Raw genomic sequence first — 72,089 nt, forward strand, 5'->3', positions numbered from 1 at the left:
AAAAATAAAAAGAGTACAGTAAATGAATAGGAAGGGGACTTCGTATGCTGCAGATCATAGCATAGAGAGCTACTCACCACAAAGTCTCCTCAGCAACTGCACCTACGCGCCGGTTTGACCACCAAATGTACCTATCTCAATACCTGCACAATTAGTGCAGAAGTATAGTATGAGTACGTAAATCAATGCGTACCCAGTAAGTATCAAGCCTAACCTCAAAGAAGTAGTAATGAGGGGTCGACATCGACACTTACTAGTATTTCAATAATGCCGAATCTTCCAATCACGAATCAAATAATCCTCCTCCTAAGCATTCACTGCCGCAACACATAAGTAAACACCCTACCATTTACACTAACATTGTGCTTTAACAACACGAGAAATATCATAATACACTGTGTATAGCCCCAAAATGATGGGCAACACCAACACTGGGCTAAAATAACTGAACACCCCTCCACGAGGCAACGATAGTAGTCCGCCCTCCTAATGCAGGGAAAAACATCCTGCTCCACATCGGTAGCACCATCACAACTCGTCGGTACCCAACTAATATTGAATGCTCGACGTCGCGTACGCATGAGTAGGAAAGAACCGCAGACATAAACTTCAAACGAAAATCAAATTGCACGACAAGGAATCAAGAATAGGGGAAGTTCTCCTAACAGCCCTATAGCCTCTTGAAGAATAGTACAGACATCTCCGTACCTATCCGCAAGACTCTACTAGACTTGTTCATAACTCGTGAGACCTAAGTGAACCTAGTGCTCTCATACCAAATTGTCACGACCCAAATCCCACCATAGGCCGTGATGGCGCTCAACGCTGCCGTTAGGCAAGCCAACAACTTAACAACACACCAATCAATAGTCCATATAACATTTTATAACAAGTGATGAAATAAATAAGCGAAATTCTTTCTGTTTTTATTGAAAAGTACCGATATAATATTAAATGTTCAAAACTTGGTCAAAATATAAATTTAAATATCATTACAAAAATACAACTAATAACGAGAATCTAAATCTCCAAAACCCGATATCACAAGTGCATGAGCATCTACTAAGAAGTAAAATACTACTACAACATCTTCTAGGAACATAAAATAGACAGGATATAGTAAATGAATAATACAGGGACTATGTGTGCTGCGGATCATAATGTGGAGTGCAGCTCACCACAAAGTCTCCTCACTGGCTGTGCCTATGCGCCAAGATGACCACTAAATGTACATGTCTCAGTACCTGCAAAATTAATGAAAAAGTGTAGTATGAGTACGTAAATCAACACGTACCTAAAAGTATGTAGCCTAACCTCGAAGAAGTAGTGATGAGGGGTCGACATCGATACTTATTAGTAGTTCGATAAATCAAGTAGAGTAAAGGTAGACAAGTATGAAGCATGGCAAGTAAAATAGTGCATTATATATATATATATATATATATATATATATATATATCCTCAACTAAAAAAGTAAACACAAAATCCTCGAATACCAAATACTACCGCGAATGGAATGTATGTGACGTCAATAACCACTAAAATGTCACGTCTCAAGTCAGATAGATTCATAGAAACACTGACTCCTTATCGAATATTATGCATGATTCTATCAAGGTGAACGGCCCGATCCCATAAGAGTAATGGCACGATATCTTGTCGTGGAGTACAACCTGATCCCATAATAATAGTATACACTACCGAGGTTGTATGTCCCGATCTAAGGATTCATGTCATAATACTGCCGAGGCGAGCGACCCGATCTCATAGAAATAGTGAAACTTTAACAGGTAACTGGCCCCACTCATGAATATATGTGTTGAGTCATAAAATTCAAGAAAACTTCCGAACAAATACACACAATATGGAAGAAATCCGTAATAAAGTATATTTTTTGCGGCAAATCAAGTAGCACGTCAAGTATCTAAAATTTCCAATACCTTACTCAAGTCTAGTCTCGGGCCAAAGTATAAATTAAAGCATTTAATCAAGCAAGAATAACTCAAGTAATACAATTAAAACATGGTGTTAGTCTACGTCTTCCCAGACATAATCAAGAATATAGCATATGCACGGACACTCGTCACCTCATACGTGTGTAGCTCCCATAATACATGACAAATATAGCACCTACGGGGTGAATTCCCTCTTAAAAGGTTAGTCAAGAGACTTACCTCGTTCCGAAATTCAATAACTAGCTCTAATGCCTCTCTAACATCTCAAACCAATGCCAAATGATCTGAAACTAGTCAAAGAACGTGCAAACCAATCAATACATACTCAAAGACTCGTAATTTAACAATTAGAAATAATTCTTAACTCCACCTGAAAAGTCAACAAAGTCAACTCCCGATCTCATGTGCCTGGATTCCAAAATTTCTCGAAAATAAATATTACATATAGCACCACAAATTCAGATATATAATTTATTCCCAATTCCATGTCCAATTTTGTGGTCAAAACTCAAAATTATTATTTCTAGGTTTTCTTTCAAAACCACATAATTTCTAACAATTTTCATGTTAGAATCCATACATGTTCATGAAATATAATCTAAGGTGGGTTAAAAACACTTACCCTTAATAGGTGGATGAAACAGCTCTCCAAAATCGCCCCAAAATCGGCTCCAAACGAGAAAAGGAGATGAAAATGTGCAAATTCCCGATTTGATAACTTATATTCTGCCCAGGCCCTTCCTCTTCACGATCGCGGAAGCTCTTTCGTGATCGCGAAGGCCAACCATCCTGCCCCAAAATCCCCCTTAGTGAATGCGAGGTCCCTCTCGCGATCGCGAAACTCGGCCTGCTAAGCCTACGCGAATGCGAACCTCACTCGAACGCGAAGGCCAAAACCTTTAGCCTCAGAAATTCATCATTCGGGATCGCGAACTCTCGCACGCAATCGCGATGAACAGCCCTCCAAGCCAAGTCATCCTCACAACACACCGCGTTTGTGATCCTCACCATGTGAACCTAAAGCACACCCAGATCAAGCACCGCGATCGCGAGCTCCCCAGCCGTGATCGCAAAGAAAAAATTCCTCCCAGCTCCATACAACACTCTGCGATCACGAGTCCTTCTCCGTTATCACAATGTACACCCATCACACCAAAAACTAGGAACCACAAAACAAAGGGAATTGGTCTGAAACCATCCCGAACACACCTGAGGCCCCCGAGACCCCATCTAATCACACCAACCAGTCCCCATACCTCATCCAAACGTATCCTAAGGCTCAAAATGACACAATTAACATCAAAACCAAGAATCAACGATCAAAATCATTCTCTTAGATTTCAATCCTTCAAACTTTACTGAACGCATCTAAATCACACTTAAACATTTCGGATCACGACTAAACTTCACGCACAAGTTCCAATCAATAAGATAAACCTATCTAAGTTTCCTGAACACCACCCTAAGTCTGATAACACCAAAGTTTGTTGTAATTCCAACTTAGCTAATTCAAAAACATTCAAAAATATTAACATCCTACAATAAGTGATGAATCACTCCCGGATCATCCGATACTCAACCTGTAACGACCTGACCAGTCACTTTGTATGATGTATTATGACTTGCGTGTATCGTCTACTTTGGTTATTGGGTGATTAGGAATTGATTTAGAAGAATGATTATCATTTTAGAAGCTTTAAATTGGAAGAGTTGACCAAGTTTAGTTTTTGTGTATTTGACCCCGGATCAGAATTTTGATGGTTCTTTTAGGTCCGCATGGTAATTTTGGACTTAGGCGTATGCCTGAATTTGTATTTTGATGTTTCTAGAGGTGTTCGATACTATTTAACGAAGGTGGGAATTTTGAAGGTTTGGAATATTCATAAGTTTGACAAGGAGTTGACTTTAATGATATCAGATATGGATTATTATTTCGGGAGTTGGAATAGGCTTGTTATGTCATTTAGAACTTGTATGCAAAATTTGATGTCATTCCGAGTTGATTTGATATGGTTCGACACGAGTTTTAAAAGTTGAAAATTTAAAAGTTTATTAAGTTTAATTTGAGGTGTGATTCATTGTTTTGATGTTGTTATGAGTGGTTTGAGTCCTCTAGTAGGTCCGCTTTATATTTTGAGACATGTTGGTATGTTCGGATGGGGTCCCAAGGGGCTCGGGAGTGTTTCAGATAAGTTTCGGATTATTTTGAGCATGTTGGGCAATCTTGGTGTTGGTTCTTCGCACCTGTGCAGATTTGGCCAAAGGTGCGATCTCTTATGCGATGGAGTGGTCTCTTCTTCTAAGGGGAGGTGTCCAGGAGATTTCTGCTTTTGCGAAGGTTTTGACGCAGATGCGGGAGCGCTTTGCGAGTTGAGGAACACACATGCGGAGCCGCAATTGCGGCTATGAGTCCACAAATGTGAATAATGGTCAGAGGCAGCCTGTTCACAGATGCGAGATAGGGACAACAGAAGTAGAGGTCGCAAGTGCGACTAAGTGACCACATATGCGGAAATGCTGGGCAGATGTTATATATTTCGGGGGTTTGTTTATTTCATCATATTTTTGGATTTAGAGCTCAGTTTTGAGCGATTTTGGAGAGGATTTTCACCACATGGATTGGGTTAGGTATTTTTGCCTCAGTTTTGACTATATGTCATGATTCCATCTTCGAGTTTTGGTATTTCATTAGTGATTTCGAAAGAAAAATTGGGGGCTTTTGTCTAAACTTTTCTAAAGTGAATAATTGAGTTTTGAACATCGATTCAGAGTCAGATTTGAGTGAAATTAGTAAAGTTGGACTCGTAATTGAATGGGTTGTCGGAATTTGTGAGTTTTATTAGGTTTTGAGGTGTAGGCTCGGATTGACTTTTTGGTTTACTTTGAGTATTTGATTAAAGATTTGACCTTTTTTGTTTGGGTTTATTTCTTTTGGCATAGTTTGATGATTTTGAGTTGTCTTTGGCTAGTTTCGAGCCGTTCGGAGATCGAATTGCACAGGATGGAGTTTTTAGAGTATTATTTGGCTTGCTCGGCATTTGACTTGGCTTTCTTGAGGTAAGTATCCTATCTAAACTTGGTTGAGGCACTGGTTGCATGAGTTATTTGTGATAGCTACGTGCTATGGGCACGCATATGTGGGGGGATAGGCCCATGTTCGTGCACTGGTGTATTTATCCATGCTTGGAGTAGTGCTTAGGTTATGACATGCCTTTAATTGACTGATAAACCTCATGTTGTGATGTATCTCTTATTTGTACCCCCTGTTGTGAGCTATTTGAGCATATTTTAGGTTGCATAAAGGTTAATCTCCTGATTTAAGAATGATAGCTTCTATGTTGTGATTTATTCCCATGTTTTGAGATGTGATATCATACTTTCACATGCATACATCTTAGCATGTCACTTATATCAGTCCAAGATTATGAAATTTGATGTTCTTTGATCATGTATATATATCGTTGCATATCTGCTTTATGTATGATATGGGTTGGAATAGTAGCATGTGACCACGCCGGGCGGATTGTGATATTGTGCCGGTGACCAGGCAGGGGCGTATTGTGATATTGTGCATGTGACCACACCGGACGAATTGTGATATTGTGTCTGTGACCACACTTGGGCAGATTGTGATATTGTGCATGTGACCATGCCAGACGGATTATGATTATTAACACGTGAGTTGTCCATACGAATCCAGATATTGATATTATTGGCACGTGAGTTATCTGTGCAATGTGTGAGTTGTCTATGTGATTGCTATTATTAGCAGTGAGTTGTCCGTGCAACACGTGAGTTGTCCATACAGCGAGTGGATACGGATCCATCCCCTAGGGTCACCCTATCATATTTCTCTCTTGATGGTGTACATGCAGATTATGAGGAACCGACGGGTTTCTGGTTAATGTGAGCTCTGGGAGAGCTGGTTATTAGTTTGGTTCGGTTACTGATATTCATATGTGGCCCGGAGAGCCGTGATGTGATTTCTATTATGGTCGGATTGCGCACTGCAACAGATTGATATTTGGGTATTGCATATCATCTTTATTTGCAATTTTCTTGATTTTTTACCTGATTTACTTACATATTTTCCTTATATGCTGGATTGTTGACCGAGCAAAATACTTTAAAAAGAATTGTGAGCACAAAGATGGTTTTATCTGTGTTTTTTTTATTTGATCACATATTTGTTCTATACTTGTTGGAAATTTATGAACTTGTACATGTGATTGGTGAGTATCATTTATAATTCTTGCTTCTATTATCTTGCCGAGGTTAGTTATGATACTTATTGAGTATACGGGGTCGGTTGTACTCATAATACACTTCTGTACCTCGCGTGCAGATCCTGACGCTGAGATGCTGTGGATGACAGGAGCTGGCACTGAAAACATACTTGCATTACGGATATGGCTACCACTTGTTCTTGGTAACTTAAGATTTGAATTATATTATATATATTCCAAACAGATGTTGAATTACTTCATTCCAGCATTGTAAATTTAAGTCTTTGTGGCTTGTGACTTGTACTACCAGTCCTTGGGTTATTGTATAAAGTTTCAATTGTTTTATTTATTGATCTCTTATTATTCTCAATTGAATTGCGTTGACTGTTAGTTGGTTTACCTAGCGGGTTGGGTTAGGTGCCATCACAACTAGTGAATTTTGGGTCATGACACAACCCGGATATACGCCCAAGTGTGAAATCACCTTACGAACTTATAGGAACGTTTAAATCCCGATTTCGAGGTTGTTTACTCAAAAGTCAAACCTTGTTCAACTCTTCCAACTTAAAGCTTCCAAATTGAGAATTATTCTTCCAAATCAACTCCGAACTTCTCGAAAATCAAAATCAACTACACGTGCAAGTCATAATATATAAAGTGAAGCTACTCAAGATCTCCAATCGTCGAACGATATGCTAGAGCTCAAAACGACTGGTCAGATCGTTACAGATAGTCTTATGTAGTCGATTCTAGATTAATTGACCATAATTCCCTTAGATGAGCGTCAAGTAACTCAACTAGCGACACTAAAACCCAAATATTTGGTCAATTTGAATAGTTTTTTCAGGATCAAAAGTTTTAAATGAAAGTAGGACTATAAAACTTATAAGATGAAAAGACAATGGTAGATAAATAAAATAAAAGAAGGGCACCATAGGTAGAAAATTATTACTATTTTTCATGATCTTTTTTTCTTCACACATGTTTTTTGTCATGTCAAATCTTGATCCTCTTTGATCTAGGCATTTGAATTATTCACCATCCTTTCTCTATATTTAACTTGGAAAGAATTTAGAAGTTGTTTCTTAGAAAGGACCTTCGTTGATTGACACAATCAGAAGGAAGCTAATCCAAAGGATTCAATTAATTAGAAGTGTTCACAGTTTTTAGTTCCTTTATTATCATCTAAAAGAAAAAGGAAAGAGAAAACTAAAGTAATTTTGAAAGGTGTTACTCCTCCTTTCCCTTGAGATCACAATAATTGTACAGCCGAATAGTAAAGTTAAAAATTGAAGTATCAGAAAATTTCCTATCGAAGAATTAAGAGTTATAACATTTATAAAGATAAGTGAGGCTTGCTTAGTGGTGAGCACCCTCACCATCAACCGATCGATTGAGGATTTGAGTCACGCTAGAGGTTTCAAGCAATTACACAGTCATACAAAATAGAGTTTGTGAGCACCTGACTATATTTAAATTTTTTATCATATTTTAGTAGGTAAATATTTGCTAAGTTTAATCTTTATATTTTAGTATTTATTTCACTTTTTAGTATGTTTATTTAATAAATTAAACTAAAAAAGAGTTACATTTTTAGAGTATTAGTTTTATTTTTATTTACAAAGAAAGAAAATTTTCAATTTTTTAAGTTAAAGGTTTAACTGTAGTAATTTTACCTCGCTTTTTATTTATTTATTTAGTAAGAGTAGATTATTTTGCTTATTTATTATACTACCAAAAAAAAAGAAAAAAACCTATCACAATTGGTCACTTGTAAAAGATAATTCCCACTGCACTCACTATGCAATCACAGTCACTATGCACTCACTTATTTATTTATTCTCTTGGTAGCTTCTCACATGCACTCACTATCACATTGTCTCTCATGCACATTTTATTCCACTAAATTCATGCATATGGTGGGGGCTGATTTCAGATTCTTTCTTCTGGATTTTTACATAGGATTCCCTCACCCGTCCAATTTTTCCACCATCCTTATCCTTAGGCTGGGTCTCACGCGTACATCAAACCTTTTCTTGGTGGCCAAGCACACATATTATATTAAACCTTTACCCCTTTTCTTCTCCGTGAAACCCACCTGAAAAGAGTGAGCACAAAAATTAGGTAAAATCCTAGCAGCCTCTTTCTTCATCTAAAGACCAGAGATGAACACCCCAACAATGCCTCAAACTCCAGCTCCAAAACACCTTGAAATCAGCCCAAAAACGCAGCTAAAACAAGCTGCAGAACAGTCCAAAACGTCACCTAAAAATCAGCCAAAACACAGCTGAAATTGCTCTTTAAAACCAGCTCAAATACCACCTCAAACGTGCAGCAAAAAACAGCTGCGAACAGCTGCAAAAACGACCTCGAATCTGTCCCAAAAATCAGCATCAAAAACCGATTGAACACTGTCAAAATCCGGCCACATAACAGCTCCAAATCAGCTGCAAAATCCAACCCAAGGGAGCAGCAAAATAAGCTGCGAATCTGCTGAAAAATCAGTCCAAAACCACAAGCAAAGCACCTCATTTTCAATCCCAAAGCGCCGTAAAAAATGCAGCAGTTCACCTCCCAAAATAACCTTTAAATACCACCCAAAAGCAGCTGAAAATTCACCACCAAACAGCCATGAAAACACCACAAAACAGCAGCATCAACAGTTGAGTCCGAGGGCGCCGTTCGAAAGATCCGGTCGTCGGTTCCGGTTGAGGTCGCCGTCGAAGTCGTCGCACGATAACAACTCCGATTTCAATGTGCCAATCAGATTTTGATTTTTAGCATTAGAGGTTATTTTGACTCTAAAGAAGGTTCATTTCTCACCTTTTACTTGATTAATTTAAGCAAAAGGCCTCGCAGCCACTTAAACTTGCACTTGATTTTCACCCGTAAATAAACTTTCATCTTTTTAATTTAAGCATGTTTACTTGTATATTTAAGAATTAATAAACCCCTCCGCAAGTCAGAACATAGCGTGTGCTACAAATTCACAAAAATGTGGCAATTCAGTCATCAAAAGACCAATTAAAACCATACACGTGGAAAGCGCGAAAACACACTCCCCACCGATTGTTTCCCCCTCTTTTTGACCCGAGACTAAACAAGCCGTCTGCAACGATATGAAAATCCAAAGAATGATATATCTAGCAAAACAAAAAGAATCGGAAAAAAATTGTCAACGGTTGCCAATAGTAATAGGAGATGATAACAATGGCCTGTTAGTATAATAGTGATGTTCCCCCGTTTTCCATGAAGTGCCAACCAAGAGCAGATACGATGTTAAGTGGAAAATGTAGAAGTCATTCAATTCGATTCTCCTTTTTTTCTTCTTTAGTTAATCTTCTCTTCTTCCTGGGTCACATTTTTCCCTTTCGGTTTTTAAGGCATAAAAACTTGAGTGCTGACGAAAGAGGAAAAGAAGCCACATTTTAATCAAGGTCAATATATAATCTAACTTGACAGTGATGTCAATTGTTTAGAGCAACTGCCCCCTACCCCTCTCCCTTCCCCTCCTAGTTTGAATTGGAAGGCCACGTTACTTGAGAACTGGGTAGGGAAGACGAGAAGTTCAACTAATTTTGTTACTGGCGAGAGTGCAGTAACTTGTGTCTAATTGACTTGAATGGGTGGAAAAATATGAAGAAAAGTGCTGCCACAGTGCTTCAACAATGGATGTCTAGGGCTTTTATCAAATAAAGAAGAAGAAAGTCTTTAAATAAATTCCCTTATTACCATTGGGCGTTGAAAAAAAAAGCTTCACGCTCTAGGCTGACGTGAAATACACGCAAAGCAACTGACTAGGACTAACATATGCCACATGTATATGGTCAACGGTCAAACATGTTTATTAATTCTCAAATATACAAGTAAAGATGTTTAAATGGAAAAGCTGAAAATTTATTTACCGGGATGAAAATCAAGTGCAAGTTTAAATGGCTACGAAGCCGTTTTGCCATTAATTTATGATTGGAAGTCTTATGTGGTGAATCTTGAAGCTAAATGAAATTATGTTTCCCATGAATGTGCTTGTCTGCTTTAATATTTTCCTTTATGTGGACTTTATCTCTACTACATTATTTTAGATATGTTAATGAAAATTTGGTATAAGTTGGTTAGTTTGTGCTATAGTGCTTTTTGCTTAAAAAAAAATCATTTTTGTAATTTGTCTTACGGGTTGTTGCCAGGCTTGAGTATGATTTAGAACTTGGGCCAAATGCTTTCAATAATAAAAGAGGTACAACAGTTCAATAACAAATAGTGGAGCTAACTTAGTATCTAAAGTAAGTTAATCTACCTTCCATAACTAATTTACTATATTTCTTCCACAATAAATTCCATACTTCATGGCTTTACAATAATCTCAAAGTTTAGGAAGAGTAATGAACACCTTTAGAGTATTTTAGGCACGCTTTTAATTAATCTATCGTGATTATGTATACGTTCGCGTGACATAATTGTGATTTTCAAAATTAAAATCAAGTATGCGTTCGCGCGACTTTGGCTAAAAACAATCTTAATAATTAATAAAGTATGATTAATTGTGTACACGTATGCGTGACATAATTTTAGCTCCCCAAATAAAACGGATTCACGCACATGTGATCCGTTTCAAAGATAAATTCATAATTCAATAATTAAAATCAATATTTTAAAAGGCGTGGGCGTAAGGCGAGGCATTTTACATATGTCTCAGCGAAGCGTAAGCCCCGATGCACCGGGCGTAAACCCCATAGGTATTTAATTTTTAATATTTTATAAAATAATATAATGACAGTAAATATTTATAAACAGATAAAATTGCATAACAATTGAAGAAAATAAATATATCACACACACGCACACACACACACATATATATATATATATATATATATATATATATATATATATATATATATGTGTGTGTGTGTGTGTGTGTGTGTGTGTGTGTGCGCGCGCGCGCGCGCGCGTGCTCTCCATCCCCATAAAAAATTAGTCAAAACAATCTATTATACGCTACTTACAAGCACAAATAACTTCCCTAAAAGAATAAAGTTTTCTACATAGATGAACAAAAATGATGACTAACATGTAATTTGAACTTTGAACTTTGAACTTGCTGATATGAAGGAGAATAAAGTCCCCTTTGTATTTGTAAAAAATATTGTTGCTTTTGGGAGATATTAGCAGACTAGCGGACAAGATAAAGAATTGGGAAAGACCATGAATTAGGGCTTCAAAAAGGTCTTGACTTTTAAATTTAATACATTTGAGTTCCTTTTTAAACCTTTTGAGTAATTACCAAGCTGACTTTTGAGAATTTCGGTATTATATGAAGGATTTATTCTACGAATTTTGTTTTAATTTGAAAAAGTTTCTGGGACTTACGCCTCACGAAAAAAAAATGCGCCTGAAACGCCCGGGGGGGCGTCCCGGGCGTACGCCCCGAATTGCTTGGCATGCGCCTCTTGAGATTTTCGTCCCGTGCCATCGCCTCGGGTCGTTTTTGGTGCGCCTCGCCCTAGGACTTGTCCCAAAACACCTTTTAAAATACTGATTAAAAGCGGTAAAGGTAAAATGCACGTATGTTTAATAATACGTAATTAAACAATTAATTAAGCCAGGTATGATTAAGCGACCGTGCTAAAACCACGAAATTCAGGAGTGCCTAATACCTTCTCCCGGATTAACATAATTTCTTACTCGGTCTTCTGTGTTTCACGGACTTTAAACAGGGTCAATTTCCTCGATTTGGGATTTTTTAAAACAAACCGGTGACTTAGGACACCATAATAAATATTTCAAGTGACGACTCTAATTAAATAAATAATCTCATTTCGAATAATGTCACTTTAATTGGAAAAACTCCCCATTCCTCGAAAAAAGGAAATGTGGCAGCTCTGGCGACTCTAATTAAATAAATAATCTCATTTCGAATAATATCACTTTAATTGAAAAAACTCCTTATTTCTCTGAAAAAGGAGGTGTGACCCCTACTTAAAACTAGTGGTGTCCACAAAAAATCGATTAAATTCTGATATTAATTGGCTTCGAATTTGAATTTTAAAAAACCGTTCAAAATTTTGATTTGATATTGGTCTTAAGCAAAAAATAATTAGAAAAAACGAAACCAAACTGGTTATGAAAATACCTATTTAATAATTATTATTATCTCTCTCTCTCTCTCTCTCTCTCTCTCTCTACACACACACACACACACACACACATATATATATATATATATATATATATATATATATATATATATATATATATTTATAATACTTTAAAATTTTACACTACATATTAATCGTTTGTGCTCTTGATTTGTAGTCTAGTCTTTTCCTTTATAATGATCTAGTTATTTACCTTTATAATCTAGTTTGATTGATAGTCCTTATTTTGCTAAGTCTAAAAATCTATTTCATATTAAAAATAACTAGTCCTTAATTGAGTCTATTAATTAATTAATTAATTAATTATTATTATTATTATTTTATTTAATTATCATCAAAATATCATGATAAATCACATATATTCTCAAAGCGTAAATGATTTGATAAAGTTATATTGACATATAATCGCTGGAATATGTGTCTGGCCGTGTATGTCTCATATTTAAATAAAGTGGCAAAAAACTAAAAAAAAACCAGACAAAACCCAAATGATTCGAAAAATCAGGCAGAGAATCAGATCCGATGATTTTGAGAATTTCCAGCTGAGATTTGGAGAGATTTCTTCTTGATTGGTATTGCAATAATCTTGGTTGGAAGGATTAGCTTTTATTGCATTTGATTACATAAAGAGAAGATTCTAGTATTAGAGGTGGTCTATCAATAGCCCTTAAAAAAGCGGTTCCAAAAGTGAATAAGTATTCTCTCATTTAGTTTTTATAAATAGACCTATTTATCTCATTGTTTTCTTATTTATTTGTCCGATATCAGAGATTGGGCCTTTCCCATAGCTAACGAAGTAATTGAAAGATCCTTGCTCAAGTGACTGCCACTAGCGTTATTTTCTTGAACTTCCAAGAAGAGTTTCGTGCCATGCGAGAATATCTTGATCGTAGATTGGAAGAGATGAATCTTACATATAAATGTTCTTAATATGTGAGCAAACACAAACGAACCGATATGCCCCACAAAGAATGGAAATCAAAAGCGGAGAGAATACAAGGAATTTTATGCAGTATACGGGCTCTGAAGCACTGGAGCATTATCTTATTGGAAAAGAATTTATTCTCTAGATCATCAAGCTTTTGAATACCTTGGCAACCAGAGAATAATTAGTCAAGATATGCATGCTAGTTGTTGATACTTTAGGTCGACGAGTGGCATTGATGATAACTCAGTTTTGAGATTGTTGGATTTAATTTTTTGAAAGATAATTACGAGGATGAAAAGGATCTTGGAGGAATATGGTAGAAATGTCAGCTTACGCAAGTTATTGATGATTTCCACATTTCTGAAGGGTTCCTTATGAAAGGTAACAAGCTATATATATGCCTTCCTCTCATCTCCTTGCATGAGTAGGTTATTAGAGATTTACATGGCGGAGACATAGCTGGACACCTTCAAAGAGACAAGTTAATTGCTGCAGTATAATAAAGGTATTATTGGATTAGCGCGGACACGACGAGGTAGGAATTTTGTTTTTATTATGGTGGACCTTTTCTCGAAAATGTACCATTTCATTCCTTGCAGGAAGACCACAGATGCTTTTATTGTTGTTAGGAAGACCTACATGGGGTCCCTAAGCCAATCACTTCTGGTATGGATACTCGATTTCTGAACTATTTATGGATTTTTCCATGAAAAATATTTGACACATCAGTGAAGTTCAACACAGGAGGATGGCTAGACCAAAGTTCTTAATCAAACTTTGGGCAATCTGACTCGCAGTATATATGGAGACAAATGTCACGTTCTTAGTCGTTAACTAAGTACACGTACGACACTTGACAACTCGCTCACAATCTTGCACAACTTGCTCACGTTCTTGCTACACCAAGTCAGTCTTATCACACTCAAGATCACTAAGAGAATGGTAGAAAGAACACAAGAGAATTATTTAAGGAAGCTTTGGATTAGAGAGACCTTGAATTGTTTGCTTCGTGAGTTACAAATGAATGCCCCCTATTTATACTAATCACCTGGGGGCTAGTATGTAAATAATAATTGTTCCACAAGTCCTTCCATTCCATATTTACAAATAAGTACACCCTCTAGAATTTTCTACATGACTATAACATTCCAAGGCTTTCCAAAAGAGTCTTCCTAAGGAAATTTTTCATAGTTCTAGAATATTTCACCAAGAGCTAGTCCCTAATGTAACGCTTCCATATGGCAAAAATATATACCAAGTGGCACCTACTTGGTATGAGAATGTGGCGGGTCATGACACTCTACCCCACCCAATTTTGTGCCACCCTCGGCACAAAGCATCGACACGTACGCGCGCACCTCGCCTTGGCGTCGCCGGAAATCTTTGTCCATTAGCCATGATGCTCTATGGAGCGGTTCTCCTTCCCATGTCACAAGGTACTGGTCACCTTTCTTCTTGCCCCGTTTGTACTTTGGACGGCTAGCAATGATGATCTCGATCCTCTGCCCATCGGATGCCTCTCCTTGCTCTTGGCCTGGATCTCCCCATGACTCAACCAAGTCTAGCAGCTTCTGAAGCATCGGGCCCATGCTTCCACTCCCTATTTGGTTGCCCTCCGTGGTCACAACCTTGCTAGAAAACTTAACCCCTCTTCTTGGTGCATCGTCTAAGTCTGATAGCGTGCCATCCTCTTCAAATATGTCCGCCCAACTTTTCTTGCTTCCACCATGCTCCATTTGTATGGTGCCAAGATAAGTTTTGGAATCCCCTACTTTCGGCTTAGATTCCAAGCGCATCCATCCAATACAGGCGGTCCCTCCTGTGTTACCCTTGTGTGCTTGAGCAAAGTTCCCGATCATTGCTGCAAGTCTCCCCAGATCTGGACATTCACTTGCCCGATGTGATCCTTTATAGAAGTAGCACCCTCATTTAAGCACGTACTCGCTACTGTTTTTCGGCCCCTTGCCATTATCCTTGTATACTTCGGCTATGCCTTTCCCGTTGTCCTTATCATGATCTCTCTCACCCTTCTCGGCGTTGCCTTCTTTGGACTTGGTAGGCTCCATCTTGAAGTCAACGAGCGACTCAGCTACCGCTATGGCCTCGTCCACGTTGGCTACTTGATGTCTTCTTAACTCCTGATTTGCCTAATTTTGTAACCCATCTATGAAGTAGAAGAGGGAATCTTCCTCGAACAACGACGAGATTTGCAGCATTTAGGAAGTGAACTCGCGCACATACTCCCGAATTGTGGCCATCTGTCGAAGCTCCCTTAGCTTCCGCCTAGCCTCGTACACCACATTTATCGAGTAGAATTGCTTCTTCAACTCCTTGAACTGCTCCCACGTCTCAATCTTGCATAGCCTCTTCTCCATGTCAGCATACTTTCGACGCCACCATAGGCAACCTCGGTCAAGTACATTGAGGCGTTGCGTACCTTAACAACTTCGTCATCCTCCTTGACTACCTCAAAGTACTTGTCCATCCAAAGTAAGTCGTCCACCTCGTGTGCGCCGTGCACCTCCATACTCTTTTTGTTTAGGGACCTTCACATTTGTCCCTTTTGCAAGTACCACGCCCTTGGTAATCCCGACCATGGTTCCCTACAAAGCTTCCTTCTAGAAATCTCTTGTATTCTTTCTAACATTCCTTTAGTCATAACCTTTGCTCTGATACCATGTTGTCACGTCCTTAGTCGTTGACTAAGTACACGTGCGGCACTTGACAACTCGTTCACGATCTTGCACAACTTGCTCACATTCTTGCTATGCCAATCAGCCTTACCACACTCAAGATCGCTAAGAGAATGGTAGAAAGAACACAAGGGAACTATTTAAGGAAGCTTTGTACTAGAGAAACCTTGAATTGTTTGCTTCGTGAGTTACAAATGAATGCACCCTACTTATACTAATCACCTAGGGGCTAGTATGTAAATAATAATTGTTCCACAAGTCCTTCCATATTTACAAATAAGTACACCCTCTAGAATTTTTTACATGACTAGAACATTCCAAGGCTTTCCAAAAGAGTCTTCCTAAGGAAATTCTCCATAGTTCTAGAATATTCCACCAAGAGCTAATCCCTAATGTAATCCTTCCATATGGCAAAAATATATGCCAAGTGGCACCTACATGACATGATGATGTGGCGGGTCATGACACAAAGCCTAAACAATGGAATTTTGCATTATCCCAAGCTGAGTTTGCCTATAATAGTGATGTTCGTAGTGCAACTGGGAAGTCACCATTTTCCCTTGTCTATATCCAATGTCCACGACATGTCCTAGACTAGCTCAAGATTCTATAGGTTCCAGGATCCAGCATAATTGCAACTCACATGGCCAAACAAGTGCAGGATACAAGCAGAAGTAAAAACTTGAAGAGACTAATGTTAAGTACAAGGCAGTTGCTCATAAATATCGTTGAGTGCAGACCTTGAAGAAGGAGATGATGTTATGGTATTTTTGCGAAAGAAAAGGTTTCCGGTTAGCACTTATAACAAGTTTCATCTACAAAAGTATGGTCCTTATCGCATCCTACAAAAAATCAATGGCAATGTTTATGTGGCCGATTTGCCAGACGCTCTAAAGATTTTCAAGACTTCTAAATTCTAATGTAGTTTGACCATTCAACCTACTATCCATCTAAGAACCACTCTATCCATCCGAAAGAGGCAATTAACTCGAAGATGAGTTCTTTTCCTGAGAAGGGGATAATTAATGCAGAAAATCAAGTAGAGAATCAGATCCAATGATTTAGAGAATTTCCTATTGAAATTTGGAGAAATTCCTTCTTGATTAGTATTGCAATAATCTCGATTGGAAGGATTTTGTGGATTTTAGTTTCCTTTTTTACATTTGATTTCAATAATGAAAAGATTCTAGTACGTGGGGTGGCCTATAAATAGTCCTTTAGAACCACCCATTATAAATCATCCAGAAGTGAATAACAACTCTCTCCTTTAGATTTCTCTATAGAACACTTGTTTTCTCTATTCAAGTATCTAATTGTTTTCGTCCTACATCACCAAACCAATAAAAAATAGACTTAATTAAGTTCGTATGATTCCGATATTTCAAAAACCAACTTAACTGAATTAGCTTCTTTTTAGGGGAAAGCCAACCCAAATTGAACCATGACTATCCCATCCCTACTTACAATTATGCGAGCTCATATGTATAAGTAAGGAAAAAAGTGCATCTATGTTGGGAATCAACCAATTTCAAATGAAATTCTAACTCAACCAAACCCAGAGTCACTACTTGGAAATGACGAGCATAAGCTTAAGAAGGTTTTGTTTTATCTTGTACTTGCGCATTTGGTTTAAATGTTGCCAGAAGCCCAATACCTTTCATCCACAGATCGATATATATAGGGGAAGAGCATTAGATTAGCTAGATCTAGTAATACGCATGGAAGAGAAAAAAAAAAAGAAATAAAGAAAAAGAAGAGAGATTCCAATCAATACCCTGCCACAGCGCATAAACCCATTCCTTCACAAATGGCGCCATAGCCAATGCTCTATCTAAAAACCATTCTTTCTTTCAGGCCGGTAGGAGGAACCTTCCGCATGAAAGCGAAAGGAAGAAGTTGCAAGAAAAAAGGAGACTTAAATAACGGACTAAAGATTTCAGAAGAAATCCACAAATGAACAGTGTGAACATTTCTTTGCATGACCAACAAAAACAAAGACAGGCAAGCTTATGTAGTAAGCATTTGATAAATGAAACTTTAGGTGCTAATGGTCAATAATCATGTTAAGTATCGCTTAATGCCAGCTTTCTGCTCAGAAGTAAGCTTGCTGGGGAACTTGATGTTAAACTTCACTCGCAAGTTCCCTTTTTTGCTAGGTTCCTTAGGAATGGGCATACCTTCTCCTTTGATAACTTCTTCATAATTTGGACTAATGATGGAATTAATCGGCATGGTTAGATTCCGACCATCGAGCGTTGTTATTTGTGCAGTATATCCAGTAAGAGCCTCTACCAATGAGATCTTCTGGGTGACAACGAGATCATTACCATCTCTCTTGAAGACACTATGCGGCTTCTCGTCGATTATGAAGACCAGGTCCGAGGGAATTATGCCTCGTTGCTCATTTCCTTTCTCCGGAAATGTTATCTTAGTCCCCTTCTTCCATCCTGGTTTTATATCAATTGTCAGAATTTCCTCGGTTGTACTGGGTCGCCTGTGCACACAACAATACTATGAGAAGATTAAATAATTTTATCAGGGTTGAATGGATCCCTTAATGATCTTCCAAAATACTCCTCAACATGACAAGAAAAATGACAAATACAACTCTAACATTAAACACTTAAACATGAAGCGTAACCAGCAGGAATCCAAGGACCTGCTGCGCCTCCCGAAAGAAGCATAAAGCACTTTGCAATGTGAGAATCCAAAACTTCAGGTTGACTGGGTTGAAAAGTAAGAGAAGCAGAAGAGAACTGACAAATTTTCAAATAGATTTACTGCACTAGTTCTCTAGATAATGCCATAAGAGCAGCAATCTGGTGCAATGAACTAATTTTTTTAGAATGAGTAGGTAGCACGCTCACATAAAAAATAGAAATATAGTGGAATCAAAATGTTCCAAACTGAGCGCACAGAATTTGCAGATGATTTATTATACCTAATGCATTGCATAAATTGCAAAGATAGCTAGTTTTCGCTAGTTTAAATATCTTAAGCACTTATGTTTCGCCTCAACTATTTTCCTAAAAGAAAAGATTGTTCCAATCGCTTCATAAACTTCTAAAGCACACCAAACAGGAACGAAATACTAATAAATAAATAAATGAATAAAGAGTCAAGTTTTCCCCGAACTACAATCGACATTATTACTTATCTAAAGCTTCATGGCCTGCATTTCCATTTATAAATCAAGGAAAAAAAATGAAAAATCTCAGATAAAGGTAAAAATTAACCTACTTGTAGAAACATCAGAGCTGCAAAAGTATCTAATTTACATGAATAACCACGACTAGGATAAGTCTAGCTATCTAAGTGTCTGGACTCTTCACTTTCGGTGCCGCACCTATGTCGACACAACGTGGGTGGGCGTGGGTATGGGATCCGTATCGGATTTGGTCAATTGATTTTGGGTACTTTGACCAAGATTGATTCAAAAATTCGAGACAGATAAATGATTTCTGATGTCAACACAAAAACTAGGATGGAATTGAGAACAAAAGAGAAACTTTCTACGCTCTCAAGCACAAGGTAAGTTTTTCACATAATGTCTCATAATTTAGCATATTTTTATAACTCTATTTGATATTTGAATTACTTTTAGCCAAAACTCCACGCCCGTATCCATGCCTGGAACCCTACCCCACAATCTTAAGATTTAGATTATGAAGGATCCGACCTCTAGATTCACACCCGTATTGGACACGTGCACCGGAATCCGAGCAACTTAGCTAACAATAGCAACCAATATCAATTCACCAAAGTAGTCATTTGGCACACCCAGAATGTGCTAATTTCAACTCAAAGGAAAATTAGCAACTTAACATCAAGCTTCAAAGTGACAATATATATGTTATAGTTATACTCTTTATAGCATCAAAAGAAAATGACAAGGTATATGTTTACCAATCCAAAGAAAAGTGAATAGCTTATATTTTCTTCCGAAGTTAATATCCTATTCGGAACTTGCCCTACACCAATCAGTTCCTAGTAGGGAAAAAACAAAGACAAGTGATTACGCAACTAAAGGTACTACGTAATTGAATACTGACAACATATTAAACTTGACATCCTCTGAGTACCTGAGTACTTGATTAGTATAAAGTAGAGGAGTCTGCTACCTGCCCAATGTCATAACCAGCTTTTCAATCTTCACTAAATTGGGTTCAAAGGAAGATCTAAAGCTCTTAATTGCTTATCCCAAAAAAAAGGTAGAGGTAAAGCTCCTACATCTCAGAATCCAATCAAACCAAAGTGCCAAACATAAGCGAGGAAAGGGGCAAAGGCAAATGGGGAACAAGACAAATAGTATGAGCAATCAACTTTTTAGCCCCCGGGCACATGCTGCATAACCTTTCTAGGGTAAAATGCAATCTCATAAGTCAAATCACTATGTCATCAGCTATTTTCAATAGTAACTTCTACTCGATGCCAGTAATAACTAAATTAAGTGAGACCCATGTATAGTCAAATCATAAGGGTCCTTCCTTAAAATGATGCTTTATATCTGCGCTTCTCGCACACTCTTGGGCTGGTTAATCAGTATATCCTCATTCAGACAGTGATTATTTATCCTCCTTCTGGCGCAAACAGTGAGGTCACTTACTCAACACCACCAATGCTACTAACCCATGATACCATAGATCATTTTAATGAGAAATGCGAACACTAAAAAGAATAGTGTACCTTTTTTCAAATTTTGTACAGAAGGGTTTCGAACTTTGTAATTATCCGGGCACTAGTTTTGTGCCAGGTTTCTAATTTTGTACTATACTACACCATTTTACCTGTTAAAAAAAAGGAGTATCTTTTTTGATAAAGGTTCTTAGATCATAGTCAGTTTCTTTTATCCTTTATGCTAGTTTTATAGCTAATTGCCAGGCCTAAAGAAATGGATTGGTGCATATGTCAACATGAGAACTTGGCATTACTTTGTCAATATCCATAATGCAGAAAATGAAGGAGGAAACTCTTCAAGAAGTTTAGTAATGAGCATAACAGCCCTATTGTTCCGATGGAGAGAAGAACCTATGATTAGCTTTTCGGGAAATTTCCAAACGAACAATTTCAACGATAAATGAGTTTATGATGAATTTGTAGAAGCAGAAGCACAGACTGTTTAAGTGCAGCTTCAACTAATTCAAGCCTTGAAATAGCATCTTTTTCCTGTTTTAAAGAAAAACATCATTTACGAAGGCATTCAATTCAGCCAACTCATTGAGTAGCTTCCACTCAGATCATCCCATTGTAAAAACAAAAAATGATAAACACTCAATAATAGTCACTCCATGGAAATTTAACATTTTGTATGACTCAATCAGATAGACCTCAATAAGATTAGTTAGGATCATACCATAAAAAATCTTTCTTTTTAAGTTAACTCTGTGCATGAATGATTCAGTTACCATCGCTAACATGCCATCTCCAGAAGATACACCCTCAATTGTGACCACCTCCAAAAGATATGCCCCAATTCTTCATATCCATTACCACTCTAGTCAGGTTAATTTTGTTCCAGTACTGACCGATTTGTCATATAGATGTTCTCTAGATCTCGCTCTTACCCCCACACAAACTACCAGTCTGACTCCGGGTAACACCAATCTAAAACTTGATGATGGTAGTGTCCAGCCCAGCTTGCATGCACGTTGACTATTCCATTAGGTACCATTGTGCGGACTCTTATTGACACGACACTGGTACTAGTAAGGGTGTGGGATTCATACCGGGTGTGGTCAATTGAGATCGGATACTTTGACTCCATGCACAAATTTGAGGAAAAGTGAAAGATTGACGTTTAGCTATTGTACGCTAGTGTGTAGTGCCTACAACTTGAGAAATTCTTAAAATACAAACAACACCAAACCCACATAGTGAGGTCTGGGTAGGGCAGTGTGTACCCAGACCTTACCCCTATCTTGTGGAGATAAAGGGAGAAATTTTCAAAATGAAAGATTGAATTATAGGTTGCACTCCACCACCTATGAGTTTTTCACAGAATATTTCTCATAATTTAGGATATTTTTTATAGATCTATATCTAGAATTTTGAATTATTTTTAGCTTAATCTCCACATCCGTATCCCCCGATCTTAACATTTAGATTATGAAGGATCGACCTCTAGATCCCACCTGAGATCTAAGCAACGTAGCTTGATACCTCCCACCAGCACAAGTACCAGGTAACTCTATCCACCGAGGCTTAGGCAGATGATAAGAAATCACCTATATAGTATTTTTGTCTCCGCTACACCAACCTAAAACAATTTATTCAAGAAAAAGGGAAAAAAGTAGAGATCTTTTTTTATCGCTGAGGGCAGGTATAATCTTATAAACTCACCCAGTAGCATCAGTAACTTCTCTGGATATCTTCATCTTCTTGGTGGTTCCTTTATACAAATCCTCCAAACTACAAGGCAGCGTCCGCTCAATCGGAGCAGCCTTTCGTGGCACATTACTTGATGCACCTTCACCAGCAGCATTCCTAAAAGGAGTGAAAATATCCTCACCAAACATACCCCTAGGAAAACTTGAACCACCTGCCCTTCCACCACCCATATCTCCAATCCCACCAACAAACGGGCTCGAAAAACCGAAAAATTCACTGAATATATCATCAGCACTACGCGGGTTGAACCGGAACGACCCGCGACCCGCCCCACCATCCGATGTGCCTGGATATCCACCGGCACCTGGAGGTGGCACCTGCCCTTTTAACCCCTCTTCTCCGTATTGATCATACACTGCCCTCTTCTGTGGATCACTCAACACCTGCAATCAACATCAAAATTCTTCAAAATACAAAATTTAGGAAGATAATTTGGAAAACTAAAATCGAACCCATTAAAATTGGGGATATTGGGCATGTAAATACATTGTAGGCTACAGAATTTTCTTTTTTCAAAATTAACTACAAACTTAGAATATAAAAATAAATGGAACCCCATGAAAATTCAGAGATCTATATCTTCTTTTTCAAGAAGTAACTACAAATTTAGGAAATACTTATCGAATACATGAAAATTGGAATAATTGTACAAAAAATCTTTTTTTTTTTTGGAATTAACAACAAAATTAGTAAATAATTGGGAAAATTGGGGGGAAGTGTAATGTAATTGCATACATCGTAGGCTTCAGAGATTTTTTTGAATTTGGCTTCAGCATCTTTTTTGTTGTTAGGGTTCTTATCAGGGTGCCATTTCATGGCGAGCTTGCGATACGCTTTTTTGAGGTCATCATCTTTGGCATTGCGGTCCACCTGAAGTACCTTGTAGTAGTCCACACCCATGCTTTTTTTCTTTTCCGACGAGGCTCCGGCGATCCTGCGTGGACGGAGCTTTTTTCCTTTCCTTTCTGAGTGAAGTACCAGACGAAATTAATTATTAATCCAAGTTGGGATTTTAACTATTGGGCCGGATGGTTAATGGGTCTCCCGGCCCAATTGTTTGTCCTTTATTGGGCTTGGCTTTCAGAGCCCAAAGGTCATTTACTTTTGGGAATTTTACAGGACTACTCAGGCCCAATTGATATGCAACATGATATACACAAGGGTACACATGATGATATACATAGATATACACCACCTCAAACACATATATTTTCTTTTTAACAATTTATGTAGTTACTCATAAATTGATATCAGTTTTTTTTAAAAATTAAGTGGGTACAAATTTAATGAGTGGCGCAAAAGTTGGACCACATGAAAATTTTACATTTAAAAATTATACAACACATTTTTATACTTAGAATCACACTCTTTTATACTATTAAGGTATATAAAATGTGAATTGTACACCCCCAAGGTATACAATGAAAGTACCTGCTACGTAACTGCTAGGTATTATGTTATGTAAATATTGTTTTCTAAATAGTTATGAATTGTAATGTCTTTAAAATAGATTTTTGAGTAATTATTTTTGGCCGACCATTCCCGTCAATTTTCCTTTAATTTTCTTTCTCTATTTTGGGGTGAGAGGTTGGTATTAGGACTTAGGAGGTGGTTGTTGGTAATTTTTGACCTTCACATAAATGAGGAAGCTAACGTTAAAATTATGGGTATCCTTTGAATATTTGAACCAGAATAGAAAGAAATAGATGCGAAGTTTCATATAATTCGAACGATTTTCACCAGCAAATACATTTTCATGTGACATATCCCTCTCTGACTTTATTCCTATATTTAAGCTGATAAAATGAAATGAACACGTCATTTTCTTGAAATCAAATTATTATGGTGCGCAATTTAGCAAATAAAGCTTTTTGCTCATGCAATTTCAGGTTATCAGTACAGAGACGGATGTAGTGTACTGACTACGGGTTCAACTGAACTCATAACTTTCGACGCGGAGTAAAAATTTGTATGTAAAAATTCATTAAAATTATAAAAATAGTAGATATGAACCCATAACTTTAAAAATATAATGGGTTCAATGTTAAAAACCTTAAAATTGAATCCATAAGATTTAAATCCTGAATCCGCCACTGTTATCAGTGATACGTAAAGAAAAGCCATATCTTCGAACAGAGAAGGAAAATTGAACTGCAACAAGTTATGCGACACTTCACACTTCAACTCATTTTGTAAAGACTTTCATGTTGTTCAATACTTTTTACTGAAACACCTTACAGAAAGTTACAACGTAACAGAAGTTATAATATTTAGGGGTCGTTTGGTACGGTGTATAAGATAATTAATCGTGGCATAAAAAATTGCATTGAGTTATTATATTGTTTGGTTCTAATTTTAAATGTAGGATAACTAATCAATGTATTATTTTGGACACCAATTGATATAGTATTTTATCCTACCACCAACATGGAATAACTAATCCGTGTATAAGCTATACATGAATAAAGCACCAACAGGACAAAACTATCTTTTGCCTTTCTCCAAGAAGCCTTGAAGACCAAATATCCTAGGATATAATCTTAAATTCGTTATTTTTTAGGCAAAATACATAAAGACCCCATTAAACTTGTCTAAAAATAGGTTTGAACACTTATATTAAACGGGTATTCTTTTACCCCCCCTCCTCCCCCCCCCCCCCCTCCCAATTATTGTTCGGCATGAATTAAATAACACCTTAAAGGCTGATATGAAAGAAAAAGAAAAAGGAAATAAAATGAAAGCGCGTAAAATTTTAAAAAAACTGGGCCAGCTGATAATGTATAATAAAAATAAAATAAAGATTCGGCCTCTCATTTTTTTAACCCACCGGCCTTCTTTCTCCTTCTAACCAGTGGGCGATCCAGAATTTTCATCAAGGGGTGTCAAAATATAAATAATTAGCTACATCGAAAAGTCAAGAGAAGTCAACGTATAGTAAATATACATAAAATAAAATAAAAATTATCTAGCAAAATAGTGTAAATTTCTGGCGAAGGAATGTCGCATGACACCCCTTGCTTCAATGTGGCTCCGCCATTGCTTCTAACCCCTCCCCCCAGGTGCTCCTCGTCTTCTTCCTTCTTCTTTTTTGGTTTCTTTTTTTCTGTTTTGTAATAATTATTTCTTTTCCCACTATTTGTTCATCTTCTTTTTTCTTCTTTTTTTCTTTTAGTTTTTTTCTCTCTCGCCATCTATCTCATCTTCTCTCTTCTTTTTTATTCAATGAATTTTTCTTTGTTCTGAAAATTAAGAAATTAATTTAGCATTTTTTTCGTACTTTCTCTGTTGCGGTTAATTGAAAGAAAAAAATCATAGAGGATGTTGATGAAAAACTAAAAATAATTAGATAAAGAAACAAAAAAAAAAAAAAAGAGGAGAGTAAACCAAGATCGAAGGGATTTAAATTTATAGTGTATCTATGGATGAGAATTCAACAAAAAAAATATAATTAAGAGGAATTTAATCATTAATTAGAGATTTATTAGTGTATTAAATAATGAGTAAGGATAAAAAAAATGTGAATAGACAAAGAAACGAAAAGGTTAAAAAATCAAAATTTAGATAATTTCTGGTGTGGCTCTAACGTGGCGCTAATATGGCTCTAATGTGGCACGTGTAAAGCACATCACATTGTGAGATTGGTATTATAGTGTTAGGGTGTTATTTAATTCACTCCGAACAAGAACACGAGAGTAAAAGAACACCCGTTTAGTTTAAGTGTTCAAACATGTTTTTTAGACAAGTTTAATGAAATCTTTATGTATTTTGCCTAGTTTTTAATTTAAAAAGTGAACAAATAATTTAGACGATACTTTGTATGCCAATTTTAGTGCAATGAACCAAACACCCAACAACAAATAATTCATACACTATTAATTCATATACTATTAATCCATGCATTACTAATCTCACTGCATTACTAATCTATGTATAACTTGTCTTCGAACCAAACAACCCTTAAGGTTACAATCTATCCTGCTCAGCTATTGAATAGTTACAATCTGTCCCATTCAGCTGAATAAGCGTTTCGTCAAAATCTCTCTCACAGAAACAAGGAAGTTCCTTAGGCGATCACATTTAGGTTACCAGCTCTCCTAAAATTTGCTAAAATGCCAGATAATTAAAGGATAAAGTTAATATACAAACACGAACACCTGTTTATCAGTTATCAGGAATCCCTAATTCCTAGTTCCTAATTACCAAAATACAGAAGGTCGAGCTGAGCAACCTCTGGAAGCGATAAGAATAATCCTCAAATACAACTGTTACTCCGTACAAGCAGCAACACCTGTGGTTGGGAGTCTAAGGCTGCAACACAACCAAGCCGCCATTATAAGGCTGAGGGTATTTTTATAACCTCATTTCAGAACCAGAAAAGATCCATGAAACTGATTCCCACTACGCAATGTAAGGACCCTGTTTGCATCAGCCTGCCAGATACTTGAAAAGAATGGAACCAGGAGCTTTGTCGAGTAGCAATTTCTAGAGGGAAAACCAACAAGACTCCTGGAGTTTAAGATATATAGCATCCCCACAATCTACATGTGAAGCACAAATCTCAGCATCGGATCTGATAAGAGATGGCTTCAGTGAGCATATTGAAGCAAATAGAACCAAGAGCAAAGGGAGGGAAACAATGGGAAGTACCCACCCCCAGGAGAAGCCCATAACTCACAGGCCAAATTAACTGGCAATTGACGATTCCCTGGATTTCTCAGTGAGTGCCTCCTTATCAGAATTGCCCATATCACCTGTCTGAGACTGGTTGGGAGGTGCCTGACTTGAACCTTGAGCATCCGATTCAATTCCAAGAACCGTTAAGACAGACCTAAAATAATACAGAAGTATATATCCTCAATAGAGATGAGTAATAATCCTCGTCATATACATGTAAAGACTGTTGAAGTGAACCTTGGAAGTGAAGATTTTATGTGTGGTTGGTTTGCATGTGCAACTAAAGGAGCTCTGAGACCAGGCGTTCTACTCAATGCATTTTCAAGCTGAGCTGGAGGTAGCTGAAAGCATATCAAGGTCATGAAGGAAAAAGTTCAGTTTAGACTTCGTTATGGTCTTACCAGCAACGTAAGCAAAAGAAACAACTTTCAACAAGTTCGTGCTGAAAACCAAATCTACCACGTACAGTCCACCTACCACCCACTCTCCAAACTCCAGATAACCCAGAGCAATGTTTGCTCACTTCTTTAATTGAACAGAAATGATGAGGAACAAACAATTTCATATGGAATTAAGCCAAATTCAGTAAGGTGACTTCTGGCTTGCCTCAAATTTCATATTACAAATTTAAAATAATGTTAGCGCTGGAGCATTTAAGATAACAAAACTTCTGAATAGTAGTGAGATTTGAAAGGTTCAAAGTGTAAACAACTGAAAGAAGCCCAAGTTCCATTTTAGAACATAATAAAATGTATGTTAAGAGGAGATTGTTAAAAGTTTGCGTCAGAACAGAACCTCGGTAATGCAACCTCCATATATTTATTGTCAAAAATTAAAACTATCCTAAAACTACCTGATCAAATAGCGGCTAAAGTGCATACAAATGTCTAAAATATCATTAGTTACAACAAGATACAGCATCAACTTTTACCTTAATATTTGAAGGCTCTGCTTTTGCTAACCCAATTTCGCTTAAACTATCTCATTGAGCATGATGATAAAATAATAAGTTTAAGGTGCAGATGGCATTCGTTGTGCTAGGATAAATAAAAACTAGTGGAGATCTTAAAGTCGGTTTGGGCAACGTCACATTTTTGTTTATATCAGATAGTTTACAAGCATTTGATTAATTAAACCTTGTGAATGCCATTAGATCAAACAGAACATAAATTCTAATCAAGCCAAGACTTGTAACGTAAATCCCAATGGTAAGATAGTTGAAGGAGAAACATAGCTAGCTTCTACAGCTAAGGCATACCTGAAGCAGCACTCCGAAAGATTGTGGCTTGGTCAAAAGGGCACATTTCACAAATCCTACCCACAGCTTCGGGTATTTCCATATCTGGACAACAAATATATCAGACTTCACTATGCATTGATATAGCTCGCAAAGTACAGGCAGCACATACCTGTTTACTAACAAGACGAGAGAGGATCTCCATTATGAAATCCACCTGCGACAACATTATTAAGGGAACTCAGGCACATAAAAGTAATGAGACATATGAAAAAGAGAAAACAAAAGGTTCTAGTATTATGAGGAAGGAAGCTGGCATTCGTTCATTCTCCATGTTCAACTTATACACAATAGACTTTATGATGCTATAGTATTATCAGGAAGAAATATTACAAGCCTGAAAGATGTAAAAGCAAGATAGTTTATTTGTGCCTTGTCGCGAAGAAGAAGAAGAAGAATAAAGAATAAAGATTCTTCTAAAGAATAAAGATTGACTCTTCCACCCAGCGGAGGATAACTGTAGAATCATCTCCTAGCAATGTAGCATAAGCACAGATACGAGCATTGTTCTTATCCAAGGGCTACAAGATGCAAAAGCTGGTTTAATCATTTCACACAGCTACTCATCACATTATGTATGCATTTATAACCGGGAGAAAGATACCATGACCGACAAATGTATCTTACCAGAGATGGAAAAGCACCAATAGCTTGTATTACAGTCCGCATGAACAGCAACGGAAGAGGAATTTGTTCGACCTGCCCCCAGAAAGAATAATATATTTATTCTTTCAGATTAATCCAGATTTCAGATTCAAAGAAGAGTTGAAGCTAGAAATGGACGAGTAAAAAAGGAGCTATACCAATTGGTTCAAGACCTTTGCAAGAACCTGATGCGTGAATGTCTGTCTCTGCTCAAAACAAGCATTGCATGCATCTGTGACCTGCAAAGTCAATATTACCTCTAAGTGTCAAAATTCCAAGAAAACGCAGAAGAGTACGGAAGTCAAAGAGGGTAAAGAAATATGCCTTCTTCAATGGAATGCCTTCTCTTTCAGGATCAATCCTATGGATAGCAATTAATGCTTCAGCAGGAGTTAGCACTGGACCTGAGTGAGCTGATCCCTGTACAAATATTTTTGAACCCATGTAAGGATCAATTGTGAGAAAAATACTACTGAATTGATTTCTTATTTTTTATAACCGTGGTGTTCGAGCCAGTTTGCACGCGCCTTGACTAATTCCACAGGATACCTGCTACCTCCCACCAGCACAAGGTACTAAGTAACTCTGTCCACCAACACTTAGGCAGATGGAAAGAAATCACTAGTGTTTTTTGCCTCCACTGGATTTGAACCTACGACTTCATGATTCTCTTCCCATTTCTTTTTTTAATAAAGAGTAGAGACCCATATTTTCAATAGAAACTTTCTTAGTTAAAACAACTCTGGAAGTTCAACAAGGCAGAATATGCGGTTCAATTTTCATTCAATACTCACATTGGCCACCAAAACCTATGACTTCAACAGTTTCCCAGTCAAGTTCAGACTTTGTAGGCCTTTTCACATCATTTACAAATTTTCTTCTCAAACTTGCAGATCCAGAACTTTAATCAACGAAGGCAAACAGCGGTTATACATATATCATACACAAACTCCAGAAAATAGAATAAGTTGTCTAGACATAACAGGGCATCAGGAGATAACACATAATATGGCCTCTAAACTAAAGCAGGTCAATAGTGAGTATGCACCAAAAGACCGAATATCTTCTACCATTTTCACCTTGAGAACCAATCTTAGTTAAAACTTTAGGAGAGATGAAGTTTGGGGCTACAGCCTATGTAACAGCAAACAGTCATTAAATACAAATACCAACCATACTATTAAAAATAAGAAGGAATATCAAATCAACTGTGGGTGTTAAAAAACAGAGAAGAGTACTGCATATAATTAAAGAGTCGCCTCCTCTCCCTCAAAGAAAGAAACTGACAGACTAAAAGATAGGAAATAAAAGGACCACAAATAACAGCCCTTGAAAGAAACATTGTTGATAGAAATGTAAACTGAGTACCTGTAGAATACGAGACAGAGCACCTTGGAATTTATCCAATGGAACATTCACAACATGTGGGAAAAGCAGCAAAACCTGACAAAAAAGCGATGCAAGAACTAACTCAAAGAAAGAGGGAAGTAGAACGAGAAAATAACAGAAACATGTGAATGACATAAAGCCAAGAAAAAAAAAAGCCAAAACAAAAGGAAAACCACAAAGACTGATGCAAAGAAGAATAATCTAACACTGCCACAGTTTTTTCAAGGAGTTTCTTTTGCAGTTCCACAAACAATGAACATCTAATTTTGGAATAACCACCTCATGCATAGACCATTTAAACTTTCTTACTTATTACAGCCATTACTTCTCTGTCTTGTGCACGTATAATCACCCCCTTGAGCATAAATTAAGCCAAAGGGAGAAGTGATGTAGCAACTTCGCAGCAGTGGATGCACAGAGAATGCAAGTAACAAGGGGAAGAAAATTGTACAAAATAGACCATAGAGAAAAAAAGTTAAGTACCTCGTCTTTTGACAAGAAAGGAAGTATCATAATAAGAAGTTCAACATCCTGTGAAGCACGAAAGCGAACTTAGAGGATCAAATACTGATCACATCATAATCTTAGCTTTTGGACAGAGAACAAGAATCTACTAAGCTACATGAGAAATGCTGCTGTTATCTCCACTGAGTTACCATCAGTTCTACTGATTAGCCAAGGATACCATGCACCAGACGCAGATAAAGTTACTAAATTGTATGCGTCTACAAGTCATTTCATATTTTTCCGTTGAACATTTCGACTTGAAACCCATATAACACCTAGTCTCCAACAGTTGTGACAAAATTCAAGATAAATGTAAAATCCATTGCAACATGCTAAACTTTACATTTCAAAAATGTGAAAGACGAAACTCAAGTTTCCTATTTTAGTTACATAACTTTAGGATTTCCTTTTTTTTGTTTGTTTCGAGAAAGGTAACAGTTAAAATTAGAAAGCCCAGCACAAAGGTTGTGCTGGTAACCATTTACAGATTCCAAAAGAAAGCAAAAACCTATCCTTGTTCTCCTTACAAGGATTCTAGCAAAACCCTATCCTTTAAGACTTCATTTAATAACTAGCAGAACAACCAATTTAGACAAAACCACTTCATTTGACTATTGTACAACCTTGGTTTGATTTTTACCATGTAATTTTAATGTCACACTAACAAAGCGCTTTGTTTAGTAACTTCTGATTACATTATTTTTTCTTTGCCCAATATAGGTAGGTTAAACATGTACTTATTACATGATAGCAACAAATTTTTGACACCAAATGTAAAAGGACAGTCTAGGTTTTGGCTTTTCTTTTTGTTATTTCATTCCCGTTTTCATTCAATATTTTTGTGCTTGGCAAAATATGATCCAATAAGTTAAAGCTAGAAAAAGAAAGTATTGCTAAAAGGGGAAAGAAGTAGATAAATGCCACCGAAGATCGTCTATTTTACTTCACTAAAACATTTTCAATGACATTACTCCTAGGAGAAATATTTCAAATGAAATTTCCTACTGTCACTCAACTTAAAATTGGCTTTATGGACCAAAACGGAAGGGCTTCGTGAAAGAGTTTTGCAAAAACTTATTGGAAGAACAAAACCAGCAACTTTTTGGAAAAGCTTTTGCAATAATTCAAAAATCATCCACAAACAAAATTAAATGGTATGTCCTCATTAGGAAATACCAAATACTACCATATTAAACTTCTGAAAAATATAATTAGAATATCAAATTTTTTATCCATCTAAAAAGGATAGTAATATTAGACAAAATTGCCCTCCATAAGTTTGTAACAATTCAATGAAGTATAAGGTTAATAGGTGAATGGAAAACTAAGACACAGAGTCAACTTCTAACATTAATTAATTGGAATTTTTTATTAGTACGGATTCATCAACAAACAGCATTGCCACAACTCAACTAACCATCCTATTACTTTAATATATTAAAATAGCATGTTAGTTTGTTGTAGATACTTCATATAGCAGTCCAACAATAAAAATCATTTTCAATAACTATAATCATACTTGATACCTTTACTTTAGTCTCATATAGCTTCCTGATAGTAGTTATCAACTGTAAGGAAGGAACTGTCCCCTCGGTCAACGTTTGCAAAACCTTGAGTTATGAACAAAAATAAGTATGTTAAAGAGTGTATTTCTTCTTCCAAGCTTTCATTAACTGGACATTGAAGTGCATCAAGACCTGCATCAATAGCTTTTCACTTCCACTTGGTGGATCTGATATGATCTCAAGTAGCTCAGATGAAGAACCAATTGTCCGAACTAGCATATGGATTTGTTGATGTATTGCCTGCATAACATTTAGCAGCTCTCAGTATGTTCAACATAAAATTAAGGTGAAGCAGGGTTAGGAATGACCAATGAAGCTGTGAACACAATTCTAACAGAAAGTCATCAAGGTTTAAAGCAAACCTGCTGTACAGCCTCGGATGCACGGCTATATACAACAAATATTTGGCCAAAAAGTGAGTGCTTCTGCTCAGCAACATAGACAAGCATTTGTTAGGTTATAGAAGTAGGAACAATGTCTCATCGAACAAGGACTAAATGTTCAATGACAAGCAACAATAGCCAAACTATGGAGAAGAACCTTAGTACACAGTGCAAAATAGAGCGACATGCACCGCTGGCCTTCAGCTATCGAAAACGGTGATATGCTTCCAGCAGTGGATGACTGAAGAGTGTCAGAGGACACATCTTTGGTGGTGATGGAAAATGATGGTCCTTCTTCCGTGGGTTTTTCTGAAGCAGAATCCTGAAAAAGAGAGCATCAAGTAGCTGCACAAAAGAGAGCTAGCAACAACAACACGATCGGTATAATCCCAGAAGTGGGGTCTGGGTAGGGTAGTGTCAACGCAGACTTTACCCCTACCTTGTGCTGGTGCCTGGTAGAGAGGCTGTTTCCGAAAGAGAGCTAGCAAAAAGCAATTATTTCAATCCCAGTATGCAAGTTATGAACTAGAGAACACATACTCAACAAGCATCATGAGTATGTTTCTCTCTCTTCATGAGTATGCAAGTTATGAACTAGAGAACACATACTCAACAAGCATCATGAGTACGCTTCTCTCTCTTCACTTCTATTTTCATCACTGCTTGGCTTTCTTCCTGGTTACTTCCTTCAACTTCCCATAAAGGGAGAGGGAAGGTTGAGGGTTCACATATTCAGACAAGTTTCCTTGTTCATTTGTTTTCTTACAGTAAACAAAGATATAGCAGCAATCAATTAACACTGAGTATGAAAAACAAGCAAACAACAGAATTCCCTCTTATTATCCAGTCCCCCCCCCCCCCAAAAAAAAAACCCCACCCACACCCCAACCCAAAAAAAAGTAACACGCAGAGAGACAGGGAATGTCTAATGTGCATTTGTCATACTCACTTGGTATGGCTTCCTATATCAAACTTTTGACATCAAACTAAAATTTACTGCACCAAAACACATTCAGCAATCGTAAGAGTATACTAATTATCCAATAAGTAGAATCTAAACAATTCTGCTTATGCCTCCTTACTTGTTTGCACATTGCACATCTGCTGATATGTGCACATCTGTCAATATCAGCATTTTTAAAGCAGAGGCTCTAAAGCACGTGCAGCAATACGAATATAAAGAGAGGATTGCTTTCAGGCCATACTATGTTAACATATTCTCTAAGAATATTCTGAAATTTAGAAGTGACTGCTGCACCCCCACCCCACTCCACCCCCAAGGCGCACAAAAGCAACAGCCAACCAAAATATGTTAACAATAAATTCAGTTTTCATAATGAGAATTAGCACCTTCTGCAAGGCAGGATTAGATCCATCACCATTTGAATCTGCTTTATGATCAACGGTTGAAACTGACATCAACATTTCATTGGCAAAGTGCTCTATTTGTTGAGAGATGGATGTCAGAGGATAAAGCTTATTGGCGACCTGCAAAAGTAACATCAAATAGCTGTTGAAACAACTGCAATAATCATAAAACTAGTCTGATTCACTAGACAGCCAAGTTACGTATGAGATACCAGCCGTATTGCCTTCATGCGCACCTCCTCCAAGTGATGAACAGCACTCTTTGCAATCAAAACAAGATATAAGTCAGAGCATGGTGATGTGAGCTAGAATTCCATCTATGGAAGATTTAACTTTTACCAACAGAACAGAGAATGGATTTCATCTGAGCCCATCACCTTAAAAGAAATGGATTTCTCAACCAAGAAGATGATGATACACGAAATCCTTCATTGCAATTTATAAGAAGGGCAATTCATATGAAGGGGCCACAAAGGCAGTAACTATGATGCTGCAAAGAACTATTGCACTTACACTACTCATTGCTAAGAACTCGCTATCTTTTCTTTTATATCGAAGTGTTTTACTAGTAGTACACCAAGTCAAAAGCAGGTAGTGAATGAATGCCGCCACAATCATCTATCAAATTTGTCCAATTACCCATGCAAAAAAGGAATTCTTTTTTTAAATAAAAAAGATCTATTTCTATCATCAATAAGATTTCAATGACAAATAAACAAGGCTCTACATCTTTGCAGCCAATCTACCATGCAACAGCTAAAGGTCATTGTCTCCTCTCATGCTCCATGCTAAGTTGCACCAACTTAAAACAATCTTCCTCCTCCTCATGCACGTAGCAATATTCTAAAGGTGGGACAGCTCATATATATATATATATATATATATATATATATATATATATATATATGACTTAACTACTCATTTCATCCTATGACCATAAGTTTAAAACCAGGGTAGTTCGCGAAACTTTGAACATCCTGTTTGTTCTTATATATCAAAACCAAGATACAGTTCTCCACTTGTTTGGCATTTCCGTCCTTAAACACTGAATAACCTGGCTAGTCATACTATTCCAACCTCTTCACAGCACTTACAAACCTTATAAAGTATCATCTAGACAACAAGCTTTTTAACCATCATACTTTTCGGAACATCTTTTACTTCAGCAGACCTTGTTCTTTTTTTATACACAACGGTGGTGCCCAGACCAACTTGTGTTCACCTCGACTATTTCACCGGATACCTGGCAACTCCAGTCAGCACACTTGTCGGGTAACTCTGCTCCTCCAAGGCTTTAGACAAATAAATAGAAATCACCTAGTGTTTTTTGTCTTTGCTGCAATTTAAAATCTGATCTCTCATGGTTTTCACCCACTTAATTGACCACTAGACCATACCTTGGGTGTTCCAGTAGACCATATTCTAGTGTAGCTAAGGTATCTATCCCCGTGATTTGTGTTGATTAATTAATCAAAATAGTTTCTCTAAGTCTCTTTGATCTCACTATCTCTTGTCAGAACTTGACGGATACGTTCTTAATGAATTAAGTATGCTCAAGTCTTTACCCTATTTCTCTGTTCTGCTAACTTATGTTATTTTATCCTGTTTCTGTGTCCTAACTTTAAGTACAAATAATCTAAGGCTTTACCTATTCACAGTAAAACCAATAGTCACAGTCGTTTAGAAAATTTGGATGCATATATATATATATATATATATATATATATATATATATATATATATGTATATAACTGATGAGCTTTTACATTATTAAGATATAATGTTTTGAGAGACCATAAAGATGGAAACAGAAAGAGAATGTTTGATTGATGACCATCGGCAACAATGTAGAAAGAACTAAAATCAAATTCTGCCCAGTGACGGAAGATCCTAGTTTAAACTAGCACTTCTTTCAACAACTGCCAAAGTGCTGACCCATGAATGCATTCTGGTATCAGGAAAGCTAAAACCTGCTTAACACATCTTGTATAAGAACAATCATATCCCTCACCACATTGAAGCACGGAACTGTAACATGCATGAGCAAGAAAGTCAATAAAATACACAGTTCATGTTTGTCTATGCCAGTATGCCTATATGAAAGATCTGCTAATCACAGGGTAAGTCCCTTCTTTGACAATGAGCAGACCATACAAATTGACAAAACTGCAATGTTGTATTGATTCAGCTCTGTATATCTCAAGAAAATATTCTTTCGCCTATCAACAACTAATCATGTAATAGTAGTTCTCTGTTCTGATGGTTGGCCAAGCAATATAAGAGAAGATGCAGATATGTGGCACTCAGAACAGAAAAGGTAAAATTGTTCCAAATAAAAGATACAGATCAAACATAGTACACTGACAGCAAACCTGTAAAGCAATTCTGAGACAGGCCTCTCTCATTGGAGGTCTCATCAGAATCAGGTTCCACACAGTACTGAGGCCTTGAGTGACTCGATCTCCACTATGTAACTCCTTCTCATCCTTTTCAGAACTACCAGGACAACATAACCTCTCTAACAACTTGAGAACAGAATTTGGTAAGTGAGGAGCTTCACCAAGCAATCTACTTAGAGATTTGTCAGAAGCTGGAAAAGAATCTCTAAGTGTTTCTGCCTGCAGGATTAACATATGCAGGAAATCAGAAGAATGCAAAGCATTTACCCCCCAGGAAAAAGGATCATATACATACCACTGTAAGTAGAAATGTTTCATATACAGATGCAGCAGCTGTTGAAGAAATGAAATCCTGGTCTTCTTCTGCACGCCCATACAACCTGTAGAGGACACGCAATGTCAACTCGTGCCCCTAAAAACATCCAATGATTAGTAATCCTAACACAATTAAAAGGTACAAATACAAAATAAGAAAAATATTACTAATTTTTATGCTGCCGCGATATGTTTGCCATGAAATATCATAAGGCGGTGCACAAAAGATAGAAACTTAGCAGGTCAGGCAGAAGACAACAATCAACATGCTACCCCTAGAGAGACAGATATGCACCGATAAAAAGGACTAGCGAATTAGAAGACAAAACTCAGCAGGTATAATAGACACATTAGAGCCACAATCGCTAGCAAAAAACAGAACACCACCACTAACTACCTCCTGGAAGGACTCATTAAGGGCAGTACATGCAATCCATAGCAGCAGATGTAAGCAAACTCAAACAAGCAGCACTAAGTCTGTCCCCACTCAATTCAGCAAGATTCAAAAAGTACTCAAATTCAGAACTCTTGTGATGGCTGAAGACAGAAGATAATAATCAACATACTGTGCTTCGCGACATGGAGAGATGTATTTGATAGATTAATTGATAAAAATTGAGAAGGAAAAGCAGAACTGATACATGCATCAGAGCCACTGCAGGCAACCGACAGTAGCACAAGCAGACAGCTAAAAGAGGCAGCAAATGAAGTATGTGTTCAAACTCGACCCTCTTGTGGTAGCTAGCTACCTAAACTCAGTGCAGCATATCTGGCTTAATTCAGAAGCCAGCAAGATTCCAAATATTCTCACTTTTATAATGGTGGTGACGGAACCAGCTAGTGCGCACCTCGAATATTCCACCAGGTACCCACTACCTCCAACCAACATACATACCAGGTAATTCTGCCCAAATATTCTCACACTTCACTCAGTAGTCTCACACTTTGCTCAATACTCAATAGTTATAGCTAGCCCACCCAAACCTAATTTACCTTGTTTTAATATGCCTGAATTACTTCTGTTAGTATCTTTTTTTATAACCGTGCACACCTTGACTAGTTCCACGGGTATTTGTCCATCAAGGCTTAAACAGGTAGAAAGAAATCACCTAGTATTTTTTGCTTCCACTGGGATTTGAACCTAAGACCTCATGGTTCTCAACTCACTTCATCGACCACTAGGCCACACCCTTGGGTGCGAATTACTTCTGTTAGTATTGAGCAGCTTAGATGTCTGCACCAGGTTCTGGACTCCTAATTACAAGTTTCCCTCCCTCCCTCCCATGCATTATAGACAGACCATGATACCAACAGTGAGTACCATTCGCAAATTAAACATGCTCCATGATGTTACCTTACTCAAAAAAAATTAAACATGCTACACGTAAAGCCACATTACTGAGAGAAGGAAAAGAAAAGTGAATATAATTGGCAGGAACAGCGCCTTGTTATAAATAGGCAAAAACTACAGCCAGCCAATCCATCAACTATACCTCAAACTAGCTAGGTTCGGGTTTTCTAGTCCTTTATATCCACTGGGCTCTATTCAGGTTCCTTTCATCTAGATACCAAATGATGTCTTTTTAAGGCAAATTAAGCGCTTTCCAAGTCTCACTCCTCCACGGGCTGCTAGGTTAATCCCAACTGCTTGGTTCGCTTTTATGGAAGATGCTCTATAATATCCTAATCTTAACTAAACATACATCGATTCTACAATTTAAGCAGATTTTTATCAGCAAGAAGTTTGTGAAGATCTGAAAAGAAATTCAAAGATATTTTTTAAAGTTTTTTCCTTTAAAACCCTTTTTAAAAAGTTCTTAAAAGCCTCAGTGTAGAGCAACGACGCACAAATTATTGACTATTGGAATGAAATGGGTCCAAACTTAAATAAACAGTGAAGAGTCATACACTTGCTGTTGTTGTAAGAATAGCAGTGAGGCACTTCTTCTACAGTTCTTCCTCCACATGATGAATGCCCAGAAATCTTTATTTTAAGAAGATAAAACACAATTACTAAAGTACGTTTTCTTTTGCAAACTTCTCCAAAAGAAAAAAGATCTTATTCGAAGTTATCTAAATGGGCCTTAAATCATCTCAAGCAACTATGCACATGTGATACTGAGCTAACTCCCTCCGCTTCTATCACCTTCAATCTTCTCATTGTCACCGACTCACCCTTATAGATCGATGAATCTAAGGATCTATGTAGTACATAGCCATACCATCTCAGGCGAACTTTCCTTATTTCATTGTCTACGTATGCTATTTGCACCCTCTATGGGTGTGATCAGTTCTATCTTGCCCAATTTTGTATAACCGCAAATCCACCTTAAAATCCAAATTTCAATTATCCATATTGTACATAACATTGTTGGTCTCACAACCATTCTATAGAATTTGCCTTCCACCTTGTTAGGTGTCTCTACGTATAACACTAACATTCCTTCATCTCAATCATCGCATTTTAATTCTAAGTCACATCTGCATAGAATTATCTCATTCTCCTGAATGATTGCACCAAGATATTTTGAATTGTCTGCACTTAGTCACCATAATTGAGTCCAATCTCACTTCACATTGGGGTTACATTTGCATTGCGTATATTCATACTCCTACTTATATTAAAGCCCTTAACTGGAGTGTTTCTCCATATTTTTTGTCATTCTATCAACTACCTTGCTAAATTTATTAATGAACACAATATCATGCAAAGTAAATAACAGGATAATCAATTACCTCATGATTCATATAATCTGACAATATATGTGTTTGTAGAAATTTCCAAGGGTTTAGCTCCGAAGAAAACTACAGTTTAGAAAAGAAAAAAAAATAGTTAAAATATGTCGTTCGCACTCATTAAATATATGCATTGTAAATAATCCTTGGGCAAATACCTCAACACCTAAATAGGCAAGAAGAGAAAAGCGGGTTTGAGAACCTCCAGCAACTGTAACTTGCTTATAAGCATCAATGACACGAGTGAAAGCTGACTTTTGTATATTATCCTTCTGCTCGTCAGGTAGGTGGATGACTGGAGCAGATATTTTGGGTAGAAGCAACTGCGGAGAAAGCCCAACAGAAGCTGCCGTTGATGAGTTTACGCTGGTTACATCTGTTACTGCTGCTTTTGGACTAAGCTCCTCAGACCTATCAGTTGAAATCGATGGAACTACCTCCAAAGATGACCTCACTAAACTAGACCCTTGCTCTTGGCTCCCATCCTCAAGTTCAGTGGGATCAACTGATGAAACAACTACGAGCTCTGATGAAACATCTTTGCGAACTACAGAATCTAGACCAGGTATGAAATCCTCATTGTTTTCAATGTCAGCAACATCAGATTGCATTGGTGAGACATCATTCTCCATTAGCAGAGGGGTACTTTTTGAAGAAAGAGGCTCAGTTACATATTCCGGTGCTTGTTCGCTTGCATAATTCAGGGCATCAGATGTAACATTAGTAGTGACAGAATCAAGGTGCTCGTCTCCTTCTTTAATTTGCTGCAACTGAAAACATGTCCAACAAAGAAGCCCGTGAGTAATAAATTAAGAGCTTAAACAGAGAGATAAAAAAGTTAATCAGAAACTCGCCACGCGAGGACCTTTACATATGCACCCCCTCCTAAAAGGTGGAAAAGACAAAATAACATGTATTAAGGAATTAGGAAAAGCATTTTAGACCTCCGGCTCGATGAAGACCAAATTTTGAGCATCTTTCTCGTCTTTTTCTGCTAACATACTGGACTGAGAAACGACGTCTGACAACAGTGATGATAATTGTTTAAAATCAGATTCAATTTCTGGCTTCAGAGGTGGCTCTTCATCATCATCAACTTTTGGCTGATTCGAAGGTAGATTTCTCATATTAGCCATCACAACATCAGCTAGTAAGTCAGCTGATATGCTAGAGATTAAAATATCTAATGATGCTGCAGCCTTTTCACCCTGGGCAACTAATGTACCAAACATTGCAACAAGTGGTTGCAAATGAACATTATCTCCATCTGGTCTGGTTGTTGTAGAACCTCCAGTTGAAACTCTCTCCTGGTTCGCACTTAGCTCTTGCTTTGGTTCCTTTAAGACAATAGGTGCCGACCGCATGCGCTTCTTAGAGAGATTATCATCTACCAGTTCAGCATTGTCCTCCACCCCTGATCTTTTCGTTCCAGCAATGCTTTGTCCACTATCCGATGCTTTAACTGAAGGCTTTGACTCCTAAAAGAGGTTAAGCAGTTTTGAGGACAATGAACTTCAAAGCTAGAAAACAAACTAATCTTTGAGGACTACGAACTCTAAAGCATCTGCTAGTGTGATGCATTGTTTGACATTGATAATAAACCAAGAGGAAAACTGAAAACAGGAACCTCTGGGATTGATGAAACATCCTTCAACTCTATGTGTCCATTATTCTGGGAATCGTGGCTTACAACTGGTTCTGCCTGAACTCCTGCTCTCTTTTCTCTGAGTGCACCTTCTAGTCTGTCCCGCCACTTCAGACCCCGAAAAAGAAAAGACAAACGAGTTCATGATCAATTTTTGAGCCAATTGAACATTTTTGTGATACAGAGTCATTGTGGTCAGACCCAGCATGAGCCAAACTATTTGGCCAATCAAGGAAAGTACAGAAAGCCTATCGAATTCTACTTCGAAAGATGAAACAGATTACCGGTGCAGCTCCTGGGTGTGTACAATTCAAGCAAGAAACAAAGGCATTCTTCAAAGCATGGTATACCCCAGAAACATGCTTCGCATTGCCGTCGGAGCTTGAAGGATTCAGGCTAAGTAGAACTGGCAGAATACGACCATAAAAAGCCGGCCTTTTAGTCGCAATTGCTGAAAGACTGGGGATAAAGGAACAAGTTATACTTTATCAGAAAAAGGTAAAAGGAACAAATCATATAGAGGTTGTAGTATAAGAAATATGGATCTCCAATGCAAGTCCATTAACAAAGAAAAAAGATCATCACCAGTTAATGAGCACAATGATCATCAAGTTAGTAATTGACTTCACTGCAGGAAATCTAAGCTGATCAAGCAATAGACCCAAACTTTGACTTGCTTCAACAGACAAATCCCCAACATTTAGTATTGGATGACCTCCACGAAGCCACGAAACATTGAATTGTTCAAACTTCCCTGAAAAAATAAGAGATCAATTTGGAGACATGACATTTGTAATGCATAAACAACTTACTTTAGAAGATATCACAAGTTATGTACTCACTTCACACTTTCAAAAACATTTAATACCTTCAATGTCCAAAGCAGGCGGTGGCTCCGAACTGACACTGGGATTCGGAGTGTAAAGTAGCACAACAGATTCCACAAACTTCAGCGCAAGCAATCTTCTTCCATCACTTGCAGGCTTATGGTCATGTTTCAAAGAGTTAGTCCCAAAGCGAAGCTAGACTAATGTATCATATGGTTCTGACAAAACTATATACCTGAAATGCCATTGCATATATCTCCTCCCTAAACTTCAGCACCCAGGCCCATGCTGATTCAAGAGAATCATCCAATTCACTTGAAAACAAGCCCTAATAATGAGATAGCGATTTTGATGTTCAAGAAAATGTCAGTGTGCAAAGTTCCAGCTACGAAACTAGAGAAAAGATGCACTTTTACTAGTTAACAAAAAATAGGTATAATTATCAAAGTGATCAGTAATAATACCAATACTCATTGGAGGAATCATTGGGGAAATGGTTTACATTCTCATGATGCTGGTTTACAATTGAAGGAACTACTCAAAGATGGTTTTACTACACAGATAAATGTTTATCTGTCAGTTTTATATGGATAGGATATTTTATAGATGAAAAAGGAGAAAACACAGTGGAGGGAGCTAAGTTGGGTTTATAGGAAAAATCCATATTTGATCAAAATGTCTCAAAACTGCAAAGTCAGTCAAAGTAACGGTGAAGACATAAAGTGTCCAACTGCTTTGTTTACAAATTTATACACGTACTCTCCCTGTTTCTTTTTATATGACATTATTACTATTCATAAATCAACAGCTTTTTGTAGACTAAAATTTCTTTTATACAGCTTAAATGTTTCTAATTTGCATAAAAGTAAAATTTATAGTATTATATCAAGTAAATTTTCTCTGATTATACAAACTTTATTCCTGGAAAATCAATGGATTGATCAATGTGCAAATTCGACGACTTGGCCCCTTTGTATATCAAACCATGTTATTCATTTTGGGACAGAGTGAGTAATAGCAATCATGGCATATTTGAACTCCAGGACTGAAGGTTAGGTCCAAAATTGGTACCAGATCTTAGCCTAGAACTGTCATGCAAGATGGACTTATAGGCTATTAAGTTGCGCGTAAGTACTAAGCGAAGAATAATTTCTTTCCTCCAGTAAGGTGTCTGATCAATTATTCAACTACCCAAATTACTTGTGTTAAGTAGTTAGTCATGTATAGTGTCTCACATCGGAAAGTAGATACCTATTATTATTTAATCACTGTATATAAATAGGGCGTTGTACAACACTTAAGATAATGAATAATATTTTCTCCCGTGCTTTCTCACATGGTATCAAAGCAATCGTGAAAGATTTATCGCTGTGCATAAATTCAGCGACTCCGGGAAGAGAAATCAGTCAACTGGAAGTCTTTTTCCGACAAACTCAGGTCTGCCGCAAGTAAAAAGCCATTTTTCGTCAGTGTTGTGCAAAAATCAACACCACCACGAAGTAGATCGGCCTCCGGCGACCAACCCATAAAAATATCTACGTCAGAAAACCCTCCACGCACTCCCACGCGCCGCCGGAAGAAATTTTTCCTGCGAAATTCCGACGTCACGCGCCAGCGCGTGGGGCCCTTTCCAGTCACTTTTTGGAAAAAAGTCGTTGGGACAGATTGTTCGCAAGGGAATTCCGAGCCAGGTTACACCACTTTTATATTTATCCGGCGTGAACAGTGATTTTAGATGGGTTTTTGATTTTTCCGGCACGAAAATTATAATGTCATTCGTATCAGAAGCTTTTGACTCAATCCGTTGGATCCAATCCATTGAATTCAATCCAGATGGTTTCTTTATCAGATTATATTGAGTTCCTTCAGTACAAAGCATGTAAACAGATATCTTCAAAGATAGCTTCCGTTGTTCAAACAGGTAGTAGCGTGACTTGTGTCTCCCAATCTTTAACCTCCGAGTCTTGGGTCATTGATTCAGGTGCATCGGATCATATTTCTGGTAACAAATCTCTTTTCACTACTATTTCATATTCTCAATCTCTTCCAACAGTCACAATGGGTCTCAAACCATGGCAGCTACAATAGGTCAAGCAAGCTCACTTCCTTCCTTACCTTTAGATTCAGTTCTTTATGTTCCTAACAATCCTTTTAATCTCATAGCCGTTAGTCGCTTAGCCAAATCACTTAAATGCGTTGTTTAATTTCTTGATGACCTTGTTTTTATACAGGAACGCAGTATGGGGCGGATCATTGGTACCGGGCGTGAATCAAATGGACTTTATTACCTTATCCTTGCTAAATCACATGGACTCACATCTTGTCTTCCTTCAACAACTTGTTTTGTTACTGATTCACCAGATTTATTACATAAACAGTTGGGACATCCCAGTTTGTCAAAACTTCAAAAAATGGTACATGGTTTATCTCACTTGTCCACTCTAGAGTGTGAGTCATGTCAGCTTGGTAAGCATACCCGCTCTCATTTCCCTCGGCGTCTTGATAATCGAACGGAGTCACATTTTACTTTAGTCCATTCATACATTTGGGGTCCTAGTCGAGTCAGTTCTACCTTGGGATTCCACTACTTTGTCAGTTTCATTGATGATTATTCCAGGTGCACTTGGATATTTTTGATGAAAAATCGATCTGAGTTGTTTTCTATTTTCCAGACCTTCCACGCTGAAATTCAAAATCAATTTGGGGTTTATATCCGCACATTTCGTAGTGATAATGCCCTAGAGTATTTGTCTTCCCCATTTCAGCAGTTTATGAACTCTCATGGGATTATTCATCAAACATCTTGTCCGTACACATCTCAACAAAATGGGGTAGCTGAAAGAAAGAATAGACATCTTATTGAAACTGCTCGTACCCTACTCATACAATCTCATATTCCGTTGCGTTTTTGGGGGATGCAGTTCTTACATCTTGCTATCTTAGTAATCGTATGTCAACTATAGCTATCCAGAATCAAGTTCCATTCTCTGTCCTGTTTTCCCACTTACCTTTGTTCTCTCTTCCACCCCGTGTCTTTCGAAGCACGTGTTTTGTTCATAACTTTACTCCAGGAAAAGATAAGTTAGCTCATCGTGCTCTTAAGTGCGTATTTCTGGGTTACTCGAGAACGCAAAAAGGGTATCGATCAGTGTTGTGAAGAGCGTGAAGTGAGGAAAAGCGACAACCCCTTTTTCGCTTAAAGCGAGAAGCGAAGCGCTCGCTTTTTTGAAGTGAAGCGGATAACCAAAAGGACAACTACATAACACATAAGAAAGGCAATAAGAACTAAGAATAAAGGATATAAAAATAAGAGGAAGGGCAGTATACCATTACAGTAAAATATGGGCAGCATTTCAAACGAAAAAACAGTGCAAGAAAATGAAGAAGAAGAAGAAGAAGAGGAGAAGAATGAGAAAGTAGAACTGAAGGGATAAAAAAAATTCGCCAGCAGTTCGCTGCTATTTGGAAGTTGAAACAGTGAAAGAAAAAGAAAAAGAAGAAGAAGGAGGAGGAAGAAGAAGAAATCACATACCTGGACCATACTTGATGATCTTGAAGTTGAAAAGTGTAGAAAACTTGAACCCTAGTCGCCTGTTTCTTTCTCTGTTGATGCTGGTCGATATGTTTTAAAAAAAGAAACATCTTTTTTAATTAAATAGGCTAGCAGCCCTTTAAAATAGAGAAGCGCACGCTTCTTACGCATCGCTTCGCATCGTCGCTTCTCGTTTTTTAGTGGGAAGCGAGCGCTTTTGAATACCTGCTACGCTTCAGATAGCAGAAGCGCTCGATGGGCCGCCTCGCTTCGCTTCTCGCTTTAAGCGAGGAAGCGCCCGCTTTTCACAACACTGGTATCGATGCTATTCTCCAGCGGTACCTTATGTCCGTTGATGTTACCTTCTTTAAAACCCAATCATACTTCACAGGTCCAGGTAATCACTTAGATATTTGATGATCTTGAAGTTGAAAAGTGTAGAAAACTTGAACCCTAGTCGCCTGTTTCTTTCTCTGTTGATGCTGGTCGATATGTTTTAAAAAAGGAACATCTTTTTTAATTAAATAGGCTAGCAGCCCTTTAAAATAGAGAAGCGCACGCTTCTTACGCATCGCTTCGCATCGTCGCTTCTCGTTTTTTAGTGGGAAGCGAGCGCTTTTGAATACCTGCTACGCTTCAGATAGCAGAAGCGCTCGATGGGTCGCCTCGCTTCGCTTCTCGCTTTAAGCGAGGAAGCGCCCGCTTTTCACAACACTGGTATCGATGCTATTCTCCAGCGGTACCTTATGTCCGTTGATGTTACCTTCTTTGAAACCCAATCATACTTCACAGGTCCAGGTAATCACTTAGATATTTCTGAGGTGCTACCAGTTTCAACTTTTGGAGATTCAGTCACTATCTCCCATTCATCTTCCTCTACAACTCCAGCTCCACCACTTACAGCTCCAGTTGCAGCTCCACCACCTACAGCTCCAGTTACACCACTTATAGCTCCAGTTCCACTACCTAGTCTAGTTCAATCTTCTGCAGCTCCACCATTCTTAACTTATCATCACCGTCCACATCCAGCACCAGGCCCAGGTGATTCACGTCCTGCATCAGATTCTGCACCTACTACGGACTTGTATCCTCTTAGTCAACCAATTGCACTCCGCAAAGGTGTACGATCCACACTTAATCCTAATCCCCATTATGTCGGTTTAAGATATCATCATCTGTCATTACCTCATTATGTTTTTATATCATCTTTGTCCAATGATTCTATCCCTAAGTCTACAGGTGAGGCACTATCTCATCCAGGATGGCGACAGGATATGATTGACGAGATGTCTGCTTTTCATGCGAGTGGCACATAGGAGCTTGTTCCTCTTCCTTCGGGTAAAGTCTACTGTTGGTTGTCATTGGGTTTATGCAGTCAAAGTCGGCCCGGATAGCCAGGTTGATCGGCTTAAGGCTTGTCTTGTTGCAAAAGGATACACTCAGATTTTTGGGCTTGATTATAGTGACACTTTCTCTCCCGTGGCTAAAGTAGCATATGTTCGTCTCTTTTTATCCATGGTTGTTGTACGTCATTGGCCTCTTTATCAGTTAGACATTAAGAATGCTTTTCTCCACGGTGATCTTGAGGAAGAAGTTTATATAGAGCAACCACCTAGTTTTGTTGCTCAGGGGGAGTTTAGTGGTCTTGCATGCCGATTGCGCAGGTCACTATATGGTTTGAAACAGTCCCCTCGAGCTTGGGTTGGTAAGTTCAGCACAGTTATTCAGGAATTCGGCATGATTCGTAGTGAAGCTGATCACTCTGTGTTTTATCGGCATTCTGCTCCTAATCTGTGTATTTATCAGGTGGTTTATGTTGATGATATTATTATTACTGGCAATGATCAGGATGGTATTACTAATCTGAAGCAACATCTCTTTCAGTACTTCCAGACTAAGAATCTGAGCAGATTGAAGTATTTTTTAGGTATTGAGGTCGCTCAGTCTAGTTCAGGTATCGTTATTTCACAGCGGAAGTATGCCTTAGACATTCTTGAGGAGACTCGAATGATGGGCTGCATACCTGTTGACACTCCTATGGATCCAAATGTTAAGCTTCTTCCAGGACAGGGGGAGCCTCTTAGAGATCCTACGAGATATAGGAGGTTGGTTGGCAAATTAAATTACCTCACAGTGACTAGACCTGATATTTCTTTTTCGGTGAGTATTGTAAGTCAGTTTATGGATTGTCCCTGTGATAGTCACTGGGATGCAGTTGTTCGCATTCTTCGGTATATAAAGTCAGCTCCAGGCAAAGGATTACTATTCGAGAATCGAGGCCACAAGCAGATTGTTGGGTACACAGATGCTGATTGGGCAGGATCACCTTCTGATAGACGTTCTACGTCTTGATATTGTGCTCTAGTAGGAGGTAATTTGGTCTCTTGGAAGAGCAAAAAAAATAATGTAGTTGCTCGATCTAGCGCCGAAGCTGAATATCGGGCCATGACTATGGCAACGTGTGAGCTAGTTTGGGTCAAGTAGTTGCTCAAGGAGTTGAAGTTCGGAGAAATCAGCAAGATGGAACTGGTGTGTGATAATCAAGTTGCTCTTCATATTGCGTCAAATCCGGTGTTTCATGGAGGACTAAACACATTGAAATCGACTGTCACTTTGTCAGAGCAAAGATACTCTCAGGAGATATTGTTAGAGAGTTTGTGAAGTCGAATGACCAGCTAGCAGATATTTTCACTACGTCTCTTACTGGTTCTCGTATTGGTTACATCTGTAACAAACTTGGCACATATGATTTATATGCACCGGCTTGAGGGGGAGTGTTAAGTAGTTAGTCATGTATAGTGTCCCACATCGGGAAGTAGATACCTATTATTATGTAATCACTGTATATAAATAGGGCGTTGTACAACACTTTAAATAATGAATAATATTTTCTCCCGTGTTTTCTCACAACTTGATCCAAAAAAAGAATTAAGGTGCTTCAAGCTGTTGCTGTTAATGTCAACAGATATCATACATGATCCCGTTGTTATTCATAAGAAAGGCAGATAGTTAATAATAAAGTTCATTGGTTAGAGAGGTGACTGTGAAAATAGACAACAAATTGCTTATGTAAGTATGATAACTGCCAATCCAATAAGCTAAAAACTTGCAGACAGTTGATCTCTGAAGATCTTAAATCTGGATAAAAGCAAATGAGTCATATTTGAAGTTCAGAATTCAGATCCGAAACAGTCAACTACCTGGATTGCAACTTTGACTAGAGTACACCGAAATATATCAATTCCACAAGTGATTGCTTGTCGAGCAACAGCTGGCATATCATCCTTCAAGGCAGAGATCAACACGGGTACAATATCAGGTATGAATTCTCCATGTTTGAATCCAATATAACCAACCATCCTGAACAAATAATGCATCTTTTCAATTTGCCTCCTCATGATATGGAGTTGTGAAATCCAGTAGATTGCAAAACACGCTTTACAGACAGAAGCCTGCTTATTCAATTCTGAAAACTGTACTGGGTAAGACAGCACCAAGAGAGCATGCCAAGTGTATAATGAAAAGGAGCTCAGTTGAAATATAATGACCAAACTGGCAGGAAAAATTTCATGCTATGGTCAAATGTCAATATGAAATAAGTAAACTCATAAGACAATTAAGCTGGCAGTGTAAAAGACATCTTGTGAGGTCTTAAAAAGCATAACATACATGAGCAATAACCAGAATCTAATAATAACTAAGTATTTCAAGAATTTTACAGTAGATAAGCACTAATCTCTCACTTACTCTAACTAGAAATTTATCAAAAAATCCAGTGCAGCAGCCAGCAAGTAAAAGACATTGGAGCATTCTACTGGGCAGTGCTTTGCCTCAATAGCTAACATATATAGAATGGCAGCCTCATCTGTGTCCCCTAGAACTAAACTAAAAATTTCCATTTTCCTTGCTCCTCGGTTTTCACATTTTATAATCAACAGGGTCTTGTTATCAAAAAAATAATCAACAGACTACCAAAGCCAGTTGAGACTTGCATATAAATCTAGACTGTTCATCTCCTTATATTTGGACTCATTTATCTCCAGTACTCAGCAATTTGCAGTTTGCTTTTTCTTTTTGATGATGCTACTGTCCTCCCACCAGCATAGGGTACCAGGTAATTTGCGGTTTCTAACATTAGAAGGTCTTTACATTTTCTACTTACATAAGAATCGTGCAAGAATTAACATAAAGCAAGAGACTGGCAGAAAACTGAAGAAAAAATCATATAAAAAATATAAAAGACACGAACTTTATTAGGAGTACTATATAACTGTACTGCCATCAAATTACAAGGTAATGGACGAAATGCCAAAATTACATGTACTCCTTATATTGCAAACAAAGAGAGAGGCGCGTGAAAGAAACGTACTCAGCGGTTAATTTACGAACAGGGCTAAACCGATCAGATACGAGGTCAAGGAGAGAAGGGAGGAATTCAGAGAGCAACTGAGAGTCGGCGCCGGCGAGTTCATTATTTAACCGGCGCAAGCTGTGAAGCTTCGACGGAACATCGGAAGCAAACTTGGCAGCGCTGAGTAAACTCGCTATCCTTTCTCGTGAAATCGGAGACATCATTCCCACCATTGTTAAAAAGCGGAACCCTAGATTTCGATGAACTTCAGTTGTTGTGCGAAAACATTCTTGTGAAAAGCAATGAATTTGAAGGGAAAGGATTCGATGGTTTTGTACTGCCGGAATTTTTCAGCCGCCGAAAGTTTGCTCCCCGCTACTGTGTGACGGAGTGTGTCCCAAGCAGCATAGGAATTAGGATTATTATAAATAAATTAAATCGAAAAGAATAGACGGAGCCATACAATGTACTATGTTTGTTAAAATTATATTAAGACATTTTGGTTCGGTATTTTTGGTATTCGGTTTCGTAAAATATTATATCAATACCGTACCTAATTAAATTCGGTATGGTTCGATTTTTTCCTTCGATTTATTCGGTTCGGTAACTTCGGTTTATTCGGTTTGAATACTAACTAGTGCATAGATTCATAAACGATAATATTCTTAATTAAAATACTTAAAAGTACAAAATTAAAAACGTTTGTTAATAAAAGTTTTGTCCAAAACCAGCATATATCAACCTAGAGAAAACTTAAAAAAATATTTTGTTACTTGCTTAGAGTTAATTGATAAATTTAGAGAATAAAGGAAAGTAAAATTTTAGATTTCTCATACTTATAATATAATTAATAAAATGTGTATTGTGTAATATAATATATATATTTCGATACGGTATCGGTATTTCATTTTAAAATACCAAATACCATACCTAATACCAATTTTTTTTAAAACTTAAACCAAATACCATACCGAATATCAAAATAACGAATACCGAATACCAAAATTTTTGATTTCAGTACGGTAATTCGGTGTTTACCAAATTATGCACGACCCTAATACAACGAATGCAATGCAATTTATAAATTGTATGGGGTATGTTTAATAATCTCCTTATTATATACAGGATTATTTAATAATAAACTGTGATTAACAATTCTGAAATTCATTTACATCATAATTATGGTATTATTAAATTCAAGGTTAAAATTAAAATAAAAGTTTATCCCAACTTATGTAGTTTGCACTAAATACATGTATTTTATATTATATCCCATATATCCTATTTTTGGTCGAATAAACCAAAAAATATCTAGTAAAAATACACTAAATAATTCAGTTATTATTTAATTTTCTCATTATAATCTCATGATAACTTGTTCCCCAACCAAATAACCCTTATAAGTTTTATAAGTGGCATTCAGCAAATCCGATTCGAATTCTTGTAAGTCGTTACTTAATTTTTTACACTTTGGAATTTCGCACTAGTTACATCAAAATTATCTTTTCAAATTTTTTACTTTTCCATACAAAGAATGATATGTGCGACTTAACTCCTCGGATGATAATTGTTGACTTGAGCATTATAGGTTTTGATGATTGAAAAAGAAACACATGCATGAACAAGGTTCATGGACATTGTACATAAGTCACGGTCAGAAACAAGCAAAAGGTATGCACGTGCAAGGCATAAGTATAACTGTTTATTTCTGATAATCGTTTAATGAAAAGATTGCATATTTGATAAGGAGCATGACACCTTGCTTGAATAGAACGTTTACCAAGATAAAGAAATAGTTAGAGGTTGAAGTTAACTAAAACTTTTTCACCAAGGAAGAATAAAGCATCATACTTCTAGTTACTCTTGATACTACTAAGGCCTCATTTGTTTTTTTTTTTTAAGATTAAGACGTCTGAATCTAAATACATATCTGAATATCAAAATGTGTATTAAGATTAAGACATTTGAATCTGAATACGCATATGAATATTAAGATATGTATTAAGATCTGAATACTAAATGATTAAAACTATTTATTTTTTTAGCATCTCAATATATAAAATTTATCTTTATTTAAAAATTAATAAACATAAAATTCAAATAAAATACTAATAAATCTAATACTATCTCTATATATATGGTGGTACTTGTGAATGCCAACTAAAGACGTGGTTGATGGTGGTGATGGCTAAAAGGGGTGCTTGTGAATGCCGATGTGGTGATGGTTGTGGTTGTTATTGAAGAAGGTGATGATGGGTGGTAGTAGTTTATAATAGTGGGCGGTGCCGGCTATGGTTGTTGATGATTATGGGGTTATTGGTTGTGGTAGTTGAGATGAGTGAGTGTGTGGTTATAGTTGAGGATGATGATGGTGGGTGTGGTAGAGGCTATGATTAAGGATGGTGGTGGTAGTTAATAATAGTAGGTGGTGGGAGTAACGAATGTGGATGATAGCATTTTAATGAAATTAAATATATGTTATGGATCTTAATCATATAGACCTATTCATACCTATTAAGTGGTTGTAAAGTAAAAAAAAAACATACTTAATGATTAAAATTCAGACTTTAAAAACAAATGCACTTAATGTATAAGATCTGAATGATTAAGATTCAGACCTCCGTTAAGTGCAAACAAATGAAGCATAACTCTATAAATATCATTGTTGTTCTCTTTTATAGGTGATTGCATATATACTGAAGTAAAGCAAGAGTTGAAAGCAAAATAGCAAGACACTTTGGAACAATTCTTGTGAGATTCAATGGTGCGAACATGAAGCTACATGAACCAAATTGAAGAATCAGTTCATAAAGAGTTTATGTGTATGTCTCTAATTCTAGTTCAATTGTAGCAGAAGCTTTTGAGTTGTACCTTTCAGCTTTTTGTAGAAGAAATTATACTAGGTACTTGAGTTGTCTTATTCAAGTTAGAGTTAACTAGAAGTAATCGCAACAATATGTGGTGTGTTGTATCCTTAGGTTCGCAAGAGTTTGTAAACTTTATTTTGACTCAGAGTTTAATGAACTATTCGAAAAAAATCCTACTGAGAAGTAGATCGTGATTTTTTACGTTTTTGATCTAGTGTTTTTTATGTGAATTTTTTTGTCTTCTTTACTTTCTACATTATTTATTCCGTAAATGTAGTATAAGAAACGCATCAAAGAACTATATCCTTCGATAATCCAGTGCACGTGAAAATCGGGCACCACAAAAATTATCCCCCTTTTGTGTGATATTGAAGTATAAAATATCATTAATCTCGATATAGTCAATGTTTGTTCATCATATTAGCTCATTATTTCAACTTCAAACTTGAAATATAGACTTTGAAGTTTGAAATATATGTTTTAGGAGTTTATTCAAGTTTTCACTCACAAAACTTCAACCGTGTTTACATGTCCAAATACCTTTTTTAACTTCAAATCTTTTTTTTTTCAAATCATAGCCGAACTATGATTGTGGTACATGTAGAAATTCGTTGATACATGTGTATTGAATAGTATTTTATCAGTTAATTTTTTAGAACTTTATTAAATATATACCATTGAAGAATAACTCATTACTTTGTACAGGAGAAACTTATTTCTTATATAAATCTTACTCTATTATAAAAGTATAAGTGAAGAGTAATATTTTGAAAAAAAAATCTATATATAACTAGGAAAAAAGTCCAAAATAAGAATAAAGAATGGGGGAAAATTGAGGAGTGTTCGTATCATCGAGTGTAAACCGTGTTCAATAAATGCAACTTATATATAGCATTTCATAAATGGACTTATAAATCTCATTTCACAAATGCATCTTGTAGCATGTAATGTTAACGACTTGCGTCAATTTTTTCCGTTAAGCTTTATCCCTAAGTCGAAGGGGAGCCTTGGAGCAACGACAAAGTTGTCTCCATGTGACCTATAGATCATGGGCGAGCCGTGGAATTAATTGATTATGCTTGTGTTTCGGTAGATTGCCTACATCACACCCCCTTAGGGTGCTGTCCTTCCGGACCCTGTGTAAATGTACGATGCTTTGTGTACTGGGTTGTCCTTGTTTATGCTTTTGTTTAAAAAAGCATAAAAATCAACATTGTACAGAAACCAACATTGAGGAGATGCATGGATGCCCCAGTTAGAAGGTGCGAAAGGTTGCACATAATAGGTATAAGGAGAGGTGGAGGGAGACTTGATAAGTATTGGGGAGAGGTGATTAGACATTATATGACACTTCTTCAGATTATTGAGGACATGACCTTAATAGGAGGTTGTGGAGGTCAAAAATTAGGGTAAAAGGTTAGTAGGTAGTAAAGTGTAGTCCCCCTTATAGAGGGGTAAAGGAGAATTTTAGAAGTATTGGGGAGAGGTGATTAGACATTATATGGCGCTTCTTCGGTTTACCGAGGACATGACCTTAATAGGAGGTTGTGGAGGTCGAAAATTAGGGTAGAAGGTTAGTAGGTAGTAAAACGTAGTCCCCCTCCCATATGAATAAAAAAATACTACAATTTCGAAATTAGTTATACCATGATTTTATCCCAACTAAACATGGGATAAATTCATATTTAATCTCGAGATTAATTATCCATTATCCCTCATACCAAACGAGCCCTTAGTATTACTCTAGCTATTTTTTATGAGGTAAGAAGATATCATTAAAGATCATCAGGAAGATGCTAAGCAAAAGGGTTACAAAATAGAGTTAGCTCCAGTACATGAGTATCTAAACGAGGACCAAGGAGCTAACAAAATCAAAAAAGTTGTCTACACTATTTACAGGAGTAAAAAAGTTCCAACTGAATAAATTAACTAAGCATCTAGCTTTCAAAGCGTGAATTAGAGTTGAGATCCCATCAAAATACCTACGATTCCTTTCATTCCAAATACACCAAAAAATTACCGCAGAAATCATTCTCCAGCTCTTCTTGATGGCTTTGTCAACTCTCCAAAAAATCAACTTTCAAAATGTTTCCTTAATAAACTTAGGGGTGACCTGTTGCAAACCAAAAATAGAGAGAAAAAAGTTCAAGATATCCGATGTAACTATGCAGTGTAATAGTAGATGGCTGACAGTTTGACACGTGTAATATCTGTTGACTAAGACTATGTTTCTTCTACAGAGGTTTTTCTGAGTTAGAACAACTTCATTGAGTGCTAACCAGGCAAAACATGTGACTTTGAGTGGTAGCCTAGTCCTCCAAACATGCTTCCAAGGCCAATTCTCAAATATTCTATTCTGAGAGCACATGAGGTGATAGCTATCTTTGACTGTGTACTTCCTCTCCTTGGAATTTTCCCATACCATTCTGTCTGATTGTTGCCCATCAGTAGTGTAGTCCGCCAGGGTGGCTAGAAGTGTGAGTAGGTCATTGATTTTTCAGTCATGAATATTCCTTCTGAACATAACACTCAAAGCCTTGTTATCTCTGTATTGGGCCACATATGAATCTTGATTGTCTGCAATCTGGTACAATACATGGAATGAGTCTTTTATAGTGGAGTTGCCAAGCCACCTGTCCTTCCAAAACCTAACATGAGATCCGTTGCCAACTTTGTACGAGATATTCTGGAAGAAGTCCCTCTGATAGCTGCTTTTGTGCTTCCAAAGACCAACCCCATGAGTGCCTAAGCTTATTTTGGAACACCAATGATTCTGTGCACCATACTTAGCATCTATAACCTCCTTCTAAAAACCTATTTTATTCCGTCTATATCCCATAACCACTTCATTAGCATATGTTTACTATGAAGTTTAAGGTTTCAGATTCCCAGACCCTCTTGGGATCTTAGCTGGGTGACTTTGGCCCATTTCACTAGTGAGAATTTGTGAGATTGGCTGTTACATTCCCATAAGAATTTCCTCCTCAGTTTGTCTAGTTGTTTCAGAACAAAGCTAGACATAGGGTATAGTAACATGTTGTATGTAGGGATGCTATCAATACATTGTTGATCAATGTGAGCCTGCCACCTATTGAGAGGTATTGTAATTGCCATGTTGCCAATCTCCTTTCAACCTTTTCTATGGCTCCATTCCAGATATCAATTCATTTGAATTTGGAACCTAGGGGAAGACCTAAGATAGGTGGTGGGAAATGATCCTGTTTTGCAGCCCATAATTTCAGCCAACTCTTCAAGATTATGGATCACATTAACTGGATAAATAATATCCTTGAGCATATTGATCCCAGATAATGCTTCAAAAATAAGTGAAGTGAGGTTAATCTTAATAACTTGAGATCTCTCTGCACCACAAAATATCAGTGTATCATCTGCATATAATATGTGTGATACTGTAATTGAACTTGTAGGATTCTTGCCAACTTGAAAACTCTGTAGCCATTTCAATTCATTTTGCCCTTTTCCAACATCTGAGTGAGATCCTCCATAGCCAGTATAAATAGGAATGGAGAGATGGGGTCTCCCTGCCTGAGACCTTTCTGTGGCGAAGAAACCTACAAGACTTCTATTTACTAGTATTGAGAATTTAACTGTTGAGATACAATAATGAATCTATCTTATCCATCTATCTCCAAATCTCATTTGTTTTAAGATGCTGATAAGAAATGGTCAATTTAATTGGTCAAAAGCTTTCTCACTGTCAAATTTGCACAAAATACTTGTTTCTCCACTCTTTATTTTCCAATCAAGCACCTCATTAGCTATCAGTGAGGCATCGATGATTTACCCATTCTTGATAAAAGTACTATGTTGGCTAGAAGTCAGTTTGCTAATCACCTTCTTCAACCTCTCAGCCAACACCTTTGCTGCTATTTTGTACACACTGCCAATTAGACTTACATGCCTATAGTCCTTCAATTCTATTGATGAAAATGATTTAAGGCAGCTGTAATATTTATTTTGATGAACTCTCAGGATTTCTGAAAGAAGGCCATAGTATACTCCAGGCCAGTGCTTTGTCAGGGTCACATGATTTCAAAGTGGCTAGGATTTATGTTTCATCAAAAGGTAATTCAAGACCCCCACTTTCCTCTAACGTGAGAGATGATAATCCTTCAAAGTTTGCTAATGGTCTCCAGGGTTCCCTTTCCTCATATATCTTTTGATAGTAATTTAGAACACTTTGTCTTCAATGGACTCTTCCCCTACCATGAGTCTATCAGTGCAATTGTTCTTTGTGTGAGTGTTTGTAATTCTTTGAAAATATTTTATATTTCAATCTCCCCCTTTCAGCCATAAACACCTCGACTTCCGCTTCCAATTAAATTCTAGAGGCTTGATTCTCCCCCCTTGACCATGTGAATTGTGCTCCATGTAAAGGTAGGTCAATCAATCCTAGGTTTAGGATTATCTTTGAGAAATCTTTCATTGACCCAGACCTCCTTACAAGTTTAATCTTTTGCCTTCATACCTGCATACATTAAAATCTCCACCAATTACCCAATGATCAGACCAAAGGCCCCTAATTGCAGCTAGTTCATGCCAAAGTATTGTCCTTTCTAAGTTGGTATGAGGGTCGTAAACACCTATAAAAGCCCATTTGAAATCCTCGGTTATGTTTTTAAATTTGCATGAAATTGAGAAGAACCAGTTTGGTTGCCAATACAATGCCTTAATCTTCTGTCCCACTTAAAAATGATTCTCTATTTGCTTCCACATGCTTTGAATTCAGCCCATGAGACTCATCTATTCCCCCAATCCTCTATTTTGGTTTCCTGAAGGCATAGGATATCCACTCTCCATTTTCGTAAAAGATATTCCAAAGTAGTCCTTTTATTCTTGTTATTTAGGCTTTGCACATTCCAACAAAGAATTCTAACTTTCATCTGAAATGTGCCTTTTGAGACTTGCCCCTGACTTTCCTGGTGGTTCCCTCTTGCAATCCCCATTCAAATTTGTTGAGTTCAATTTCATCTTTGGATTTACCCTTTTTTGAACTTAGAGATGATTTTTTATGTAATTGTAATTGCATCTTCCTTCGTTCTTCTATCCTTAAAATAATTCCCAGTATATCATGTTCAAAGCCTATTGCATTGATCCCAAATGCTTTACATGCTTTAATCAGTGTTGATTTTGTCCGTATCGAAGTTTCGACCAAAGTAGGTTCTTTCACTACTTGCATGTGTAAATCGGCTCTATCATGCCATGGGAGAGGAAGAAATTCATTGAAGGAGCAATTGAAAAAATCAGATTCTGCATCGCTGACCAATAGGGGTTCTGTTGGATGTAGCTGTCTAGGGATAAGAGGTGTTGAGATGATATCTGCTTCATCATCAACATTAGATTGCGGTTGGGAAGCTTTGCCAATTTCCTCATGTGCCATGACCGGGGAATCTTGGAGATCGCATATAAGAAGATCAAAGAAGTTATGGACTTCAGTTAATTTTTAAATACAGGGGTCAATTTTAAAGCCCACAGCTTTCCAGTGAGGATTAAGTTTGGGCCCGTTCTGATTTTTCCTCTTTTTTGGATCGTTGGTATAATAATTATTAAAATGGGCCAATCTCTACTTATCCTTGCCCTTATTCTTGTTTCAGATCTCAAGTTTAGACCCGGGATTCTTCCTTTTTAGTTGGACCCATTGGTTCTTTTATAGTCAAACATTTTCCTCTGACTTGCGTATTTTTGGACTCTGACGCTGTGTTGCTACTTTTTGCTGCAACCACAACAATGTCTACCTACTTTTCTGCTACTAAGGGAGACGTGTAATGACCGATGGATTTTGGGTGTGGTCATTTCTCTGCCAAAATTGAGATTTCAAATCTCCAACCCTCCAAATCCAGATCTAGGGTTACTGGAAGCTGGCTGTCGGAATTTCTGATGCAGATTCGAGCCTAGAGAAAACGTTTCCTGTTCTTTATGTCCTCATCTACCCCAATGAATCCACCTCATTGATCTTCGATATTTTTGAAGGTCTCAAGTATCCGTGCATGTAGAGGTATACCAATGATGTTCACCCAAAAATATTCCGATTGACAGCCATTCGAGCTTGCGCCACTGGTTGGCGACCACCATGCCATAGAAAGATGTCTTCCATTCCAAAACCAGTTCCTAGCAATGGTTCTTGCGGCCTCTTTTCTTGATGGAAATTAAAAAAAAAAAAGCAGTTGTTGTCCGTGGGTATGACTCTCAGACGAGCAATAATATTCCATTTGTTGATAAACCATTTTTGGATGGTTTCTGGATTTGGGCTATTGTTAGAAGGGTTATTGAAAGTCCCAATTAAACTTCTAGAGAGTGGGTGTTCATTTTCCTCGACTTTCGGTGTATGGGTCACGATCTCTGGCTAATATTTGATCTTTAGTGCTTCAAAATACGATCTGAGCAATGAAGTTGGTGGTCGTATTGGATTTTGGTTATCGAAACCATCCAGGAATCCCAGGATCTTCACTGCTATGTGTATACGGGCAGAACTGGTCTCATAGTACATCTCGGTCTCCGACATAATAAGTCAAGCTCGAGATATGGTAACAGGGGAGCTTAGATCGAGGTAGAGATCTCATCAAGTTGGAGTCCGTACCATAACGTCCGCCCTCGAGGATGTCGGGGTCGTGATTCGGGATTGGTCCCTAGCCTCGATTAACTTCGAAGAACGTTGTCAGGTAGTCAAGTTCCGCCAACAGAAGGCCTTGATATCCATGACCGACCAAATATCACGGCGAAAATCTCGGCACATATCGATAAGAGATCGACAATTAATTAATTAGAGGATTTTTACATTTTATAGAGTTGTACCTAATATATGACTCTCCTACTATATAAAGGGGGTCTGATTACTTGTAAAAGGCATTGTAACATGCATTCAAAGCAATCCATTATTATTATTCTCTTTAAGCTCTTATTCTTCTGTGTCTTGATACCTTTTTGGCAAGTGCATTCGGCTCGAGGGTGGCTAACCTTCCAAGGCTGAAATTGTCAAATTCGTGTGGTTTGTATTTACCTTATCGTTATTTATTTCGATTGCAATCTAATTTATTATTTTGTGTCAAGTTAATTCATGTATCCTTAAAACCACTCACAAATTTAATTGTTATCCGATTTAGAGGGTAAACTATTTGGCGCCCACCGTCGGGCTAAGGTTAATAGTGGTTATTTGATACAAATCTCCATAACACACACTACTTTACACTTGTTCTTTGAAGTGTCTCTAATTTCAGGTTAAAACTCAAAATGTCAAACTCTCAATCAGCACCCCTACATGTTGACAATGAGTCCGGTCCGGTGACGAGGTACCGCCCGTTAATCCCATCGGAATTCTGGTCGCGGACCCGATTGACACTAATTCACATGTGGCTATCAACACAAACCTGCCTAACGATCCCGAGAATAACGTCCGTGGTGGAGCCAGATCGACAACTCAAAGCACACAAAACATTGGAGGTGACAGGATCAATTTACGGGCGACCTTCGAAATATTGTAGGCTCAACAGGCAACGATAGCTCAGTTACAGAACCAAGGCTGAGCACCGAGCAGAATTGAACCTGATCCGTCCCGGAAAGTCATCCGTAGGGATGAACCGGTCACAGGGAGGTCGAATGAAAATGAATCGGGAACTTGTGATGACCCAAAATGTCATCTTTAAATTTAATAATTAATTATGTGATCTAAGCACTATTTACCATTACTCGACTTGAGTGTGCAGTCCGTAAAAAATTTTCGGAAAGTTTTCAGGTGAAAAATGAATTAAAATGTGAATTAGAGCTTTAAAACTCAACTGAGTTGTCTTTTGTCAATATTTTTAGCAAACAGACTCGGATCAGTATTTTGACAATTTTGGTAGGTCTGTATCGTGATTTGGGACTTAGGCATATGCCCGGAATCAAATTCCGAGGTCCCTAGCCAGAGATATGGAATTTTGATGAAAAATTAAAAGTTTAAGTTCAAATAGTGACCGGATATCAAATTATGTGCAAACGACCCCGGAATAGAATTTTGATGATTCCAACAGCTCCGTATGGTGATTTTGATGTAGTTTGAAGGCTCGACTAAGTTCGAATGGTATTTTGGGACATGTTGGAATAATTGGTTAAGGTCCCGAGGGTCTCGGGTGGATTTCGGAAGGTAAACGGAATGGATTTCGGGCAAAGAGTACTGGAAATTTCTGTTGCAGAAATTTCTGTTGCAGAAATTCCGTGCGTGGAGCCAATTGTAGAAGCTTATATCTCGCAATTCATAAGGAATCAGAAAATGTGCAAAACATAAAAGTTGTAGTCGTATGATTATAGGTTCCAGAAAGTTAAACTATGCATTATTTGGACATTTGTACAGAAAGTTATGACGGATTGAATGAAGGCTGGTAGAGCAGTTTCGCCAGAAATTTCGCCAGAAATTCTGATGCATGCAGCCGACTTTGGCAGCTTATATCTCGCAATGCATAAGGAATCAGAATAATTGTAAAACACGAAAGTTGTAGTCGGTGGATTCTAGTTTCCAGAAAGTTAAACCATTTATCATTTGGACCTTTGTACATAACGTTATGATCTATTGAAGTAAGACTAGTAGAGCTGTTTCTGGTGAACTTTTAGTGACGAAAAATGGACTTTTAGTGACGGATTGGCATAAACTTAAGGGCCAAAAATGCTCATTTCATTCATTTCGTTTTGGATTTTTGGAGCACGGTTCTTGGGCGATTTTCACGGAAAAACATTGGGGTAAGTATTCCTTATCCTATATTGATTATATTTCATGATTCCATACTCATTTACATCATGAATCCGTGAATTTATGGAAGAAAAATCAAGATTTTTGCAAAATCTTTCAAAAACGAAAATTTAAGATTTGGAGGTCGAGTTGTTATCGGATTTTGGTAAAATTGGTATGGGTGGACTCGTAATTGAATGGGTTGTCGGATTTTATAAGTTTTGCCGGATTCCGAGATGTGGGCCCCACGGGCAAATTTTAAGCTAATTTTGTATTTTAATGAAAATGCAATATTTTCTTATGAAACTGATTACTATAATTTTTGTTAACTATATCGAATTAATTATGACTAGATACGAGTCGATCGGAGTCGAAAAATCGAGGAAAAAACATAATACTTGGTTAAATTGGAGTAAGTCGAGGTAAGTGACTTGTCTAACCTTGTGTGGGGGAAAATTTCCCTAGGAATTGTATTGATGTGATTATTGAAATGTGTTGAAAGTCGTGTGCATGAGGTGACGAGTGTGTACACGGACTAAATTGTGAAAGATTATATTTTTAAATCGTGTAGATCACTGTTGCGCATTTATTAAATTATTTTATCTTGTTATATTCTTCATCATTGATGTGAGATATATACTTCAAATTTGTTTGATCTTTTCTTACTAATTGTTTTACCTGTTTAGTTAAAACTTGGTTTCTTTTATTCTGTGCATTATTTAAAGGTTGATTTTCTTTAAATTAAATATTATTAATATGAAGTATTTGATATTTTTAAACTTGATATTGAAGCAACGTAGTAAAGATTTTGAAATATTATTTTTCTAAATTATTTACTCCTGAATATTTTTATACTCATTGTGAGGGAGCAGTGAGCTCTTTATTGTGGAAGAATATTATTGTTGAATTATTTTGACATGAGCCGTGAGCTCTTTATTGTGGAAAAATATTATTGTTGAATTATTTTGACATGAGCCGTGAGCTCTTTATTATGGAAAACTATTATTGATGATTTATTTTGGCATGAGCCGTGAGCTCTTTATTGTGGAAAAATATTGTTGTTGAATTATTTTGACATGAGCCGTGAGCTCTTTATTGTGAAAAGCTATTATTTATGATTTATTTTGGCATGAGCCGTGAGCTCTTTATTGTGGAAAAATATTGTTGTTGAATTATTTTGGCAAGTTTAATTATTTGAGCACTTGAGGTGCAAATTGTGATATATTGTGATATTGATACGCATGCGGTGGTATATGGTCTGGGTGTTGAAACGCATGCGGTGAGATAAGGGTGGCTTGATACGTGTGGCTAGTAGGGGTGGCTACTAGAAGTCATGCGGTGTGATAAGGGTGGCTAAAACGCAGGATGTTATTTTGGGAAAAATATTTTCTTTAAATAAATTGTGAAGGCTCCCGCGATGATATAAGAAAATGAGATATTATGAATTTATTTATGATTTGGGACTACGAGGCGGTACCTCGGGAGTGCCCTTGTTGATATTGATTTATGGCCATAGTTGCTTTCGATTAATTGTTGTGATTTTCATAAAGTTGAAGGAAATTCTGTTTTGATTGATATTATTTGTAATTATTTGATGTCATTAGATGTGACATACTATTTGATTCATTTCCAATGTCATTTTATTTTACTACATTGATAAACATTTTACCATACCATTATTATATTCCAGTAGGGCCTCACCTGACCTCGTCACTACTCTACCGAGGTTAGGCTTGGCACTTACTGGGTACCGCTGTGGTGTACTCATACTACGCTTCTGCATATCTTTTTGTGCAGATCCAGGTACATTTTACCAGCCTAGACGTCAGTGAGTTACTTGCGCACGGAGACTTCGAGGTATATCTGCCAGCGTCCGCAGACTCCGGAGTTCCCTTCTATTATTTTATATTGCTTCCTTATATTTTATTTAGACCTTGACATATAGAGACATTGAGAATAAATTCTTAGAAGCTTGTGACTTATTTCTACTGGGTTTTGGGAGTTGAAATTGTTTGAATTGTAGTTTATTTATTTAAGATATTTATTATTATTCTGCATTGATAGGGCTTACCTAGTCTTAGAGACTAGGTGCCATCACGACATCCTACGGAGGGAATTTGGGGTCGTGACAAGTTGGTATCAGAGCACTAGGTTCATAGGTATCATGAGTTACAAGCAGGTTTAGTAGAGTCTTGCAGATCGATACGGAGACGTCTGTACTTATCTTCGAAAGGCTATGGAACTGTTAGAAAATATTCACTTCTTTGACTCCTTATCATGCATCATTGATTTAGCTTGAAAGATATATCTTATACTCCTTTGTATCCACTCATGTATGACATTGCGCACTCAATATTAGTTGTGTGTCGAGGGTTCGTGATGCGGCAGATGGACTACGAGGGAGCCAGAGATGCTAAAAAATTTCCTTAACGTGTGGTTCCGACTGAAGATGTGGGCGTATTGAGAGATCACCTAGTGAATCATGTGCGGGGTGCAACGAACATTGGCGTCTGGTTGACTTATACAAGCTGTGAAGATTATTATTGTGGATTATCGGACGTTGTGACCTATGACTTCACGCTGAGTAGGGGGAGTCCACTACCAATGGGTGGATTGCGGGGTCATGTATTATATCAATTTTGGCCTGAAATATATATGTGTGGTACTGAAAGGTTCCCTAAAATTTACACATGTTTAAGGCCTGAGATTCTGTGGAGGATAAGGTTGGGACTTACGGTATGTCCGCCTCCTTAATAATCCTATACTTCAATACCAAAGGAATTATAGAAACAACTCTAAATTTGTAGAAGGTCTACTCAGCGTGGACGTCACTGTTGCGGATTTTGGAGTGCTTCGGAGTAAGTATAGTTGTTGACGAGATTATGGACTATGTGGTTCGTGCCAAGATTTGTCTGTATGGAGCTCTACTTTTGTGATTGTTGTGTATAAATAGGGGTAAGGGTTACCCCAAAGAAGAATCAAAGAGTATGTTAAGAAATGGGTCAGCTCAACAGTGTTGAGTCAGCATAACAAAAGAAGAAATTTGCCTTGGGAGAGATAATTCTCCACTAGTGTTCGTGGTAAGCCTATGAAGAGGGCAGACCAGCCAATGCAACACCACCCACTTGGCTCAGGCAGTCGTCCAGCCCAGTCCACACATCGGATTACTCGGGGTGCTCTAGTAAGTTCTTTTAATGTACCACCGGCATGAGTTCCTACAATGGTTATTCCAGTTATCTGGCACAAACTCAATATGAGCAGCCTAACCCGCAAAGGGGTTATTATGAATACGGTGATATTGGAACATTAGGAGAAAAAATTTCCCAAACTTGGGAGAGACTTATTTCATTAAATCACTCAGGCTACGTGCCCCAATATAGTTACTACACCACCCACATGACCAGTTAGGGGTGGAGGACAGACGGGTAAAAGGCGTCCTAGAGGTGAAGACCCAGCCATTAATATATTTCTTTTATGGTATGGCGGAGGTCGCTACATCAGTTGATGTCGTTACAGGTACGACTTTGATATAATATAAAGGAATTATTTCCTTAAGTTGATTCGGTTCTCAATATTGAAACGAGTCTTCCTATTGTGCTCCACTTATGAGTGAGCTTCATAATTCTATAACTTACTTATGTGTTTACCCCTGTTGGGAGATTTTATGGAGATAACTACACCTATCATTTCGTGTTGGTCACTAATAAGAGCTGCGAGGCTAAATGTGGCTTTTTGTTACTCATTTCGGTAAATTTTGATGTAAATTCCGAATAATTAATTGCAAATTATGAATTATATGCCCTACCGGTGTGGGGTTCATTATGTATTGTGATTTGGTGTAACCGAAATTATTTAAAAGGAGAAAATAGAAATTTGCAATTGGCACGATGTGCATATTACTTGTGATTCAGAACTGAGGACGAGATCCTCACATTTTTGTGTAAATTGATATGTTTAAACCGGGCTACGAGCTGCGGTGGAAGTTATATAAGGACGAGATCCTTGTGAGGAAAATTCTTGTGTTTACGTTCTCCCTTGTGAAATTAAATTTGTACTATAGTACTAATAGGGAGTCATGCCTATTAGGCTTATTTGAAAATTCTTATATGAAATTCTCTGTGCATAGTTGTCAAATTCGTGTGGTAATTATTAATTTTTAACCTACGAGGTAGGTGCCCGCCTAGGTGGCGTTAAATGTGACTCGTTAATTTGGGTAAATAATTTTGAGGTCTTCATGCCTCGTGTCTCGTTATCATTATTGTGAAAGTTTGAAATGAGATTTTCGTTAACATGAAGTTAATTGATGATTCGGTAATTGATTATGAACAACTATTAAGACCAGATTGACCCAGAAGGGTGCTCCATTCAGATAGACCGAGGAATGTGAGGAAAGCTTCCAAAAGCTCAAGACAGCTTTGACTATAGCCCCAATATTGGTATTACCTATAGGTACATGATCTTATATTGTGTATTGTGATGCGTCACTTATTGGTCTCGGCGCTGTGTTGATGCAAGACGGTAGGGTGATTGCTTACGCGTCCAGACAGTTAAAGGTGCATAAAAAGAATTATTCTGTACATGACCTGGAGTTAGCAGCTATTGTTCATGCCTTAAAAATTTGGCGGCATTATTTGTACGGTGTCCATTGTGAGGTCTACACCGATCACCGAAGTCTATAACATCTATTTAAACATAATGATCTTAATTTGCGGCAACAGAGGTGGTTGGAGTTGCTTAAGGATTATGATATCACCATTCTCTATCATCCTGGGAAGGCCAATGTGGTGGCCGATGCCTTGAGTCGTAAGGCGGAGAGTTTAGGCAGCTTAGCATATTTACCGGTAGCAGAGAGGCCTTTGGCCTTGGATGTTCAGGCCTTGGCCAACCAGTTTGTCAGTTTGGATGTTTTCGAGCCGAGTCGAGTTTTGGCTTGTGTGGTTTCTCAGTCTTCTCTTTATGATCGTATCAGGGAATGTCAGTATGATGACCCCCATCTACTTGTCCTTAAGGACACAGTTCAGCACGGCAATACCAAGGAAGTCACTATTGGAGATGAAGATGTATTACGGATGTAGGGCAGGCTATGTGTGCCAAATATAAATGGTTTTCGTGAATTGATTATCCGGGAGGCTCACAATTTGCGGTACTCCATACATTCGGGTGCTGCGAAGATGTAGCAAGACTTGAGACAACACTATTGGTGGAGGCGGATGAAGAAAGACATAATGAAATATGTAGCTCGGTGCCTATATTGTCAGCAGGTGAAATATGAGCATCAACGACCGGGTGGATTGCTTCAGAAGTTGGAAATTCCAGAATGGAAATGGGAGCAGATCACTACGGATTTCGTTGTTGGGCTCCTACGGACTCGGAGGAAGTTCAATGCAGTTCGGGTGATTGTGGATAGATTGACTAAGTCAGCTCATTTTATTCCTGTGATTACTACTTACTCTTCAGAGCAACTGGCTCAGGTATATATTCGCGAGATTGTCAGACTTCACGGTGTACCGATATCCATCATCTCTGACCGGGGTACACAGTTTACCTCACAGTTTTGGAGGGCTTTACATAGAGGGTTAGGTACTCGTGTGGAGTTGAGTACAACATTTCACCCTCAGACGGACGGGCAGTCCGAACACACTATTCAAATACTAGAGGATATGCTTCGTGCGTGTGTGATAGGTGCTTGGGATCAGTTCTTACCACTTGCGGAGTTTGCTTACAATAACAGTTACCAGTCAAGTATCCAAATGGCTCCGTATGAGGCCTTGTATGGTAGGCGATGCCGGTCTCCAGTGGGTTGGTTCGAACCAGGCGAGGCTAGACTTTTGGGTACAGACTTGGTTCAGGATGCCTTGGAAAAGGTTAAGTTGATTCAGGATCGACTTCGTACAGCCCAATCTAGACAGAAGAGTTATGCGGATCGGAAGGTTTGTGATGTTGCATTCATGGTTGGTGAGCGGGTATTGCTCCGGGTTTCGCCTATGAAGGGTGTGATGAGGTTCGGGAAGAAGGGCAAGTTGAGCCCTAGGTATATTGGGCCTTTTGAGATTCTTGAGAGAGTTGGAGAGGTGGCTTACAAACTTACACTACCACCTAGTCTCTTTGCCGGTCATCCGGTATTCCATGTTTCTATGCTTCGAAAATATCATGGGGATCCGTCTCATGTGCTAGACTTCCGTTCGGTTTAGTTGGACAAGAATCTATCTTATGTTGAGGAACCCATGGCTATTTTGGATAGGCATGTTCGAAAGCTGAGGTCAAAGAACATTGCTTCCGGGAAGGTTCAGTGGAGGGGTCATCCGGTCGAGGAGGTGACTTGGGAGACCGAGCATGATATGCGCATATGTTATCCACACTTATTCACCAGCTTAGGTACTTTTTCTAACTTCATTCGAGGACGAACGTTTGTTTTAGAGGTGGAGAATGTGATGACCCAAAATGTCATCTTTAAATTTAATGATTAATTATGTGATCTAAGCACTATTTACCATTACTCGACTTGAGTGTGCAGTCCGTAAAAATATTTCGGAAAGTTTTCAGGTGAAAAATGAATTAAAATGTGAATTAGAGCTTTAAAACTCAACTGAGTTGACTTTGGTCAACATTTTTAGCAAATAGACCCGGATCAGTATTTTGACAATTTTGGTAGGTCTGTATCATGATTTGGGACTTAGGCGTATACCCGGAATCAAATTCCGAGGTCCCTAGCCAGAGATATGGAATTTTGATGAAAAATTAAAAGTTTAAGTTCAAATAGTGACCGGATGTCAAATTATGTGCAAACGACCCCGGAATAGAATTTTGATGATTCCAACAGCTCCGTATGGTGATTTTGGACTTGGAAGCGTGACCGGAATTTTATTTGGAAGTCCGTAGTGGAATTAGGCTTGAAATGCCGAAAGTTAAATTTTTGGAAAGTTTGACCGAGGGGTTGACTTTTTGATATCGGGGTCGAAATCCGATTCTGAAATTTTTTATAAATCAGTTATGTCATTTATGACTTGTGTGCAAAATTTGAAGTCATTCCGAATTGATTTGATGTGTGTCGACACAAGATATAGAATTTAAAAGTTCAAAGTTCATTGATTTTGATTTGAGGTGCGATTCGTCGTTTTGATATTGTTTGATGTAGTTTGAAGGCTCGACTAAGTTCGTATGGTATTTTGGGACATGTTGGAATAATTGGTTAAGGTCCCGAGGGTTTCGGGTGGATTTCGGAAGGTAAACGGAATGGATTTCGGACAAAGAGTACTGGAAATTTCTGTTGCAGAAATTCCGTGCGTGGAGCCAATTGTGAAAGCTTATATCTCGCAATTCATAAGGAATAAAAAAATGTGCAAAACATAAAAGTTGTAGTCGTATGATTATAGGTTCCAGAAAGTTAAACTATGTATTATTTGGACATTTGTACAGAAAGTTATGACGGATTGAATGAAGGCTGGTAGAGCAGTTTCGCCAGAAATTTCGTCAGAAATTCTGATGCATGCAGCCGACTTTGGCAGCTTATATCTCGCAATGCATAAGGAATCAGAATAATTGTAAAACATGAAAGTTGTAGTCAGTGGATTCTAGTTTCTAGAAAGTTAAACCATTTATCATTTGGACCTTTGTACATAAAGTTATGATCAATTGAAATAAGACTAGTAGAGCTATTTCTGGTGGACTTTTAGTGACGAAAAATGGACTTTTAGTGACGGATTGACATAAACTTAAGGACCAAAAATGCTCATTTCATTCATTTCGTTTTGGATTTTTGGAGCACGGTTCTTGGGCGATTTTTGGGCGATTTTCACGGAAAAATATTGGGATAAGTATTCCTTATCCTATATTGATTATATTTCATGATTCATACTCATTTACATCATGAATCCGTGAATTTATGGAAGAAAAATCAAGATTTTTGCAAAATCTTCCAAAAACGAAAATTTAAGATTTGGAGGTCGAGTTGTTATCGGATTTTGGTAAAATTGGTATGGGTGGACTCGTAATTGAATGGGTTGTCGGATTTTATAAGTTTTGCCGGATTCCGAGATGTGGGCCCCACGGGCAAATTTTAAGCTAATTTTGGATTTTAATGAAAATGCAATATTTTCTTATGAAACTGATTACTATAATTTTTGTTAACTGTATCGAATTAATTATGACTAGATACGAGTCGATCGGAGTCGGAAAATCGAGAAAAAAGCATAATACTTGGTTGAATTGGAGTAAGTCGAGGTAAGTGACTTGTCTAACCTTGTATGGGGGAAAATTTCCCTAGGAATTGTATTGATGTGATTATTGAAATGTGTTGAAAGTCGTGTGCATGAGGTGACGAGTGTGTACACTAACTAAATTGTGAAAGATTATATTTTTAAATCGTGTAGATCACTGTTGCGCATTTATTAAATTATTTTATCTTGTTATATTCTTCATCATTGATCTGAGATATATACTTCAAATTTGTTTGATCTTTTCTTACTAATTGTTTTACCTGTTTAGTTGAAACTTGGTTTCTTTTATTCTGTGCATTATTTAAAGGTTGATTTTCTTTAAATTAAATATTATTAATATGAAGTATTTGATATTTTTAAACTTGATATTGAAGCAACGTAGTAAAGATTTTGAAATATTATTTTCCTAAATTATTTACTCCTGAATATTTTTATACTCATTGTGAGGGAGCAGTGAGCTCTTTATTGTGGAAGAATATTATTGTTGAATTATTTTGACATGAGCCGTGAGCTCTTTATTGTGAAAAAATATTATTGTTGAATTATTTTGACATGAGCCGTGAGCTCTTTATTATGGAAAACTATTATTGATGATTTATTTTGGCATGAGCCGTGAGCTCTTTATTGTGGAAAAATATTGTTGTTGAATTATTTTGACATGAGCCGTGAGCTCTTTATTGTGAAAAGCTATTATTTATGATTTATTTTGGCATGAGCCGTGAGCTCTTTATTGTGGAAAAATATTGTTGTTGAATTATTTTGGCAAGTTAAATTATTTGAGCACTTGAGGTGCAAATTGTGATATATTGTGATATTGATACGCATGCGGTGGTATAAGGTCTGGGTGTTGAAACGCATGCGGTGAGATAAGGGTGGCTTGATACGCGTGGCTAGTAGGGGAACTACTAGAAGTCATGCGGTGTGATAAGGGTGGCTAAAACGCGGGATGCTATTTCGGGAAAAATATTTTGTTTAAATAAATTGTGAAGGCTCCCGCGGTGATATAAGAAAATAAAATATTGTGAATTTATTTATGATTTGGGACTACGAGGCGGTACCTCGGGAGTGCCCTTGTTGATATTGATTTATGGCCATAGTTGCTTTCGATTAATTGTTGTGATTTTCATAAAGTTGAAGAAAATTCTGTTTTGATTCCACGAGATATTATTTGTAATTATTTGATGTCATTAGATGTGACATACTATTTGATTCATTTCCAATGTCATTTTATTTTACTACATTGATAAACATTTTACCATGCCATTATTATATTCCAGTAGGGCCTCACCTGACCTCGTCACTACTCTACCGAGGTTAGGCTTGGCACTTACTGGGTACCGCTGTGGTGTACTCATACTACGCTTCTGCACATCTTTTTGTGCAGATCCAGGTACATTTTACCAGCCTAGACGTCAGTGAGTTACTTGCGCACGGAGACTTCGAGGTATATCTGCCAGCGTCCGCAGACTCCGGAGTCCCCTTCTATCATTTTATGTTGCTTCCTTATATTTTATTTAGACCTTGACATATAGAGACATTGAGAATAAATTCTTATAAGCTTGTGACTTATTTCTACCGGGTTGTGGGAGTTAAAATTGTTTGAATTGTAGTTTATTTATTTTAGATATTTATTATTATTCCGCATTGATAGGCTTACCTAGTCTTAGAGACTAGGTGCCATCACGACATCCTACGGAGGGAATTTGGGGTCGTGACAGGACTGACCCCGAAATCATAAAGATGCTTGAGGAACTGACAAAACGGGTAGAATCAGGGGAGAAGAAAATCGAAGCTAATGATAAAAAGGTGGAAACCTACAATTCCAGGATCCACCAAATCCCAAAAGCACTACCGATATTGAAAGACCTGGATTCCAAGAAGTTCGTGCAAAAACCTTTTCCTCCGAGCGCGGCTCCAAAACAAATTCCTAAGAAGTTCCACATGCCCGAGATTCCTAAATACAACGGAACGACCATCCAAATGAGCATGTAACCTCCTATGCATGTGCCATCAAAGGGGACGACTTGGAGGATGATGAGATCGAGTCTGTCTTGTTGAAGAAGTTCGGAGAGACACTGTCAAAAGGAGCTATGATATGGTACCACGACTAACCTCCTAATTCTATTGATTCATTTGCTATGCTTGGAGATTCTTTCGTGAAGGCACACGCCGGAGCTATCAAGGTCGAGACCAGGAAGTCGGACTTTTTCAAAGTAAAGCAGATGGATATTGAGATGCTCAGAGAGTTCGTATCTCGGCTTTAAATGGAATGGATGGACCCGCCACCGGTCACTGATGATTGGGTCGTTC

At 37.6% G+C, this 72,089-nt stretch overlaps 2 protein-coding genes and 1 long non-coding RNA gene across 8 annotated transcripts; 1 reads left to right on the plus strand and 2 right to left on the minus strand.

Moving 5' to 3' along the window:
* The first annotated feature begins 8,014 nt into the window (after positions 1-8,014).
* Positions 8,015-14,005, plus strand: LOC138896544 (uncharacterized). Its single transcript, XR_011409886.1, has 2 exons — positions 8,015-8,991; positions 13,105-14,005. It is a non-coding gene; the product is annotated as an uncharacterized lncRNA (long non-coding RNA).
* A 3,848-nt stretch (positions 14,006-17,853) lies between these two features.
* On the minus strand, positions 17,854-23,331 carry LOC104093926 (uncharacterized). Its single transcript, XM_009599767.4, has 3 exons — positions 23,080-23,331; positions 22,297-22,727; positions 17,854-18,451 (listed from the first exon to the last, which is right to left on the minus strand). The coding sequence occupies exons 1-3, from the start codon at positions 23,242-23,244 to the stop codon at positions 18,016-18,018; spliced, it is 1,032 nt and encodes a 343-aa protein (XP_009598062.1). The 5' UTR covers positions 23,245-23,331; the 3' UTR covers positions 17,854-18,015.
* A 2,900-nt stretch (positions 23,332-26,231) lies between these two features.
* LOC104093925 (uncharacterized) lies at positions 26,232-50,412 on the minus strand. Of its 6 annotated transcripts, none has more exons than XM_070181776.1 (28): positions 49,996-50,412; positions 48,827-49,178; positions 42,330-42,422; positions 42,136-42,250; positions 41,853-42,021; positions 41,552-41,726; positions 41,250-41,375; positions 40,567-41,100; positions 39,781-40,392; positions 39,623-39,691; positions 36,867-36,983; positions 36,545-36,790; positions 34,385-34,432; positions 34,155-34,292; positions 32,962-33,126; positions 32,784-32,846; positions 32,554-32,661; positions 32,383-32,466; positions 30,833-30,880; positions 30,329-30,403; positions 29,285-29,380; positions 29,119-29,199; positions 28,943-29,014; positions 28,428-28,472; positions 28,277-28,360; positions 27,256-27,359; positions 27,020-27,172; positions 26,232-26,914 (listed from the first exon to the last, which is right to left on the minus strand). In XM_070181776.1, the coding sequence occupies exons 1-27, from the start codon at positions 50,208-50,210 to the stop codon at positions 27,028-27,030; spliced, it is 4,179 nt and encodes a 1,392-aa protein (XP_070037877.1). In that variant the 5' UTR covers positions 50,211-50,412; the 3' UTR covers positions 26,232-26,914; positions 27,020-27,027. The 6 variants fall into 6 exon arrangements, with proteins under 6 accessions (XP_070037877.1, XP_070037878.1, XP_070037876.1 ...); XM_070181777.1 differs by having other exon boundaries at positions 26,232-26,882; positions 26,996-27,172; XM_070181775.1 differs by having other exon boundaries at positions 26,996-27,172.
* Positions 50,413-72,089: the final 21,677 nt, after the last annotated feature.

Source organism: Nicotiana tomentosiformis, chromosome 7 (genome assembly GCF_000390325.3).
Source record: "Nicotiana tomentosiformis chromosome 7, ASM39032v3, whole genome shotgun sequence".
In the NCBI taxonomy this organism is placed as follows: Eukaryota; Viridiplantae; Streptophyta; class Magnoliopsida; order Solanales; family Solanaceae; genus Nicotiana; species Nicotiana tomentosiformis.

Coding starts and splice junctions, on each gene's coding strand:
- LOC104093925 (XM_070181776.1), bottom strand. CDS start 50,210: ATGGTGGGAATGATGTCTCCGATTTCACGAGAAAGGATAGCGAGTTTA. Junction 41,101..41,249: donor ATGTTTCATCAATCCCAGAG/GTTCCTGTTTTC, acceptor AACCTCTTTTAG/GAGTCAAAGCCTTCAGTTAA. Junction 28,361..28,427: donor CTCGTCTTGTTAGTAAACAG/GTATGTGCTGCC, acceptor TTTGTTGTCCAG/ATATGGAAATACCCGAAGCT.
- LOC104093926 (XM_009599767.4), bottom strand. CDS start 23,244: ATGGGTGTGGACTACTACAAGGTACTTCAGGTGGACCGCAATGCCAAA. Junction 22,728..23,079: donor AAATCTCTGAAGCCTACGAT/GTATGCAATTAC, acceptor TGTTGATTGCAG/GTGTTGAGTGATCCACAGAA. Junction 18,452..22,296: donor GAAGTTACTGATGCTACTGG/GTGAGTTTATAA, acceptor TTGTGTGCACAG/GCGACCCAGTACAACCGAGG.